This window comes from Lepisma saccharinum, chromosome 26 (genome assembly GCF_977018435.1).
Source record: "Lepisma saccharinum chromosome 26, izLepSacc3.1, whole genome shotgun sequence".
NCBI classification, from domain to species: Eukaryota; Metazoa; Arthropoda; class Insecta; order Zygentoma; family Lepismatidae; genus Lepisma; species Lepisma saccharinum.
This window is the reverse complement of record NC_139254.1, coordinates 5,444,985-5,517,073: the sequence shown is the minus strand read 5'-3', so window position 1 is coordinate 5,517,073 and position 72,089 is coordinate 5,444,985. Positions and strand designations below refer to the sequence as shown.

General features: G+C 37.3%; 2 protein-coding genes and 2 non-coding genes across 6 annotated transcripts in view; all 4 read left to right on the top strand.

Moving 5' to 3' along the window:
• LOC145979722 (aminoacylase-1-like) overlaps positions 1-4,017 on the top strand; it is a 102,217-nt gene extending 98,200 nt beyond the window's left edge. Inside the window, exon 8 of the mRNA XM_083112700.1 lies at positions 410-4,017. Within this exon, the coding sequence (XP_082968826.1) occupies positions 410-553 (144 nt within the window). The 3' untranslated portion in view covers positions 554-4,017. The remainder of the gene's footprint in view (positions 1-409) is intronic.
• An 8,707-nt stretch (positions 4,018-12,724) lies between these two features.
• Positions 12,725-67,664, top strand: jumu (Forkhead box protein N4 jumeau). Of its 3 annotated transcripts, XM_083112321.1 has the most exons (6): positions 12,885-13,167; positions 34,719-35,551; positions 55,353-55,585; positions 56,822-57,057; positions 60,107-60,197; positions 64,717-64,871. In XM_083112321.1, exons 2-6 carry the CDS (start codon positions 34,764-34,766, stop codon positions 64,734-64,736), a joined length of 1,368 nt encoding a protein of 455 aa, XP_082968447.1. In that variant the 5' UTR covers positions 12,885-13,167; positions 34,719-34,763; the 3' UTR covers positions 64,737-64,871. The 3 variants fall into 3 exon arrangements, with proteins under 3 accessions (XP_082968446.1, XP_082968445.1, XP_082968447.1); XM_083112320.1 differs by lacking the exons at positions 12,885-13,167; positions 60,107-60,197 and adding an exon at positions 12,725-12,746 and having other exon boundaries at positions 64,717-67,664; XM_083112319.1 differs by lacking the exon at positions 60,107-60,197 and having other exon boundaries at positions 12,881-13,167; positions 64,717-67,664.
• On the top strand, positions 37,533-37,604 carry TRNAD-GUC (transfer RNA aspartic acid (anticodon GUC)). Its single transcript has one exon. It is a non-coding gene; the product is annotated as a tRNA-Asp (tRNA).
• TRNAG-GCC (transfer RNA glycine (anticodon GCC)) lies at positions 39,461-39,531 on the top strand. The gene has a single exon. It is a non-coding gene; the product is annotated as a tRNA-Gly (tRNA).
• Positions 67,665-72,089: the final 4,425 nt, after the last annotated feature.

Below are 72,089 nucleotides of genomic sequence, written 5' to 3'. Positions count from 1 at the left end.
TTTGATGCCCCAGCAGTAACTGTTGACTCAAGACAAAGTCATTTTAAGTTTTTCTTTCTTGAAACTTTACACATCAATGAAATCACCTAAGACCCGCTATTGCGGCGCAATTACCGCACATGCCAACATGCCAAACGTCAAGATTTGCGGTATGGCTTTATAACAAAAATGTAGTAACTGAACTTAATCATGTGTTATTTATTTAGTCTTCTTTTAAGTTGGAGGGGCCAGCCCCCCCCCCCCCCCCATGGCCCCTCCAGAACTCTGCCTATGGTTGCCACTGAGTGTCAAGTTTGAATGACCGCCCCCCCCTTTTCATTATTCATATTAAAGGTTCTAATGTAGAGAAGAACTGGTTGAAGTATATACTGCAATTTAGTTGGCACTTTTATTATTTGTTTCATTTCAGATTGGAATACCTGCTATTGGTTTTTCACCAATGAATAACACACCTATTTTACTTCACGATCATGATGAGTTTCTGAATGAGAAAGTGTTTATGAAAGGTATTGATATTTACTGCAACCTAATACCAGCAGTGGCCAATGTATAGGAACTCCAGATGTTCGGAATGCTAAGGTAAAGGCAATGATACATTTTATTTCATCAGGAAACATGTATAAACAAACTAAAGTGTCGTTTTTTGCAAAACTACAGAATAATTTACTGGTTATTTTTAAGATATATTTCTTGAAATGTTAGCAATAATAACAGGTCCAATATTTGTACTCTTTTCCATATATAGTGTCTATACTTTGTGCAAGACAAGATTACAGCAAGAACTTATATATATATGTAATAAATTTAAAAAAAACAATTTCATTCAATCCATCAACTTTCTTGATTTTTTTTTTAAAAATGGAGAAAACTGCAGTTTTAGCTCATATGATCTATTTTTGAACTTTTCTCAGAATGTGGACAACAAACAATTTATAACTTGATAAGAAAAGCAGCTCACATGTGTAAGATTTGTTCTTACTGCCATAATACATTATCGAGCAGTGGGAGAGAGATTGGTGATACCAAACACATGGTATTACTAACTGACTCAAGTGGTTACCAGTGAATTTGTCTTTCTGTGATTGGTGTCAGCTTTATGTTTTTAATTAAAAATCGTATTGTTTTAAAAAAAAAGAATTTACATACATGCATGAAGTTGATGTAAGTAGTTACGATATTGGGCAATCGATTCCTTTTAACCCCTCAAGCTCAAATTTAAATGTTGCACCTGCTACACAAGTGGTATTTAAATTGGTCACCATAATAAGATGGATACTTCTTGAACAATTAGCATTAAGAAAGAGGCTAAGAGATTTTAAAGTTCTTTTGAACACTTGATGGTCCTCTTAAGGCCAGCCACTCACCAGATCCAACATGCCACAACGTAACGCAATGCAACTCAACAAGTCACAAAGCAACAAAACATAACTTATTTTTTCGTTAGCTAAAAATTTTATTGCAGATTTTGTCCATGTACGCAATAGGTCTACGTTGTGTCTTTTATAATTTGGCAAGCGGGTAATGATAGATTATAAGTATAACAATAAACAACAGAATCAGTGTATTAATGTGTATGTATAATTGATATATCAGTTTATATGTTGTGAATTGAATATATTTCTATCAAATAATTAAGTTACAAAATACGATATTAACCAATTAATATAATATTCAATGACTACATTTAATTGCTGCCTTCAAGTTGCTCCTGTTGGCGGTCTGTGCCCAAAGTTAATGGACTCACACATATGCAGATCGTTTTGTCGCAAGCTACTCCATGCGAGACCAAATTCCATGGACCTTCGTTGTTTTGTTGCAAACCGTCGCAACGTGACTCGAGTCAAATGTTTCATCCAGTGTGCGGGCTCCCATAATAGACTTATGTTAAACCTTCACTGAAAAGGTTTGCGACAAGAATGACTCGTTCCATCGTGTCATGTCGGATCGCGTGTGCAGCTGGCCTAAAACAAATTTTTTGACCTCTCAAAATGTTTTGCAACCTGTGCTACTGTCACACAGGATCACCATTACCTTCTGTTTCAACAAACCCATGCTTCATTTTCATCAACTTCATTATCCACAACATGGGAAAATTCTTGTTGTGCATCATCTACAGAGCATTCCCTGACATTCGCTACGAGACTCGGTGGCAAGCAGCCCGGCATCAGCGCTTGTCTTTCCCGGTGAACGGGTCAGCAACAGTCGCTAGAGTCGGCTATTAAAGTTACAGTTTTCATATTGTGAACTAACCTTGACTACAGAAGGTATTGAAAATGATGCCCCTCTGCTGCAACACATTCCTGGCATCTCCGAAGGAAATTAGCATTTACACATGCAAGTTTGTCTACTGTAATTCTCCCGATTTCTGTACAATACTCTCTTTTAACTCACGGATGGTGTGCGGATTGTCTTTGTATACTTTATTACCCCATTTTTCTTTCCACTTTTATTCAGAACTGATCCTGTTACTCTAAATTTTTTTATGAGATTTAATATAAGCGACTGTCGCGGACCCGTTCACCGGGAAAGACAAGCGCTGATGCCGGGCCGCTTGCCGCCGAGTCTCGTAGCGAATGTCAGGGAATGTTCTGTAGTTAATGTTACTGTCTTCAAACAAGATTTTATTCCGTTCTGCATCTTTTGCTGATCGCAACAAGACACTCGATGTTTATGTTTGACTCACATCAATGAACAAACACAGTGCAACCCCAATTTTACATTCTCAATTTTACATTTTCCCTGCTTTATACATTCAGTCTTGTTGGCCTGAACATAGTAAAATGCTGTAAAATTTTCCTCGATTTTACATTTTCCCACATTTTAAGTTTTTTTCAGCTTGATCCCCCGAAAAAACAACAACATAAAATCGAGGTTCTGTAGATATTCCTTTCCCTGTAGATGGCAGAAATTTCAGGCTTCTCACAGTCAACTGCTTCAAACAGTTTACTGTCAGTATATGTCATCTAACAGCAGTTTTTATGTAAAACATGCATCAAATGTATACATATACGAGGGCTATTTTTTTTTCAACCTCCGATAGGGCATGAAATCATAACCACAGTGAATAGCAAAATGGGTATATTGACAAAAGTTACGTACACATAAAATCTACTTTGCAACATAATCACCAAGAAGGAAGCACCGTCCTCCCAATCACTTCTTCATTGCCGGGAAAAGGTGGGAAGTCACTCGGCATGAGGTCTGGGATGTAGGAAGGGTGATCACACACTTCCCAGTGGATTCGTTGAAGAAGGTCTTGGGTTGATGCAGCAACATGCAGTCGGGCATTCTCATGAAGCAAGACAATGTCCGAAGACAGCTCATTCGACGATGAATTTGCACTGCATTGTGCCCCTCTGGCTTTAGAAATCATATCACACTACGCACCTCGCGGGAGAGACGATTGTAGCAGATCTCTACATGCCCGTTGCTCAGCTTCAGTTGAAGTGTTGGCCTTGGCAGTGGTAGTAGCAGGGGGGATGCCAATCACGCTGCGTGACACCCTGCTTCTCCTAGCACTTCATGGGCCTTCTGGCGGCACCATCAGAGATTGAAAAAAAAAATAGCCCTCGTACATCAAACCATCATTAACACAAGAATTTCCAAGGTGCACAAGTATGTCCCACCGGCCTGAGGGCTTAATGCTCAAATACACATTAACATAACTTTCATATTTTATGATATTCATGTAATGAATTATAATTTTAATATTTAGTAGTGTGTTATGGGAAGTATGGTTAGATTTGAGGTATTTTTTTTATTTATAACGAAAACACAGAAGATGCATATTATTAGTACATTATGTGAATTTTATATGACTACTTGTTACATTTGTTGCAGAAGTTGCACTAATGTGCCTAGGTTTTCATATTTTATAAAACGTTATAGAATAATGTATTTTCTAGTTGTTAAGTCTTCAATATGTTGAGAATATATTGTTTATTGTTATTCCATTAAATCATATATTTTTCTGTATCCATTAAAATATATACAAGTTTGAAATAAAAGTATTGGCTCATTAAATATTCTTGTTAATGTTGACTTTATTTTAGCCTCATTTCTTCCTTTAATTCAATATGTACATGTAGAAATTTCAGCAAAAAATGCAGGCTTGACCAGGACTTTTTTTATTTAACGAAGAAGTGTTACCAAAAGGCCAGTTAAGATGAAAACTGAAGCTGTACTTTAACTAACAAGAGAATTAGACTTGCCTTATCTATTAATGCATTTAAAAATTAATGATCCAGGCTTCATCCTGGATGGGGAATGGCCACATTACTTTAAAATATAAGAATAAGAAACAAACCCTAACAAATCTTAACCACAACTCAAATTTCCAAATATTTATAAATAACTGCCAGGGGAATCTTGCGTATGATAGGATAGGTGAAGACCTGCAAAATAATAAAGCAAAGCAGCTATCACTCAGCCACTGCTTAAATTACGATCATAAATTAAGAAAAAGGGCAATGGTCATTACTGTGATGGGGTTTGCGGGGGTGACCCATTTGGCTAGGGTTACCAGATCACTATAAAGGAAATGTAGGACAGAAAACATTCTCAATAAATAATACACATTTCTATAGAACACGTTAGAAAGTAATTGAAAAATTAATTCTTAATTGCAAAATTTCAAAACTTTGCAATCATACTAAACAATGCACCTCTTACTACATGATTTATGTAATACTTCTCAGGTTTAGTCAAAATATATTTATGTTAGAGTGAACAGTCAAACTCTTGAAATTATAAGGACCAGTACCAAACATTTTACAGACTTTCTGAAAAAAAAAAAAAAAAAAAAAACTTTTCTCTCGCGAGTCTGTTGTGCTGATTGTAATGCAAGTACTTACTCTCTCAACATTTGCATTATGACCTGTAATGGCAAACAAATATTCACCAAATACTGTAATAGATCCAGAAGTTTCATGTTGGGTAGTTTTTAGTTCAATAACAGGGTGTCTACCAAAATAACACATCCAGAATTCTTGACTTTTCTAGACCTTTTATCAGTTTTTCTTAACATATATTTATTCGATCCCTACTCAGGTCAAGTTGGAAATTAGGAATTGAGAAAATAAATATTTATTTAATGAAAACCCCTACCAAAGGGCCAGTTACGATGCAAACTGAAGCTGTATTCAAGAAGAGAATTAGATCTGCTTTATCTATTAATGCATCCTGGACTGTTTTTGGCAGACAAGCGAGGCTTTGGCATCTTGACTTGCAGCCAGTATAATCTTATGTGGGGCTTGTGTCTGTTGTCCCTATATGTTTGTGACTGTCCCTTGATCCATGTTATCTTACCACCATTCATCTTCATCTTCGTGATTAGCCAAAGGGACAGAAAAAGTGAAGTAAAATAAACTAAATCAACCAATCAGTTATTCTGATAGCAAAAATTCTTGACCACAAGAATAATTTATTGCCTTTTTCTAGATTTCTTGACCTACTTGGTGATTACTTTCTCATGACTGGCAGACACCCTGAATAACTTTGTTCTCTATGCCCCTGCTTTACAATCAAAATATTGAATAAGAATGGGAAGCACCTTATTTCATCAGTATAAACCCCAAGGCAAGAAATTCAGCTCAGGCATTGACCAGTGACATCAGTAGAAAGTGGTCCCGAAACTTTGTTCGTTAATTGCTTCCGTTTTGCCGTTTGTTTTCTAGCAGGACAAACTTTTATTTTCTTTTTGGGCAATGACTGAATCAAAATAAATTTCACTATTGAGTTGAAACACAGTACTTGTAACTTGCATAATTTTTTATTGTTACGTATTTTCCTGATTAATATTATGTGATGCTCAAAATGTAGGACATTTATAAATGATATTTTTCAAATTCCTCCCAGACGTCTGGTAACCCTACATTTGGCAGACTAGTGAAACTTGTGGCATGTGGACTAACAGCCAATATAATCCTTGGTGGAGCACGTGTTGTGTCGTCCACGTATGTTTGTGATTGTCCCTTCATCCATCTAACCTTACCAATCATCACCATCTTTGCCATTAGCCAAAAGTGGTAGAAAAACAAAGCAACATACGAAGGTCACTATTTATATTTTGAGCCTAACAATGAAAAAACAGGAATTTGGCATTGAAAACTGCTTTATTGTTTTTCGAAGTATTCTCCTTTATGGTCAATACACTTTTGCATTTGTTCGAACCATTTGTCAAAGCAGTTTTTCCAATCTTCTTGAGACACATCCATAATATGGTTTTTGAACACATCAACGGCATCTTCCGCCGACGAAAATCGTTGTCCACGCAATTTATTCTTGACATTCGGGAACAAGAAGAAGTCACTGGGTGCCAAATCAGGACTGTACAGCAGATGACCCATCAATTCGATTTTTTGACTGTTCATAAAGTCTGTTGTTAGACGAGATGTGTGACAGCTGGCATTGTCTTGATGAAGAATGATCCGACGGCGTTTGTTTGTTTTCCGTATTTGACCGAAGACCTCTGGCAAACAAATTGTTGTGTACCATTCAGAGTTGACCGTTCTACGTTCCTCTAAAGGCACGGTTGCCACATGACCAGTTTTCCCGAAAAAACAGGCGACCATTTGTTTCGATGTGCTTCGAGCACGAACAACTTTTGTTGGATTGGGTTCATCTTGAAACACCCATACAGTCGACTGCTGTTTACGTTCCGGCTCATATGCATATATCCATGATTTGTCACCTGTTACAATCTTATATACGTCTTTTGAAGCACCACGATTGTATTTATTGAGCATTTGTTTGCACCTATTGACGCGAGCATCTTTTTGAGTTTTTGTCAAATTGGGTGGGATCCAACGAGAACATACCTTTCTCACAGCTAAATGATCATGTAATAGTTTATATATGCTGGTGGAACTAATGCCTATGGTTGCCTCAATCTCACAGTATGTCACATGACGATCTTGCAGTATTAGGCAGCATCAATGTTTTGTTGAACAACAACTGATTTTGGACGATCTTCGCAAATCTCGTTGGTGAGCGAATGGCGGCCATGATTAAATTCGTTATACCAGCGTTTCACAGTGGCAAAGGATGGGGCTTCATCGCCAAATGTGGAAGTAAGTTGATCGATGCACTCTTGTCTTGATAATCCACGTCAAAAATCATAAAAAATCATTGCAGGAAAATGTTCACGAGTTAATTCTATTTTATTGTTCTCGCGCAATCTCCAAGGCAACATAAACAACACAAATGAAGCTATTGCCAAAACATTTGAAGTACGTTATGGTCAATAATGCCAGACGATTCCGTGCAAACGTCAAATCGCACCTAACTTCAATCAGCGTTGCCAAGGCTCAAAATATAAATAGACCCCCTCGTACACTAAATCAATTAATCATTGTGATATCAAAAATTGTTGGCTGGTAGACACCCTGTGAAACTATGGCTGGGCCTGTAGCTCAGTTGCTAGAACAATAGTACAACATGCCAGAGTCCTGGTTTCAGGTCCTGATTGAGGCTGCATTTTTTGCGGAACATTACTAGCAAATAAGTTGACAAGTTTACATTTTCAACCAAAAGGTACATTTTTCTAGAAGTGTCGCCTGATGCAGGCAACGGCAACCACGCATAATGGCCAAATGTCCTCGACGCTACTATTGTTTCAATTGGATGTGTTTTCATAGCTGCATCTTTTTCATCACCTGTGTCGGGCGACAGTTCTAGGAAAACTTACTTTAATTCAGAAGTGTGTGACAAGTTAAAGAATCTCACAGTACTGACATTTTTTAGTATTGGAAAGCCAGTTACAGACGTACATGGAGAAATATATATCTTGATATTTCGGAAAATATAAAAATATTTCCAATATAATTATTTTTTCTTCTACTCAACCGTTCTGATTAGCCTCATTATAAATGAACTGCAAAATTCCACATTTATCGGGTGTGGTTTTTTTGCATACAATTCTGAATTTTCGCACTTTTTATTCTTGGAATTCTGATCAGCACATTTCATCACTGACTTACTCCCATTCTAGTGCACAGTCAGTGAAGTTACGAACGGAGGAGTTAGTTGGTTGATAATACACTATAACAGGATACACTCAAACTACACTACAGTCCCGTGTAACTGAATTTGATTGGACCGATGGTGCTTCGGTTGAACGAAAATTCAGTTAAACTGGAATAAAGGTTTTTCGATATACAGTATGTACATTTTATTATGGACAGTATTTTGATATACTGTACATATGTATTTCAGCATATAGGCATAAACAAAAAGCTTACAATAATACGTAGTCATTTACAGGGCATGAAATTTCTAGCTTGAAATAAGTCGCTGGACTAAAATCTTTGGTCGCCACTATTTTATATTGATAAATAATAAAAATATAAGCAATTATTAAAAAGTTAGGAATGAATGTTTGTGTAGCGCTGTCGTTCTGCACTGAAGTACCACTTATCAATTGGAGCTGCTGGGTCAAACTCCGACAAGGAAAGGAAGGGGGGTCCGTTTACGGAAACTGAGCAAATCATCCAGTGTGTCAGTCTTCAGAGAGTTCCTGTAAGTAGTCTTTGAGTCTGTTGTGACAGCTGAAATCTCTCTCACATGAAGCTGTGCTCACTGGTAGAACAGCACAAAATGAAAAATCTGGAGCAAATTGGGGAATCTTGCTGAAAACTCCACACTGTGGATCTTCTCCAGCATCTGATTCAAAGCTGGAGAAGGAAACAAAAGTTTGTATTCTGTCCACTCTGCTGACAGAACATCCATTTTCTCATTATAAAGGCTCGGGTTAAGTATATGTAGAGCTTCTTTATCTCTTCTATCCCAAACTGAAGAATATTTTCTTTGAGAGGCCAACCCAAGGTGTCGAAAACATGCAGAGATGCAATCGCATCTGTTGATACAGATTGCAATCTTTCTGTGATGTACACCTTCGCATTGTTAATTAAGTTTCCTCTAACAGTCTGAAACTCTTGCTCTCTGTTTTGAATGTTTGTGAGCTGCACATCCCTGATCTTCCCTGAAATGGATACATGGTCCAAGAAATCTTGTTCGCTTGGTCCAACATTAGATTCCAGGTCAGCCAAAACTGAAATACAGTGTTCAATTCTTATTTTCAGAGATGTAATCAAAAGATTCTTATTTTGTCCTGCCAGGCTTAGGGTTCAATTTCCTGCAGAAATCCAAAAGGAAGTACAGAAGCTTAACAAATTTAAATTGCTTCAAACTTTTCAGCAAATCCTTGGCTTTAGCGCCATCGTTGTCTTTTCCATGGGCCACCTGTTCAAGATGGGTCACAACAGCTTTCCATGATTGCAAGAGAGCTCTTACTGCTTGCTGGCTAACCACCTAATAGTGTGGATATCACTGAGTTTTAGAATTTCTTCTATAACTTCTTTCATTTCTCTCAAGTGGTGAAGTCTTGAGGCATGTTAGACACATTTGAAACAACGAAATTTTAGTCGCCAGCCCAAAACTTTTGGTCGCCAATGGCAACCTGGTGACCGGAAATTTCGCGCCCTGGTCATTTAACTCAAGAACAGAATTAGAGTAAGATTAAGGCTCTGGTACAAAAGGCCATACAACTAAAACAATAAAGTTTAATTCAGCTTGTGAAAAAAAATGATATTTTATTTTGCTTAAGATTAGATGAATGAAATCTCTAAGATGTTTAATCAGAAGCAATTCAACAGGGGAGGTTTCTTCTTGTTGTTCCATGTAAACAATGGTGTCTCTTGTCCTTGAAAAAATACACTGGGATGGGAGAGTGGGTGAGTACAGCCAACACATTGTAACAATGAACTTACTCTTTGATAACTAACTATTAGACCAAAACAAAGACAAAAGTGCTTCGTCGGTGTTCCCGCATAAAACATGGTCACGCACGAGTAATGGCTTTTTATAGCGATTTGGTTAATCGGGACGGTAGTGTACTGTACTATCATACAAACAGACATGCTGCTTACAATTTTTTTAGGTATGCATGCACAGTAGTTATATGTAAAAATTTAGCCTGTGCATATTTTGGTTCATTCAAGGCATATTTGTAGAATTAGTGCAATGTTTTGGTTTCAGGATATTCACGCAATGGGTAGATTAAACAAACATGTCAAGCCGGTCTCCATGGCGGAGTCCTTAGCACACCGTGCTGCATTGCCAGAGTTTAAATCTTATCCTGGATATGGGTGTTCTGTGTGTGTTCCTTCATCAATTTCATTATAGCCTATCATCAATCACCTTCATGTTTATGATTAGCCAAAAATGGTAGAAATGCATAGTAAAATAATAAGCATATTGATTTTAGCTGTATAACTCGTAATATAAGGCCCTTCATTTTCAATCTATGTAGTAGCTACATTGAATGGTATGCCATTATCACATGCACTACGTGCAAGAGCCAACCTTTGTAGCTGAGTGGTTAGCACAGTGCCAGTGGTCCCAGGTTTGAATTCCAGCCTGGGCATTCCTTGTTGTGTCCCTTCATCACACTGTCATGATTGGCAAAAGTGACAGAAAATGATAAATTCAAATCAAATCCTACACCAAGATTGTTACATAGCACTCACTGGATTAACCAATAGGATTTCTCACCAGCTGTATTTTTTACATCGATTTCATATGTTTGCAATTTTAGGAGTTGCAACCATCAGTCAACATGATCACCTTTTGTTTATTTTGCACATATCTATCATGATACAAAATCTTTAGTAAAACAGATGTTTATATGAATGCATGGTTTGTTTATATTTTTGCCATGTCGCTAGTCTACAGATGTCCACAGAATCAGCGACAAAAAGACTGACTGTACTTATTAACGTAGTATGTCAACATTGACCAAAATTCTTGTAGCTCAATTTCTAGAGCACTGTCAAGGATTCAAGTTCAATTGCTGGTTTGAGGCACAATTTTTCAGTTTTCACTATTATTGAATACGAGTCATGAAAGCTGATGTAATCAGAGCAAGATACTTACAAGGGGGAGTAATTACTTCAGTAATACTCCTGCATTCATCATGTAATCTTTTGCAAAAGTTTTTATCAATGATTTGGGATGGATGTATGGCCTAACATTTTTAATTACAGTGCATGTCAGAATTTGAATTGTTGGTACAATGTGAAGATGACTGGAAACGCATACTTTTTTATTTCTTCAAAGGCAGAGCATGACTTCAATGTAACAGCTGGGAACACTTTTACATCTTGCCAATCTTTTTCTCAGTCTGGATGGTGAATGATTTTAGTATAAACCCATGCAAGATTTTTCAACAACAACATTGGCCAACTGTTTTATCAGCAATTCCTACAATGCCACAGGTGTGTAAAAGTTTCTGCTAGGATAGACATGAAATGTCACATTTTTGAGAATGAAACAATTAAGGCTTTAGTTGCGTGTAAAAACTGGAAATGTTCATATTAGATGTGCAGTCTCACATGCAACACCCACATCTCTAATCAAGTGATTGCAAAGTCTGGAAAATTATACTGGCAGCAACTGTTCTTAGTATATTATTTATTACAATATATATTGTGCTTAGTAGAAATGATGCTTTGCTTTTTGTTTAATTTTTTGTGCAAAAGATTAATTATAGAACAAAGATTGTACATTCTGTAACCTGTAGGGCGTTCACATGCACAAGAAATACACTTTTCACAGCACTGGATACAAGGAAAAATAGAGGCAAATACAAAAGAAAATGTATATTTAATACAAATGGGCATTCCTATTGCACAGCACTGAAAGAAACAACCTCTCGTTTTATTTAGTTTAACTTGTAAACATTCAAAGTAAGAATCTCATCAATTTACTTTTTGCAATTAAAAAAAATGTCATTGAGCATTTATGATCAAAAGGCAGTATTCGTATGTTTTTCTGTAACTTTCCAGTTTAAAATTAATGATATATTTTGGTAACATATTTTTATATGGTGTACTGCGTTCACCCCAAAATAATAAATTCTTACCAGATTAAAAAAAAAGATTATGCACTTAAAAGGTTTTCAAACAAGTTTTCTCTAAAAAATAAATACATATGCAACTTTTCGAATGTAAGCAAGTCGTCTGAAATATTTATGCAGGACATTTATTTCAATGAACGAAATATTTAGTAGTAAAAATTCAGTTTCTGCTTTCTGACCTTGCACTTTTAGATTCGATGTAAAGAGTAGTTCCTTATTCTAGATACATATATAGTGTACATAAAATATATGAAATAACGCATCATTTCTTTACACACGCAACCATATCCATAATTTCAATATTCAGGCATATCCGAACCTTTGTTTACATTTTTCCGGTTCGTAAATATTGCTATTCCACGGTTTTCAAAATTACTAGTACTCATATAAAAATGGAAATACCTTGCGACTACCTTGTTAACAGTTATTTTTCTAGCACGCTACAATTTTATTTCCTCTACCATACCGTACAAAAAAAATAGCACATAACGATAATTTCTAGATGTACATTTCTTCCAGCTTCTGTTTCTATCCCCTCCCATCTTACTTCCCCGTATGCGAGAGAATGGAATATTCCAAACAAAAAACTTCATTCAAAAACGGCGAAAATAATACATTCGTCTTACACATGAAACGCATAATTATCATATAAAGTAACACTAAACACGAAAAAAATATTAACAGTACCATCAGAACTAAAAAGCAAAAAGGTATAATTTCATATTATTTTCTGCCTCTTCGTACCTTCAATTTGGGCGCCATCTTGCTTGCAAATGGATGGTGTATACAAATAGTTGTGTTCTACCGCGAGCAAATGACAAGAGTTACCCATGTAAATATCAATGTTTGTAATAACATAATCCAAGCATGTGTTTTATACAATATATTATTATATTTTGTGCATGTGATACATGCAGATACATTAATATTTTATTGAGGAAGGAGAATGAAAATCTTGAATTTACTGATAATAAAACATTAGTACCATGTGCAGATTTTCGATTTAAACATGGCCTCGAACCCATAGTGCATTTCGCCCAATCACAGACGGTCGTGAATATCACGTGCTTGGAGTCGACCAATCAGAAATTTTAAATTTCAAATTTAGTCTGCCTTTGTCCGGGGGCCTCAACGTTAGGTTTGGTTCATGCGATCTTTGAACGTGTTGTGTTGTGCTTAAATTTACAAAATATAAATGGTGGAAACACGTGATATTTTAGGATAATCTGTCAGACTACGTAGAAAAATATTTGGTAAGTACTAACTTCATAATATGTGCAAAACAAGGGAGGTTTAATTGAAGATAAGCCGAAAATTTATGTAGAAGAAGGAGTTGTATTGTGATGGTAGAATCGTTATACTCCGGGAATTTAAATCGTTGCGAGTAGATTTAAAGAATATCAATGAACACGATTAGTTTGATATTATGCGAGATTGGTTTTCACTAAGTAATGCGATTAGGAGTAAAGCATATTAAGACGAAAGAGCACTTTTACTTAAAGTACGAAAGTGAAAATCCGCGCCAGTATTTTCATCTCGGCGGTATGAAGATTTTGAAGTGCTTGAAGGTTGCTGTGGAAGAAGCCGTAACTATGGCAACGATTGTACTTTGTTGAAAATAATACCTGAAAAATATAGCTTTGTTGAATTTAGTAATGCTTAAGAGGCGTTATAATGTTTGAAAATGTAAGTAGTCGTTGGGGAAAAGCCTTATATTTTCTCGGCGACAAAACGAGTTCCCGTAAAGTGGGCAGTCTAACCGTGTTTGTCATGCATGTAGACTTCCATTTCATTTTCCCGCACTGGTGATGTAAGGGCCAAGAGCCAATTCCTTGTTGTGTTTTGGTTTTTGTACGAGTTCAATTGTGAGCCCTTGGAGATGCTGAAACAAATGTGTTTTGTGTATGTACCGAGTTATGGCATATATATATATTAACGGGTTGATAAGTAACTTGAGCATCAGAGAGAGTATAATTTTTGTTCCAATCATGCGTGAATAATAATAAATTTTCAGAAACCGTGCGCTGAAGCATTGCTTTGTATTAATAACTAATACTCTCGTGAAGTTCGGTGCATTTGTTGCTGGAACATTTATTCCGTATTTTGAAAATTAACGAGTTTGTATAGTTTCGTTGGGTGTTGCAAGAGGGTATCTGTCAAGATTGGCTAACTAAAGGATAAACAATTTTCAGTCTGTTTTAACCCACCACCTCCAGTTATTCCCCCAGAACTTTGTTGATTTACCTTTTGTAGTTTGTGTATACAGGATAACTTACTTAATACATGCATCCATACACAGGAGTACTATTTGTATTGGAAGGGAATTGTCATAGTTAACATGCAATATACTGTTTTGAGCTGAAATGTACTGATTATGGGTACGAAAACATTCTGATTGTAGCATTTAGGTTTGAAGGGTGATTTTTTTAATCTTCAGCATTGTTTACTAGCCGATCTTTTGGGGGAGTGGTTTCAATTTTAAAGTAAGTAATAAAATAAATAAACTACTTTTCATATAGAAAGTGTACAGTATATATTCAAGTGTAATAACCACCGAAGATAGAAGAACATGTTGGAACAACTTTAATGGGATTAATTTGGGACATTTCTGCCAGTTTCCCACTTCGTACTAATGTTGCTTTCACATGTTACAGTATTGGTTGCAAAGCATGTAGTTCGTTTCTTATAATGCAACATGTTTGAAACTGATTCAGTTCATGTGATATTTCGGTAGCCCCTTAGTATAATGAAAAAAGTGGCGGTCCTGATACTTTCCTGTCACCTAGTGAGGCAGAGTGAAAAATCGAAAGCCTCAACTAGGAATGAGCAAAATTAGCCACATACATTATTGCAATAAATGTAGTAGGCTATAGAACTGAAGTTAATCACTTCCTTCTATGAATGATGAGTCACAGAAAGTGAAGAAGTCGGTAAATTTTTTGCAAGTCCCATGTAATTGTGCGAGCTCGTGCACGTTCAAGATATCCGTAGTATGTGCCCCTTGAATGTTTTTTATAAACGGATATCGGTAATTGTCTGTTATATCGGAGACACATTTCTATCGAATATTTTCAGTTTTAAATGGTTCGTACTTACCAATTGTGTATTGCGGAACATAGTTGAAGGTGCCATTATGCTTTTTACACGAAAATAACTTCGATTTTTCACATTACGAGTAATTCTTTTGGGTCCTTTCTTCCGTTGCGGAACATACAATATTTCGTGCACAGCTCAGGATCATCACGCGTCGTGCTTGTGTTTTGTCGATTTGGAGTGGGCATGCAGTGTTGCAACCTTCTTAACCAAAAAATACCTACTTTCGTGTTCATTATGTCATCACAAACCATTGACGGATAGCTCCAAAAACCATTCCCGATAGCCCCAAAAACCATTCACGGATAGCCCCAAAAACCATTCACGTTAGCCCCACAAACCATTTCCGGCAAGGTTAGGTTAGGTAAGCATAGTTAAAAAAATAAAAAAATTCTCGTAAAAAAAAGACACGTTTGGAAACACTTCTTCCTCTCGCGAGACCGCGTGACTTTCGACACTCGCGCCATCTGCAGGTTCATAATGGAAACAACGGCATAATGTTGTCCTTTCGCACAAAAGGCTACTTTATTACATCAAAAGTGCGTATTTTCTTTTCTGCAGCATTCCATAGTGACAAAATACCTCCACGAAGTTTGATAAATGCAACAGAAACTCATTTCCGTAAGTAGTTTCTCCTGTAAATTTGAAGAAAAGTGTCTCCGATATAACAGACATTTACCCAGATATCATAAGGTAAGATTTGTGGAAATGTTGAAAGCTCCCAAATAATACATTATTGTTCCCTGAAACAGGGTGAACGTGAGTGAAGTCAGTCGTCATATTTTTCGACTTCCCCTATTTCCAAAATATACAGTTGTATGTACTAGAGTAAAGGCAAAAAGCATGAAACTGTTGTTTTTTTTCCCACCAAGTAGTGTTGACTGTGTTAGCTGGCATATAAGCCCTCAAATAATCCCTAGTATAAAAATTTATAAAGAAAGAAACATTCTAAATACAAGGTCTACTGACTGGGAATCCTGGCATAAAGTGACCACAAACAAAAGGACCGTCAGCCATAACTGTCGTTCGTAAACTCCAGCCAACTCAAGTCAGGTCTTACAAGCGGCTTACACAGATGTCACAGAAAACGCCATGTTGACGTCACTGGTGAAGCTGTCTCATGCTGCAGTTTACGAACAGTGGGGTGGATCGTCTGCTTCACTCCTGAGCATGTTTAAAAGCAGTTGACTTTCTTTTGGAAGTAGCATTCGGTGTAAATGGCACTAAATATCACCTCTATATAAAGCTTGGCTACATTAATAAAAAAGAATAGAATATTTTTGACAAGTTTTAGAAATTTGCACAAAAAATAACCGAATCAACTGTATGCCTACACATTAAAAATAATTATTTTGTAGTATTTTATTGTTTAGTGAATTTAGTTTAGTGTACCGTGTATTAATTCCAACTGATAACGTTGAATTATGGTAATTGAAATTGCTTTAAAAATATTTATTTCATGCAGTTCAGATCAAAAACTACTTTTTTCTTTTCGGATACGAGTTTTTGCATATTTTTCCCATATGTACATCTACGGAAAGAATTATAAGATAATATTAACTACACCTTTTCCTTCAGTTGTCTTTCTGACTTACGAAGGCATCAAATAAATGATTGCTGGCCATTGAAAGCTGCTGCGTCGTTATTTCTGCTAGTTTTCGTCTGCAGTCAACCGACTCAGCTGAATCGAGAATGGCTTACGAAACTTACAAGCCAAGTAAGCCGGATACGTCACTGCGATGTCACGTTTCCGGTAGTGGGCAGAGCTAGCCATACTTGGATTGAGTTCTAGAACAGCTTTGGCTGACTTGGCTGGAGTTTACAAACAGGTGTATAATATTTCGTGCACCTTCCCCTTCATATGTTCAACTTGGACCATAAGTATGCTCCTCTATGCTGAAGTATAATGCACAGGAGTTGCAGGTCTGCACATATTCTTTTGCATGTGGTTCCACAATACTATTTGACACCAGGAATTCAGTGTGAAGAATTGCAGTCAGTACCTAGTGTTTTAGATCACATTGAATGTAGGAATTCATAAAAGAAAAATCTTGTGTGTGTGTCCGAATCCGTTAATGAACAAGGAAATGCAGTTTTTCTTCTTCAAGAAAAGGTCTACAATGTTGTAGTTGAGCTCTGGCATCAGATGTATGGAAACAAATCACTTTAAATTTGAAGGTAATCACAACTAAAGTAAGAATCACGAATCTTCTGACCTTCTGTAAACAACCGTCTCACTTCGAGTAACGTATCACTCTGCGCCAGCTGTTCGTGAATGACGCGGCCATCATATACTGCTCACTTGCAACCTTTAATTTTACGTAACATGGAAAAACTTTTTCTTATTTTAACTGATAATCTACACATTGAAGTATAATACATTTTCTACAAGTGATTAAATACGTGTTCTTGTTCAAGAATGAACATATTTTTCTACGCCAAAAGTTCCATTTATCTGACACTGGGTTAACAGATCCCCCTTCCCCCTGCTCTCTTAGTATGACAGCACCAAAGTTATACGTACAAGAGAGAGAGAGAGAGATTCGTTTCAGTAAATTCAAGCCTTTTGGTTTTATTGCTTCCTCTTCCACCAAATTATTGCCCAACATTGTTGACATGTAGAGTATTGTTTTCTCCTTTGTGCAACAAATATACCGCCAGTTTTAGCAGAAGCTAAACAAAGATAAGCCAGGGAATAAAAAATATATTGTTTATCTTTCTCTCGGTTTCTTGTGCACTTGAAAACAAGAAGATGATAATAAGCACATTATTCACGCACGTCTCATGCAAGTAATGCATTTTCTTACCTTGATTCAGCAGTTCCTTTTTGAACTTGAGGCATTTTCGGCACTAGACATCATCCTGTCACAGTACGGTCTGTCAAACTTGCTTCCCAGAAAGGAACTCAACGTGGCACAAGAGGCGATTTAACGTCGACAGCTAAAATTGGGGAGATCGTCATCAATCATCACTATCAACATCTTCCCCACAGTGGACAGGACGGCTCTTTGATTGAAAGAATACAAAAGCACCTCGCGTTGTATTGCGCTTCTCAAAATCGGTGTACTTGTTTATATGAGCAACAATGGTTTTTTTTTCGCGGGAATCACAACTTGACCGGTCGTTTTCCTTTCTTTCACCACACCGAAAATACAAAGACGCAGAGAGACAATTACACTTGGACACCAACTTCACTGCTTGCTCAGGATAGTACCGACACAACGTCACATAAACGTTAAGAACAACCTGCTTCTTGCCACTTTTCAAACGGCTGTATTTCTGAAAGACTACTCTGAAAACACGGGAGACCTTCCTGCATGCATTGAAGTCGCCATGTTCGAAACTGGCGCTATTTTCTTGCTGTTCACGTGATCGATTGTAATTTATACAATAATCACGTATTATTATTATAAACAGAAACCGTTAATGAAAATATATGTTAAAATGTATAATGCAATGTAATTTACACATTCTTCTTCCATTAGCTTACTTTCATAGAACGGACTACATGATGCGAAAAAAATCCGTTATTAGGTTGTTGCCAACTCCAATACTTCTCACTAAGTCAAGTACAGAAACGGAAGTGGTATGTCGAATGTCGGCATATGATAGTGTGATTTCACATTGTCAGTGCCGATCCTCCGGGGATGGGGGAGGGGGTGGGACACAGGAGTCGATCTATAATCCAGAGGTGTTCACCATCCGCATGGTGACATCCTCACACTCCGGAATACTTTTGCGGGTGAAGGAGGGCAGGCCGTAGGGTGAGGGAGGTTGATTTAAAATGAACACCTCTCAACAAGAGAAGAAAAATGTGACAATATTTAAAAATTCAACCCCAAATATGCATTTTATTTTATATGTAGCGTACAATAAAATGTGACTGCCTCAAAATATTTGCGTCTTCTACAGTCTTCTTTCCCTACTTTTATGCTTCTCTAAGTTGCCGTTTTAGGTTCCCTTGGTGTCTTTGCTGCATAATCCAGCATTTTTGAACGGGATGAAAAGGACATACGAGTGTGTTTTTGGATGAAGTAACTTTAGAGATGTTGATCAGCCAAAAGCAGCTTACCTATTTCAATGAAAAAGAGAAAAAAAGTCACTTCCAGCACTTTACTGCTGAAGAGGCATGGGTGAAACTTTAGTGGACTGTTGTTATGAGGGGGGAGGCTTATTTTTATTTAATGACAATCAGCATCTGACCTGGGTGATGCCAATTTTCAATTTTTTTCCAAATGGAGAACTTTCTTCTGGGCATCTTTTTTCTTTCTTTCAAAATGTGTGAACAGGTTCTGGATGTCATCCGCAAATTTCAAGTGATTTGCGTCCATAGGACCAAAGTTGCAACCCAATGTGTAAGAGGTCAGTTTCTTTTTAGGAGTATTATTTTCAACAGTGTGATATTTTCACCTGGTGGTGAAGCTAGCTTTAGAGCTATTTTCACCAGGTTTGAAACTGCATATGCATGAACTACAACGTGGCCTGCTACATGAATGTGTGTATTCTGTGTGAAGCTTACGTCCGTGTGCATTTATTTTTGTTCAGGAGACCAGTACTTTTTTTCTGCACACCATGAAGTTGGTCTGATATGGACGGGGGCTAATAATATGTCACATGTCATAAGTATGAAGGTGTTTTACATTCCTAAATGCTTTCATTGTTAGGCAGATTTTACGGTTCTTACAGGGTGGCTACTCCCCGGGAATTATGTGTGAATTCAACTTGAATTTTTCCCCGTAGACGTGAAAAATTACAACTTTTTCTAATCCAAATCCTATTTATATTTGATGCAAATAAAAATTATTTTCGTAAAATATTCTTGCTCACTTCACTTACAATTTCTGCTTTTCGTAGTCTTACCATAGCTAGGAGGCGGCAGTAGTCGTTCCAGGGTGCCGAACTATCTAAATGAAAAATGTTGTAAAAATAATTGATTGATTTGTGGTTTTATGTCCACTTTATGCACAGAAAGGCTAATCGGGACTGGACCTACAGTTCGAAGTGGGATCCGAACTACAGTGCCGTGTGGAGAAAAAATAATTGAAATTGTTTGTTCGAACACAAATGCTTTAGCACCAACTTCTACCCCCTTTTTGCATAATTTACAAGGATGATGAAGTCTTTGATACAACAACAACAACAACAATGTTGATCCTGGCGGGTTCGAATCCTCGCTTGAACATGGATGTTTGTGACTGTCCATTCATCAATTTCATCATCACTCATCCCCATCTTCCCAAATTAGCCAAATGTGGCACAAGAAGCGAAGTAAAATAAATCAATAATAATAATTATTAACACTATTATTATTATTATTAGTAGTAGTAGTAGTATTAGTACGTTTATCCTGGCACTTTCTCCCAGCTCGCTCAGACAAAAATTTGTGGTTGCGCCTCTGATTGTAAATAGAAACTCGGCACCTTAAATTAAGGTATGACTTGAGATGACCGGACCCCTCTTCGATTTTCTTCATATTTGATATAGTCACTAATTGAGGCCTCCTAATCACGAATCTGAAGTTAAAATTTGTCGGAAACTTCTAGAAATTGTGAACCATTGGCAGGTGGTTAGGTTAGGTTAGTTTCGGTTGGGTTAGGCAAACATAGTTAAAATTTGGTGTCGTGGTAGTATCAGGAATATATATATATTTGCTTGTGAAACAGAAAAATTCGTGAAAATCGACTGTTTCCATTCCGAAAACTAACACCTTATTTTAGCTTTTGCAATTTCTAGACTTTCCGACAAATTTTAACTTCAGATTCGTGATTAGGAGGCCTCAATTAGTGACTTTATTAAATATGAAGAAAATGGAAGAGGGGTCCGGTCATTTCAAGTCGTTCCTTAATTTAAAATAACTTCTTAGCAGTAAGTTCAGAAAAACTGCCAATGAATAAAATAAGATAACAGACAATGTTATGGTATGAGTCAGGTAATTATTTTGTTTGAAAATAGCCCTACGTGCTATTCTCACCACCTGGTGATAATAGTCTCGGCCTATTTTTAATGCACTTTTACATGCTGGTAGAAACAGTGTAGAAGTACATACTATGTTTAATTCATTCACTTGGATTTTCTGGTGGCCATAGAGACCTGCTGAATATTTTTTTTTGTGTGTGAAATTTCAAATTTTTCTTCTTTTATAAGTCATTGTTGGGAGGAAATAATGATACAATGCACTTCTAATGAAAGGATTATCATTCAGCACAATGATATAACAGTCTCTACAACAATTAGTTCTCCTTTTACGATATTTAATACATCATGGCACATTTGTAAAGCCTGAATCTGGAAATACTGGTTCTTGAATATTACTTTATGTAAGTAGTAGCATTCCTCGGTCTCTTCATTCTGATGTGGACAAGTCAATTTAATTTCCTGTAAAATTCATTACCGAATTGGGCCCAGTGTGCGTAAAGCACAAGTAAAGGAGATATTTGAAAGCAAAGTATCGCCCGCGTCTTGAGTACTTTCAACGCTTTTTATTAGTGAAATCAGAGTGTGTGCATTCAAAACTAGCAAAAGTAGACGTCTGAAATTAACAAACATCTCCGTGAGCTATATAAACAACTGAAAACATATATAAACAATGCAAGATATTTCACTTCCTCCGAGGGTCAGTGGTACCGCTGCAATTTTTAGCAAATACAGCTTAATGGCACACACTGCTGTAGTTCAGGTCCTAGTTGACCCAGATTTTTTTTTAGGGCTGAGTCGATGTATCAGTATCTGCAAATACCAGTGGTATCGGTATCAGCAACTATCGGTTGGAATTTATTTACAGATACTTTCCCAGCATTTTAATCTTTCACAGGTTCCCCAAAATGCCACTGTACAATTTCGTGAAGTCTAAATTATCCTACAAATTGTGCAAAATTCGAAGTTTCTTTTTATTTTGCACCAGTTTTGTATGAAAAAAATATTTTGTGATAACATGTAATTTACTATTCTGGTGTAATTCTTAAATATTTTAAAACAAAACTTATGGTAAATTCATGCATATAATTTGTGTGAAATACTAACAGAAATGTTAATCATTATTTTGAATAACTTTTAATTGTTACAATTTTCAAGTATTGGTATTGGCTCAGCCCTAATTTTTTTGTTAGCTTTCTGCGCCTCCCGTATGGCGAAGTTGTAATGTTGTCGCCTTGTAATCAAGAGTTCCCAGGTTTGATACGTGGTGGAGTGGTTCTGATCCCACTTTAAACTGTAGGTTCAGTCCCGATTAGCCTGTCTGTGCATAACAACAAATCAATCCATTTTGTTAAAGTTTCTCATTTGAGCATCAGAATTTACACACACATATACACAGTGTTTTTGCCTGTGCAGTTCAAAGTATTGTAGGCATGATTTTGTTTCGACAATGAGACCAAGAGTCTCTGAAACTAATTTCATTCTCATCTTGATATTTACAAGAGGTCAAAGAAAATACTGTCGGATCAGAAATGCCAAAATGTGGCTTTGTGTAGTAAAAATATTATTAAGTTGAGGTGGCAGGGTTTTAATTTTTCATGTGCATTTGTTGTTATTTTTGAAAACCATTGTCTAGCTTAAAAAAAAAAAATTGACTCAGTTTTTCCATCTCCATGTAGTTTAAAAATTTCCTCTGTTTTCCAGTCCACACACTATATCTTTAACTGTGCAGGCAAAATATTGTTGATAATGTTGTATGTGGACTGGCCATTCTATAACTGTATTTTTTCACCATAGCTGAGAGTATTTGAAAATAAGATCCTTAGGAAAATCTTTGGACCTAAAAGGGATGAGGAGACAGGTGAGTGGAGAAGGTTACATAATTTGTATTCATGTCCAGATATTATTAGAATAATTAAATCAAGAAGACTTAGGTGGGCAGGCCATGTGGCACGAATGGGATAGGAGAGAGGAGTTTACAGGATTCTTGTTGGGAAACCTGATGGTAAGAGACCTGTAGGAAGGCCAAGACGAAGATGGAGGGACAACGTTGAGATGGACCTAAGGGAAATCGGTAGGGATGGAAAAGATTATATAGAAGTTACTCAAGATAGGGAAAGATGGAAGGCCTGTGTTGCTGCAGCCATGAACCTTCGGGTTTAAGAAGGCTAGGGAGTTAGTTAGTTAGTTCTGTGATCAACATATAATCTCAGCTCCAAAGCTTTGATTCTCATCCTGGATGTCAAAGCTTGTTATGAATGTCCTTTCATGAATTAAGTTTTCAATTTACTACACAGTTGCTTTCATGTAAGCAATGCTTCACACAGATATTGTCTAGCATTCGCATCGTGCTGGGTTGCTGTTTTCCAAATGCCCCTTTGGATAGTAAAAGTGTTCTGGTGTTGTAGTTAGCACTTTATTACAATTTTTTTCAGCCTACACTCATATGCAAATGCTCAATATGGAGCACAGTTTTAATCCTAGAACACTACCATACGTAAAATTTACATGCGGTGTGCCCTTAATTCCCTTCCCTACCTTCCACCTTTCACCTACACACCCCTCCACCTAGCAATGCCTCAGTCTGTCGGACGTAAGGCAGCACTGTGGTAAGGAGAGTGCAAGCGCTGATAGTCTTGATTTGGTTTGTTATGTTGTGCACTGTACGTCAATTTTGCGTAGCTCTAGTAAAACTAGAAAAATCTTTCACGTAATTTTGACATTAGCGTTATTCATATTATTATTATTGTTGGTTTTTCATTGAATTTTTCATTCTTAATGCACATACGGGCTTGTCAATCAAGACATTCTCTTAAAATATTCTTACCTTACCTTACCACATGGCGCTACAGCTCCTCGTGGGCTTTGGCCTCCTCAACTATGTGCCTCCATCTATTCCTGTCCTCTGCAATCTCCCACCATCTTCTCACCTTCATGTGACGCAAATCTTCCAGGACACCATCTAGCTATCTTAAAATATTCTGTTTATTAAAATCATGTTTGTACATTTTAAAATGAAGAATAAAACTCCAATATAAGGAAAATAAACGAAATAATGTTCACAAAGAATCGTCATTTTGTTTTCATGATGTAGAGGTTGTTTTGAAAATAGATTCCTTCATGTACATATACAAGGTTGTTCCTTGTGTATCTTGTGTCAGTTCCATTTAGGGCTTGCACTCCGTAATTCATGCCCAAATTTTAGTCTGATGCATGTGACATCCAGTTTTCATCGAGATTTCGGTAGTGTTTATTATAAGCATTCTTATATTCGTATGTAGGAATCGTTGCATTGACGACGACTGTTGCAGTTTCTTTATTATGAATAAGAAAGTTTCTGCTGGATAAAATAAGCTGACTCTTAAACTACAAGCTGTTGGGCGACTAATGAAAATTTCAATGGAACCGAATGAAGATTTCAAATTTTCCCAGAGCTGTAAGACACTGGTTTTACCCCCCCCCCCTTAAAAAAAAGCTGAGGCTTAATAAGCTAAAGCAGAAAATGTAGACTACCTGGATAGTTCGACTAAACCAACTTACGGATGAAATTGCAATTATTAAGAACATAATAGTTTTATTCCTCGTTTGTTGTGAAAAACATTAACGAATGTAAATATTTATGAACTGCTTTCGAATCTGTTTTGTGATAGTGTACAGAAGTAAAAATAGGAAAATGCTTTGAAAGCTACAGAAGGTGAGTGCATTATGCCTTTTTTTTATTATTATGATGCCGTAGGAGTTCTGACCTCCAAAATTGATCAGAGGCACAAATATTACATTGTAGTAATAACAAGAAATTGAATCGTATCCACAAGTAAGAAATAATTAAGTCATGATAAAAAAAATAATTTTGGTAGACTAAGCTATGTTGCTGCATACATATTTCTCTATGTTTGAGTTCATGTATATTTTTATTCTAACACCATGGACCAGTGCGTACATGGACTTGCATTTGTGGAATTATGTACAATTGTCACGCAAGAATTGAGAATTATTCTTCTGAAGTGAAAAACATAGGTTACCGTAACAAACTAAGACAGCTTTGTAATAATCTATCACAGATGCGTATTTGCCAGAGTAGGACCATATATTTTTTTGTTAGTGTTTATACAATTAAATTGAGTTGTCCAAAAGTGTGTTTTGGTGTTGCCTGCAAGAGTAGTGAGAGTTCATTTTGATTTGATCTGTTATAATTGAGTGCTGGCTGTATGACATTAGACTTTATCTGTATTCTGTTTCCATGACTAAGTGCTATGCCTCTTGGCTGTTGTTTGGAGGCACATAGTGGTTCGGATCCCACTTTAAACTGTAGACCCAGTCCCGATAAGCCTTACTTTGCATAAAGTGGACTTAAACACCAAATCAATCAATCTTGGCTGTTGTTGCCAAGGCACTCGTATCATCTGCTCCTTTACAGAAGAACTTCAATATTTGAAAGAAAAAGAAATGGATACAAGTTTGACTTTTTTGTTGCAATTTTACAAATTCAGAAAAGGTTGTGCATGTCTAAAATTGCAAAAACTCAACTTGTATTCGTTCGTCCTAGGTGGCTACTCACCAGGAATTCTGGGAATTATGCATGAATTCTGCTTGAATATTTCTCTGTAGATGTGAAAAATTGCTATTTCATTAATGAATTAATAAAATATACTTACAAATGCTCAGAGACAAGTTTTCCACATTTTTTATCTAGGAAGAAAAATAAAACAGAATTCTCTCAATCTGTTTACTTTGCTAGTGTCCTTTGCAGAACTATCTATCTGACGGATGGAAGATAGAAGAAAATTTTCATCCTCATAAAAACATTTATTTTGTATTCATTAAAAAATATTCTAAGTCTGGCTGTGTGCAAATAGTTTGTTTTGAAACCCAATCAGCAATGGACCTGTAGTTGTGGGGTTGAACCTTGAACCCCTTAATTACAGTATTATCGCGACACCATTGGGAAGACCTCTAGCTGTGAGGTTGTGAAGCAGATAATATATTTTTAATATAATTGATAGGCTGTAATTTGACTCGGTGATTTAGACTCTGTAGCATGCAGTACAGAGTTTAATGATTGTGTCTTCAAGGATGCATTAAATTTTGACAGTGGTGGTCGATTCATTGACCTGACGATTGTTTAAAAATACATTGTTGTGCTGTCTTATTCTTGTACAGTCAGAAGACCTTAGCATAATATGGAATGGTTAGAAAGATGCCATAAATCTTTCTTGTTCATATCCCTCCGTTACAAATTCCAGGGCATACCAATCCAAATAGGTAAGGATAACAATATGTTGCTGAGAGAATCTTCATGTTGACTGTGTGAATTGTGTGGTATTGGACATTGTATTACTGTACTTCACCACATAATCGTCGCAGGTTTTATGCATCTTTTTTCCCCGTCAAAACACAATTCTTTAATCTTACAGCAAGCTCTTTCAGAACTGCTTGAGTGATGTCGTCAGTGGAAACTGGAAATGAACCCCCAGAAATACTCCTGTCCCACCAGTTCCCTAAAAAGGAACACACTCAATTCTGTTTATTCTCTTGAAAACAATCCCATCGAAAGAAAAGGATGAAAACTAAACTTTAATGAGCACATAATGGACACTACTAAAAGAGCAATGTATTTTCTAGGTTTTCTGTACAGATTTACAGAAATCCCAACACCAATCATCCATCATCATATTTTTCAAACCCCTTCTGGACCATGGTTTCAAAAACTAATCTCTCCCAGATTGATTGTGTCCTCAACTTTTTCCTTGTCATAGAATATCTTCTATAAGGCACCTCCATAAAACATATGGCTGTCTTGCATAAAGACATGAACGGCAAAATTATATCCGAATTTCAGCTCAATAAAATTCATATTAAGAGTCCGCAAAGTAAAGCTCTTCCACGCATGTTTCAAAGGTGAAATCAGCAATGGTTCCATCACAGTTGACCTCTTCCACCACACGTAGGTGCTGTTGAACCTGGTGGATTTTAGGAATCTTGGGCAATTGTAGTCTCCTATAATGGTGTCTGACATGAGAACACTCCAAGTTATGTGGTTTTATGACTTTTGCATGCATGATATGAATGTTCTATCATGCTTTGTTTTGTGTTTTGTCTGATCATTATCCATCTTCATTGTAAAGATTAGCTTTGTAAGAAAAGTTATAGAGGAGTGGCCTTTAATACCTAAATACAACATGTTAAGTTTTTGTGTTCAATTCATCATGAATGTGTTCAGTTTTGATCGATTTCTGTTACCAAAGTAAGTTAACAATACCTTGAGGAGACAGACAAGCAATTGAAAGACATACTGGATGTAAATATTGCTTCTGAGGAGTGGTCAGTGCCTCCACAAAGCAAAACAACCTGTATGCTTTTGTCTTTCTTTTACATGACCTGCAGTTAGTCAGGCAATGCTTGCTGTGGCACGGGAAACCAGACCAGCAGCTCCTGACTTCCGTCTCAATTTTGAAACAAGACATCAAAGTGGTATGTTCTTCACTGAAAATTCAAATGTGCAGATAGATATACTAATCGGAACTGGACTTAAGTTTAACCCGGCATTACTTGCGGTTGGATCTTGTCATGCCTTTACTCATGGCTGAACATGGTGCTCACCTCACGTATTTTCGTATTTGTAATGATTTTGTTTGCTAAATTTGACTCAGATCAGGAATTTTATGCAATATATGTGTTTTTTGTTTTGAATAGTACAAATTTTAATGCTTCACATACTTTAAGAAGCAAATACAATTTTTTGTAACTCATTACCAGGCAAAAATACAGTTGCTTGCAGGTGAGCACCGTACTCTCCTCTTCTCGCACCTCCGACACTACTGAAACAAAAATGGCTCAGAGAGTGTTAGCGATGACTCCTATTTCGGATTGTGGTATTTTTTGCAGGAAACTCTGAAAGGAAGGTGGTAGTGGAGAGCTTGGCTCGCACACTTCCACGAAGCTCGAATTACAAGTATTTGAAAACTAAAGTGAACACAGAGCTCACCTATGAGTAACGCTGGGTTAAAAGTACGTTCTGGACCACTATGTACCACCACTGGTAATTGGACCAAGGACCCCTTCATTACAAGCTAATGGATTCTGTGCAAATGTAATTCCTGAGTAAGAAATATGGGTCTGCAGAAACACCCAGCAGTTTTTCCTTTTTTTATTGTATTTGTTCAGGCATGTTTTATTGTGACTGAAAGATAAAACAATATGTAGTGCTTAATACAGTTCTAGATACATTTTTAAATTAAAATTCATGAGATGTGCAGTTCACCCTTGTTGGCCAGACACTCTTCTTATGTAGCAGGAGGATAACAAATTACTCTTGTTATGTGGTTGCAGTGAATGGGTTTGGTTACTCTGTTTGTTCAATGACTGCTGCAACAAAGCCTTTATTCTGGGATCTTCACAAAGTATGTTTTAAGGGAACAACATTTTAGCCAATCTTTATCAACAGACCCACAAAAGGAGATGTTTATGGTATTAAACAGAAAGCCAAATAGGGAGACTGTTGAGCTTTCTTTCATGTCTAAGTATTATCCACTAATTACCACTGAGGAAATGGTGTATTGATTGGAAGTGCTGTGTGTGTCTCATATGTACATTTCTGCTTCTCTTGGGGAATTTATGGGGTTGAGGGTGCTTTTCCTCTCCAAGTCTGCTACTAAGATAACAGGGTCAAAAAGAATGCATCCACTAGTACAAATAGCTATTTATGATGGAAGAACTTTCAGGATCGATGGACAACAGCACTCAACAGTTTGGCAACATACTAACAAGAAATATTTAATATGTAAACTGCGTGATACACAGGAGTGTGGATACACTTGTTGAAGCCTTACACATACTATAGTAAATAGTTACTTTATACTAATCATGTAATGTCCTTTTCATACACCATGCCCAGTGGCAAGACATCACTGCCCAAAATTAGTTTGAAATGTGGAGTTGCTATGTGCCATGCATAAGGATTTAATGAAAGGTTCACTGGCATATACAGGATTTTTTGTTTTTCCGGAGAGGCTGGAATTGTAAGGGTTAGGTGACTGCTGCTAATATTTTTGGACTTACAAGGATAATTATAAACTTATTATTTGGTAGTGAATAATAGTTACACAATTTAATCTTAAAGCAAGTTTTTTCCCCAAGCACTTTCTGTTGTTGGTTCCCTTTGCACGGAATGGAAATCTGTCTTTCCGCAAGGTGGTCTACTTGGCTTCTGCCACTTCAAGAGGGCATTTGTGGCCTCCCTATCCTTTTACACGATTTCGAACACTATACCTGCCTTTCCCCTATCTCCGTGTATCGGAGCCAGGAGGTTGCAAGGAGAATGCCACCACCTACCAGTATTGCCAACTCATCAGCCTGACGTAACTGAACACTCATAGCACAGGGACCGTATTTTTGTCTTCTAGCCGTACATTTGTACTTTACAATTCGGTACGTATATGCAGGGGTGCGGGGCTAGGGAGGTCCATGGTCCCCACCTGGAAAATGAATGTCCACTTAAAAATTATATTTCACACAGTATTTTATTTGTCAGTAATTTGTTAATTATTATAAGTGTGTTGAAGGAACATGATAATTCCAGACTGAAGCAGTGTTTTTTGAGGGGGCATCACTATTATAGAGAAAAATATGCCTTCTTTGTCCCCCCTGAAAATTACCTTTCTTCCCACTCCCTGGAAAAAATCCCGTGGGCGTCCCTATTATGGTATATGTATAAATAAATATATCACTAGATAACGTAAAGCACTGCGAAACCGGAGATCCTAGGTTCGAACGCTGGTGAAAGCATCCATCCATTTAATCTGTTCATCACACTATTATCGAGCTTGAGCCCCAAAATATATAAAGTCGTAGTGTGATGTACACACACTATTAATCTTTCAACTGCTGCCAGAAAATAAATAAATAAATTTAATGTGAAGTATGGTTTGAATGCTTTGGTTTTTTTGCTGAATGTTGTAGTTGGGTATTTCGTGTTTGTGTGCAAACCAACAATTGTTTCTTACTCTTATAGCAAGATTTAGCCGCCCCCCGTGGTGGAGTGGTTATCAGCGTGCTACAACGCCATTGGTCCCAGGTTCGAATCCTGGCCTGGGCATGGATGTTTGTGAGTGTTCATTCATCATGTCATCACTCATCCCGATATTCGCAAATTAGCAAAAAGTGGCACAAAAAGCGAAGTAAAATAAAGCAAATCAATCTTAGCAAAATTTCTTTTTCTGTCATTTTTACACTTTTTGTTTAAGGAACTATATTATTCGTTAAGAGCATGAAGGCTGAAGCTTTGAAAGGGAAGGAAATTAGGAACACAGAGACCATTAATCAAGCTAGTGGTCATATTATGGCTCGCTCAACATGTTTCGTCAGATCATGCTCCATGTAGAAGTAATGGCAAAATAAGGGCTGGCTACTATAAAAAGTATACGAACTCCCCCCCCCCCCGCACACCCTTTCGAAAATCCTGGCACGCCACCGACTGCAACCACCAACATTCCAAACCATGAGCCGCCACTGCTAAGGGTAAATGTTACATAGCGACGTTCTAGGAGGGGCGGGATACACTATATCACACCAGTTCATAGTTACCATTTTTAACCTTCGTCTTAAAGTTTGTTGAATGGCCAAAAATTGCAATACGAACAATCTATACATTGTAAAAGGTATCACCCTACCATTGTCTCATTTCTGTATGCATGATAAAAGTTGTTTTGGCGGCGGTAAACCACGTACAAACCAGACGTCTGACAGCAAAACTTTATTTTTAGTTGGTCAGTACAGCAGTCTTCAATATGTATCATCAACGTGAATGACCATTTGGAAGCATAAGGCAGCGTGATAAACGATTCAGCAACGGGATTATGTTCACTGTACACGGATTTCAGCGCCAAATTTCTGCCTGCTGGTGAAAAATTAAACTATTGTTTTCGTCGATATTCCTTTCTCATTGGTCTCCAGAGCTGCTACACCAAGTTTCACCGCAATCTACTTCTTCAAACGGTATCCAGAGGCATGGGCGTCCGGAAGGGGGGGGGGGGGGGGCGTGCCCCCCTGGAAAATGAAAGTCAATCAAAAATTATGTATTTCACACATATAATTTCATTTTAGCCACATTGTGTGTTAATTATTGCATTAACATCATAAATTCAAATTTAAGCAATGTTTTTTTAGGGAACTACACTATTTTGGGGGAAAATGTGACTTGTTTGCCCCCCTGGAAAAAAATACCTTCCTTGCCCCTCCCTGGAAAAAATCCTGCGGACGTCCATGTCCAGAGGGCTCTGAGTAGAGGAACTTCGATTGTAATCACCTGGTACAGTGGGATGCAGAAGTTTATCTCCACAAATTGCCCATAGCTGTTTTCATCAATTTTTTCTTACACCCTACGTGTTTGGAAAGAACATTTTTACGTATGCTGTAATACTTGCCCATCCCATGTTCCGTTTGATCCATAAGTATTGCTCAGCAAATTGTCCATGACTATTTTCGTTGGTTCTTATCTTCATCCTACGTATTTGTAAGGACTATATTTTTACGTATACTTTTTCAGAGGTTGTAAGCTGATAGTATGGTGTTATGTGCCAGTTCTCGAATCTCTCCTTCCTACTGTACATCACATTTATTTTAGTAGCAACCTTCATCAGTAACGCCAACTTCAAATTATCGATTTAAATGTGACCACCACTGATTAATATTGACATCTCTCTGGTAATTTTTAGGTGTGTGCAGGTTCCCGAAAGGTTTGTACAGAAAAAAAAAATCCCGTCCAGATCCCGACTTCGGGAAATGATTTCCCGACTTCGGGAAATGATTTCCCGACTTTTCAGAATTCCGAGCACTCTGGGAAATTCCAAATGGCCATTTTTAAAAGTGGTTAATTCTTGATGTTCTCTGTCTGCATTGTGTCAGAGACTTCTCGGAAATTGTCAGTTTGTATTGCGGGAAAAAAAATCGCTTAAGGGAAAATTACATTTGACATTTCCCGTTCCGAACATCTGGATTAAGAGAAAATGCGCCCCGACCAAAAGACTGCTGTCCTGCACACGCCTAATAATTTTGGGGAGGGGTTAGTCCCTTGGGCCCCAAAATTTGGATTTATGTTGCTTGCAAAACATATTTTATTGTAATGGCTCGCTGCCAAAACTCAATATTTAAGGCAGGAAAAGAGATAGAGAATTCGTCGACAAAGCTATTCAGCAGTACCTGCGACTTACCAGCGGAGCTGTGTTCGCGTTATGACGCATTATCGTTTCTCTAGTTGCTTCTGATACCACCGAAACATTACTTCGTTAACCCGAGACAGTTCCCGTCACATTCGGTTTGCTTGTATGGGACATTGTGGTATACGAGCCCCAAGGTTTCTGGAGAGAAAAAAAAAAAACTGAAAATTAAGTGCTACACGCTTCCACGTCGAAGCGATACTAGCGCCACTGTTGGCACTGCAGAGTTTCGAATGCAGTGGTGAATCTGCAGTTGCAGACGACCCATATTTCCCTGCATTGCATTCACCATTAGTATCACTCGTTTTTGCTGCGCTTTTTATTTGCCGCAAACATTTTACATTTAGAAGAACTTTGCATTTAATTAATTACTTTCAGCTGGGAACAAACTGACATTCTTCAAAACGACACTTTCCGTTCAAATGCATCATTTGTTATTTTTCATTGCCCATGTATCAGTGAGAACGGAACTGGACGGAGATAACACGTTTTTGGCAGGAACGACAATTAATACACCCGCAAAGAAAAAAAGACGACAAGACTGCTAATTTTCCTTGTTTCCTGGCGCTGACTTGACAAACGGGTAAAAGGGGGGATTGTACCCCACCAGACGTCGGCACATCATATGCGCTTCAAATTAAACTTCCAGGTTGGAGTACACCCAACGGCAAAAGAAACAGTAGCCGAATTGTCCAACCACCATTTTCAAATGGTCTGTATTGAGCAATATGATGATAATGAATTGAAATAAAGACGTCAATAAGCAGAGGGCACTCACTACCTGTCTCGCACCAATATATTTTCATTCCTTAACACATCACAGGGTGTAGAAAAAAAAGCAATGGTGGATAATTTGCATACCATTATCTTTGCCATTGACTGTACATTTCGGCAAAAGTCTTCTAGCCCATATCTCTTCAAATATGCTACCCAACCAGTAGCAGCGATTGGGTGCCAAAACGGGAAGGGGGTGAGTCGAGGGCAGTTTACTTTCCCTTGTTAGATTAGGTTTAACATAAAGCTGGAGCAAAAAAAATTCTTTATAATGAAGAATTTATTATACTATTTCTATTTCGTTAAATCAAAATTATATAATCCTTTGCTTGCATTATGAAATATCAATCCTTAATGTTATAGAAGTATTACATTTTGAATGAGAGAAATCAATTTTGTATACTCTCATAATTGACAATATTGAAAATGAATGGCTAATTTCTGCATTTACATTAATTATTAATTAATTATTGTGACCATTTTAGTGGCTTTTTTTGTCTTCCTATCTGAGCAGTTTTTAGTGTCTAGAACTGCAGGCTCTAGACATCAGTTATTGAAGGAACATATGCGATTTCCACCCACCTTTTTAGATGCCTAAAATCTCAGTTTCCTTAACTTCTCGCTCCAAGATACCTAAAACATTTAATAAACTACCAAAGAAGAAGTAAGATACAGTGGTGATTCCCATCAGTAATTGTCCAGAACCACCAATACCATGTCGAGTAATTACCCTTTCACCTCCACAGTGAACAATAACCCACCAAGTAATTTTATTGGCAACAGCTAATAAAGAATACCATATACCCTCCCATGAAAGTAAGTCATTGATGTGCCACCATGTTTGGTTAAGTTCTTAATGTATGGAAATATATGTATATTGTGTAGAATGTGAAAAATGCAAGCTTGAGCAGGACTTGAACCTGTGTCCCTGGCCTGGCTTCATCCAATTTTTCACTGATGCTGTTTTGCATGTGTGGATTTGTGTCTGACAATGTTGCCACAATGAGATCTGTTACCTTTGAATCACTGTTGCCATCAATGCTGCCTGGTTTCTCACAGTGTAGAGATGCATTTTTTGCTGAAATTTAATAATAGTACATCTGCGTATCTCAAATGTATGTTAATCTTAATGTAATGAGCAGTGCTCGAAAAATCTTCTTCAGAGCTAGGCGCCAGCTCTGAACATCAGGTGCCAGGAAACCACTTACTAGCAATTGTGGATACTATAAGAAGCTGAGACAGCCCCCGTGGCAGAGTGGTTAGCACATCGCGCTATGACGCTAGAGGTCCAGGTTTCGAATCCTGGACTGGGCTTGGATGTTTCTGAGTGTTTGTTCATCAACTTCATCATATCATCATTCATTACCATCTTTGCAAATTAGCCAAAAGTGTCACGAAAAGCGAAGTAAAATAAAGCAAATCAATCAATCAATCTATAAGAAGCTGAGCATCACCGTATTCAAAACATCGCTAAATCATGTGAGAAAGCGGGAAGTGGGGGATTGGGGACGAAGAGTAAGAAATTTTTACTGATTCTATGGAATATTCACGACGTTGATAAAAAAAAAAACACTTGTTAGCTTATGCTGTACTTCAATTTGAACTTAGAATCTTCAAAGTTTCATACATTGAAACTTAAAAAATGGCAATATTACAGCAAGAGATCACAGTCGCCAAGCTGAAATTTTTAGTCGCCATGGCGACCGGGATTTTTCGAGCCCTGGTAATGAGCATTTTTTGTCTTATTTTGCCATACATTCCACAATTTTTTCAGCCAGTCATAACTAATATTTTTTTTCTGTATCTTTCAGGTTGGCCGCCCTGGCTTCAAGTTCAAGTAAGGATCCACCAACACCATGGATCTCTATCTGTCCTCGCACGACAGCCTTTCCTTGCAGGAAATGCTGGACTGCGACATCAAGGCAGACATCGACAGTGTGTTCTCAGGCACGGATCTCAGTTTTAGTGACCTCCCACCTTTGGACTTGGGGGACTCGTTGGACAAGCTAGACAGCATGAGTCCTATGGACGATCCTTTCGCAGCCTCACCAAGCCCTGGTGATATGGACACGTGGTTTACTGGTAGCTCAGGCTCAAGTAACTTCAATTTGGACTTGGAAGCAGGGTTGATGGTGAATCCTAGTTCCGTGATGCCCGTTACGCTAGTGGCACCACAGTTGTCTACGACAACAGCATCTAGTGTAATAGGTACTAGTACTGTGAACATTGTGTGTACTACCCAATCTCCACTAGTTGTTAGTAGTGCTACAGGTAATCCCTTCAACTCATCTGGAACGACAGTGAGTCTTGTTAGAGCTATAGGACCTCAGCAACAGACTTTGAGGATTGCCAACAATGGTATCCCTCTTCTCAAAACTGTGCCTGTAACAATCCAACAGAGGCATCAAAGGCAGCAGCAACAGTCTCAGACCACTCAAGCGAACCATGTACAAAATTCCCAAACTCAGTCAACGAGAGTCCAAAGTCAGAAGAAGCAGAAACATGTGTCGTCGAGCACTGATAATGACTTTGATCACAAAGCGTTTCCGAAACCTGCCTACTCATATTCGTGTCTTATAGCTATGGCATTGAAGAACAGCAAGACAGGCAGCCTTCCCGTTTCTGAAATCTACAACTTCATGTGGTGAGTACAGATATATTATTTTTTAATGTGTGTTGAGTGTGCTGATAGATATGTCACAGTTATTATGGAAGTTTGTGTTTGAAAGGTGCAGAAATGTTTCATTGGAAGTGTGCATGCATCCACAGTGATTTTTGCCCTATAGTACAGGTGCATGAGTGTGTCCAAGTCCAAGAACTTGAAATACCAATGAAATAATAATGATGCATGAAAAATTAGCAATATTTAAATTGCAGTGCTGTTCTTTTATAATAGGTGATGGGATGTGGATATAACAAAATAGTTGTGTTTTAATGATGTTCGAGTGGTAATTGACTTACCACACGAATTTGATATTTTTAGTGACAAAAATCTCTCGAAAGTTTCTTCACTCAGTATGTGTGCAGTCTTCAGAATTCATGTGGTATTACCTAAAACAAATATTTGAAATATGACAGTAGACTATTGATGAAATCATAGTACGTTGAGTCCAGATTTATGTATGTGGTGCAAACAGCTGATTTTGTTATGCACAGATTAGTTAATCAGGACTAGACCTACAGTTTAAAGTTAGAGCTGAAGCACCATATGTCTCCACCAGGTATCAAACCTGGTACTGCTTGTTTACAAGACTATGATGTTACCACTATGCCATTAGGGAAGCCCAGTGGTTTTGCATAATATTAATTATAAACAGAGGTTGGATTTATATGCATTAAAATGTATGGGTTCGAATTTATGGCCTCAGAACAGCATGAAATGAATTTAAAACGTTGAAAGCCTATATTTTACTAGGAAGGAAGGAATTAAAAAGGCAAAGAATCTGCATCTAGTTATAACTGTTAAACCCAAGTTATGCCTCCTATTGCTTTTAATATTTGCTACAGCTTGTTTGCTATATTTCAACTTTTATTTTTTTTATTTCCAATTGTTTTTTCTCCAATGGAGACCTGGAATTGTAGCCTTTCCACTAAATTCTGGGCTGTTGTTCTGGAGTAGAATAACATGTACAGTCACCGACATTTCTGGGTTGGAACGATGGGATTGTTAAACCTCTCAAGACTCTGTGACTACAAATATTCCTTTCATTGACGTAATCGGGCCTCACCAGTGATGTAGTGATAATGTTGTCGCCTTGGGATCAAGGGGGTTCTGGGTTCGATACCTGGTGGAGACACATTTCACAGTGGTTCGATTCTCACTTTAAACTGTAAGGTCATTCCTGATCATGGCCGTCCGCAGGATTTTTTGCAGGGAGGGGTAGGAATGGTATTTCTTTTCCAGGAGGGAACAAAGGCATATTTTTCCCCATGATAGTGATGCCCCACTCAAAAAATACTGTTTGTCTGAAATTATAATGTTCCTTCAACGCCCTTATAATAATTCACGTAAGTTACTGTGACTGAAGTTGTGTGTGAAACACGTATATACCATTTAGGTGGACATTCATTTCCCAGGGGGCAAGGGGTGGCCCCTCTTTGCCCCCGCTTCCGGGCATTCATGGTCCTGCCCGATTAGCCTCTGTGCATAAAGTGAACTTGAAACAACAATTCAAACAAATTCAGTGTAATCGAGCCTCCCTGGCATGGGCGTCCGGAAAGGGGGGGGGGCGCTGTAAGTCAACCAAGAATTTTGTATCTCACACGCACAATTGCATTCTAGCCACAATAATGTGTGTTAATTATTGCATGAACGCCATAAATTCAAAATTAAGCAATGTTTTTTTTAAGGAACAACACTATTTTTGGGGAAAATGTGCCTTGTTTGCTCCCCTGGAAAAAATACCTTCCTTGCCCCTCCTGGAAAAAATCCCGCGGACGTCCATGCACACTGGTGATGCAATAATAGGGTCGTCGCTTTGTAATGAAGGGATTCCAGGTTGAATACCTCGTGGAGGTTCATAGTGGTTCGGAACCTACTTATAAGTCCAGTGTCGATTATCCTTTTCGTGCATGAAGTGGACTAAAACCCCTAAAAGCAAAAAAATCGCTCGGTTAGCACTTGTTCCTCGGTAGTATAGTGGTTAGTATCCCCGCCTGTCACGCGGGAGACCGGGGTTCGATTCCCCGCCGGGGAGAACTTTTTTTTTATATAGTACAAAGCTTTTATCTACCATTATATGTGTATATGATGAAGGGTGTAGACATTCATTGGGTTTCGGTTCGTGATTCATGAAACGTCCGATAAGGAATCCTTCGTTTTGCGACAAGTGGAAAGAAAGATGAGTCAACGGAAAAGGAAAAAAAAACAACTGATTTATCGATTTGAAGACGTGACCACCGGATTTCAAAAGTAGTTTATTTGGGCACTGACAAAAGGGAAATATGTGGAGTTGCTCATGTTTTAAGAATTTCAACATTTATTCGCTGTATCACTTGCGTTTTTAATCAAGTTTTGGATTTTGAAGGTTCATATGATATTTCTAAATCTTGAGGCCCAACCCTAAATTTTGCCAAATTACACTGCTGTACTGAATTCTAAAGTGGCAAAGTGTTATTGATTGGTATGGCCGGCCAAAGAACTGCCTCGGCAACCTCAAAATAAAATTATAGGTTTTATGATTCGTAAGGCCGCCGCATAAAATACATTAGCGGGCCGTAGTTTGGGCGACTCTCGCGGTCTCTAAAGAGAAACTTATCAGATTTTCGCGACATTTTTCGCTGCATACGCGTAAAAAGTGATGAAATTGGGCAGAAACACTAGAAATCAAGTGAATGACCAAATTCGCTTATTTCACGACTCTGTGTGCACTAAAAATGAACTTAGTATATTAACCACACATAACCACATGTATTCATTGATTGAATTGGCTTATTTTACTTAACTTTTCTTCCACTTTTGACTAATCGCAAAGATGAACATGATACGATGTAGGGACAATCACAAAGAACAGTCATGCCCAGGCAAGCCAGGGTTCGAACCCGGAACACCTGGCGTTGTACCGCTCTGTGAAAACCACTCCTTATAACTACACTGTGGAAATTCAACGTGTTTCGGTGTATCGCCAATGCGAAAACTTCACGTACCTCATTCATGCACTATAGTTTCGTTGTACAGTATGTCAATTACCTAAGCAACAAATGCACTCTACTAGGTATTAGATACTCTAAATGGATGTAATTGTACAAGATTTAGTATATCGGAGTGATTGTTCGTAATGCGTTATTTTTCCAGTCCAAACCAAGATTAGTGATTCTATGGAAAGCACAGTTTGAGCTATTTTGCAATTCGTAGTGACTTAATTGTGCAATTATGTTTAGCGTATTTCCTTCGCTTTCGTGACTTGTAGATGGCACCTTAATTAGCTCTGAATGGGAGGAAGTTTTTAGCAACATATGTTTCAAGAACACTATCAGTGTACGTATTGATATAGCTGCAGATAAATGTAAATAGAAAATGGAGAGATAAGTCCTGGGAATTTTTCTATAGTCTCCTTAAAAAATCAAATTTAATATGATTTTACGAAATTATACTGCTTTATAGGAAATATATTCATTTGTAATTAGCCAATTTGATGATGAATCTTTGTGTAATAGAGATTTAGTAGGTATGTGATTTTGTATAGTCGAACACAGAAGTGAGTTTTAACAATTGATTCGTGAGGTATAAGTGTTCCCGCATCCTACCAAAAACCTCACTGGGATATGAGAGAACAAATCAGGCAGTGCCTTACGAATGTAAGCTAATTGACTGATTGACTCTTGCGTCCTCTTACATCAAACGTTTCGGCGTAAAAATAGTTAATACTTCATGACCTACAACGACAGGTTCTCTGATTTTGACAGTTCGATCTTGGAAATCCTTGATACGAAAGCAGAGTCACCGTCTAAAATCATTCGTGATCTGTGTTTTGATCACGTTATTCGAATACAGCATGGGAAACCTGCAGCCAAGAAATTCTGAAAACTGTTGTTTTTCGTACGTATTTTAGTGGCATCGGTGGTTCAGTGGTAGAATGCTCGCCTGCCACGCGCGCGGCCCGGGTTCGATTCCCGGCCGATGCAGTTTTAGTATTTTATTCTCATTGACCTTGCAAATTATTGCGGTAATGTACCAGTTGACGAACATGCGCCGGCCATTTTGGAATGTGAGCGGCAGTTGATTTTGGTCTTTAAATTGGAAGTGTGTGGAAAGGATACATATTCTTGCATACGGGCCTCTATTTACTCTCAACCAAAGTTAAGGTGTTCAATGATTTTTGTGCGTCCCTCTGTTTTTCCACTGCTAAGTAGGATAATTTTAAATATTCAAAATCACGATAAGATTTTCGATCTTTTTGGAAAAGGGGCGAATATATTTTTCTGTATATGTGGGGGTACAGACTTCCAGCCTAGATAAACATACTTAATTCTGTCTCGTACGTTGATTAATCTGTTGCCCTTATGTCCTGAAGGCTCGGGTACCCTTTTCTACACCCTAGAATTTTCGCACATTTCAAATATTCTCGTTACGAAAATTAGTTCTTCATAAGAAACGATGTTTCTAAATAGCGCGGAAAGTAATTTTTTAGATCTACGTGCTAGGAAACTTACGTTTTTCAATATTTAGATTCCTTATGTAACGTCGAAACGGTTTTGCAGGAATTTGGTCATGGCGCATCTTGGATTCATGTCACAGGCGCACGTCTGAACATTTTCTTTTTCTTCTTATCTTTGACTTGTGCAATGGGATAATTTGCAATTTTTTCTTGTTATGAATGACTTGTGCAATTGGATAATTTGCGATTTCAATATATTATTTATGTAATTTATTGGCGGATTGGATATTTGAGACATTGCAATTGTTTTGTGCGACTTTAGACATTGGAATTGATTTGTGTGACATTGAATTAAGACAAGAGAACTAAATATGAGATTGACACACGTTCAACGGATGAAGGACATAGAGGACTTTGTTCGACGAGACATACGGGACATTGTACTTGACTTACAGGGAGATGGTCTGCTGCCCCACGAAACATTGGCGCTAGCCCCACGAACCATTGGCGCTAGCCCCACGAACCATTGACGCTAGCCCCACGAACCATTGACGCTAGCCCCACGAACCATTGGCGCTAGCCCCACGAACCATTGGCGCTAGGCCCACGAACCATTGGCGCTAGGCCCACGAACCATTGGCGCTAGCCCCACGAACCATTGACGCTAGCCCCACGAACCATTGGCGCTAGCCCCACGAACCATTGACGCTAGCCCCACGAACCATTGGCGCTAGCCTTACGAACCATTGGCGCTAGACCCACGAACCATTGACGCTAGCCCCACGAACCATTGGCGCTAGCCGCACGAACCATTGGCGCTAGCCCCACGAACCATTCACGCTAGCCCCACGAACCATTGGCGCGTGGATAGGTTAGTTCAGTTAGGTTGAGATCGATAGTTAAAATTTGGTGTCGTGTAAGTATCACGATCTAGAAATTGGAAATAATTGCGAACCATTTCAAACGACAAAATTTCAACTTTAAACGGCTGTACAGTCGTAAATACTTCTTTCCGCGCTCCATTTTTTTTATATTCACAAATAGGATCAAATAATGTTCATAATGGAAAAAAAAATATTTCAAAATTCGAGGGTGTAGAATAGGGTACCCGACCCGTCCTGAATTTCAAAAGGCCTTTCAAGTCTCGAAACGGTTGGATCTTTTGGAGGCTTTTGTGTTTAAAATCAGTCTTTCAAGAAAGGGGGGATACCTTTTCACAGTCCCCCTTCCCATATCCGCGCGCGAGCCGGTTTTTGTTAGCTTCTCCCCATGTTTCCGCGAAGGAAGCTTTTATTAAAGTTTTCTGCAAACTTCCTAGTTCTGTTGTCGTGTACTCATTTTTCGGAAGTGCAGAAGTCATAGCGAATCAGTTCTTATGCTACTTTATTATTCGTAATTCAATTTCAGTATAGCGACAGCACTTAAATAATCATTGCCCATCATGCTGTTTTGAGAAGCGAGAAGAGTAGCGTGAATAGTTGATAGGTTACGATAATGGAAGTAAACAAACACCATTCCAACGACTAGACAAAAAAATATACAATATTTTAAGAAATAAACAGAAACGTCTAAGAAGGAAACTAATCTTTGTTGGAACCGACATTCACAAATATAAATCAGAAAGCTATTCTTTGTCTTCCTCTGGGACACTTCTTATCAGCTCGACATTTACCGTAGTTAACAGCATAATCGTCGTAGATTTTATGCCTTTTTTGGGGCAAAAAAATAATGTGCGATCATTATATAAAACATTTTAAGTACCGGTATTACTTACTTAGTTTAGCGAACATTATTCCGATCTAAAAAAAGTTCACATTAGTTATTGATTTCTACATTATAGTCGAAATATTGCTCTTGAGAAAAACGTTTTAGTGTTACGAAGTACAAAATTTAATCTTCTGTCTCCGAAGATTCTGCGCCCTTGTAATTAGTTTCGTTATCAGCCGTGCCAATACGCCGCTTATGCAATGAAAGGTTATAAAATAAACAGGGTGAAATACGGTACCTTATTGTCGCCTTGCATAAGGGGATTCTTCAAACTTAGTGGCTCTCAAATTTTACGGCAAAATTACTGTATTTTGCCAAGATGCCCTGGAAGGGCTTCCGAGCCACCACCCGGGATTATTATTATTTATGTTTATTAAGTGCAGTTTCAATGGTAATGAAAACTACCTTTTACATTAACGCAAATTTCCATACAGTAAAAAATAATATATATATAGATATACATTGTGATACGTCACGCCAAGGTGAATATATAATCTTTTTTCGGTTATAATACCAACCAACGGATTTTCGACTAGAGTTGCTCTCGCGATGCTACGTTCTGCATCTTTCCGTACTACTACTGCCATCTATGAGAGACGATGCGAAGCTTCAGCGCAGAGCAAGGAAGCTTTGTTCGGAGCCGTTAGCGAGAGAAGTATGAAATTTGAATGAGGAATAAAAATTATTTTCTGCTACACGAATGCTACAAACGTACAAAGCTTTGTGTTTCGACTGACGTTAATTGCTTAATAGGTCTGCCGGTAAAGAATACATCCCTGGGTAACATATTAAATATTTACTTCCGAATGCAAAATGATTGAAAATTGAAAATCAATCGTTATTATTGGTCAACGGTTAAATTGAAGTCGCAGTTGGCTCTTTCAGAAGGAATTTATATCAATTGCGTTATTCCAACCACAATACTTCATAGTTTTTATAAAAAATTTAACGTTATGACAAAAACGAAAGTCACAGATTACATGACAGTTTCACCAAGGTTAAGAAAGGAGAGGACTTGTTTCTTTACAGATGTTTTGCTTTTATTCCAATCTTTACCCTTTATTTTCCTTCATCAGACTTTTTTGATTAAATTTTGGTAATATTTGCCAAGTACATACACGCACACATACATATAAAACCGATGCTTTATGTATACGTGGTTACTATAACAAAATGTGAAGGGAAATTGTACACACATACACAGCGGCGTTCTTTATTAAATTTTACAACAATGGGATGGGGTGTTTACATGATGAGATCTCGGCCGTATACACAACGGCCAAAGAACGACATTGGTGGTGGACAGTTTTCCTACTATTATCTTTGCCGTTAGCTGTACTATACATACCAATGGATTTTTAGTTGCCTGCGAGAAAATCTTGTTCTTCATTTGTTCATATTTCCATATTTTGTTGAATGTAAAAAAAATCCTTTTACAGTTTAAGATCAATGATTACTCTTCCATTTTGTTCGAAAAATATAATTTAGGGTAAAAAGAAATGACACGAAGTAAGTAACAAATAACCTTTTGTTTCAGAAACATCGAGGAAGGCTGCTGGTAAATTAAGAACTAAATTTACGAGTTTTATGTTCACAAAATTTGTCAAATATAAATCAAGCTAAAACCGAAAACACATCCTCAGTACTCCAAGGAACATACGAATGACGTTTCATATGTTTAGAAATTGTATAAACCAAACAGCAAAGCTGAGAAGAGCACTTTTATCAGTGGCGCAGGAACGTTTTTTATTTGTGTGTATTCGATTATGTGTGTTAATTTTAAAGGAAAATTTGCATGACCTTGTAGTGTAGAAAAAAAAGCAAAGCTCACAAAAAATTGATTTTTTTTAAAAATTCTTGGAAATTTGTTTTTTTCAATACTTTGCAATTCCGGGAGAGAGAGAGAGAGAGAAGGCCCTGGACCTCATTTACTCTTTTTTCATGAACAGTTTTTACTCCCGCATAAAGTTTTCCCGAGAGTTGAAGTGAGCTAATCAAATCCACAATAATAGGTTTATGGTGCCTTGAATTCTTTTAGATAGGAGGAATATAATGTAGCCAAAATATACTTTTTTCTTCTTTTTTTAGCTACTAAAAACTAGATTCTTTGTACGTGTATGTCAAGTTATTTGAGGGAGATGCATGTTGTTGATGTTGAATTATTGTTTTAAGTCCACTTTATGTACAGAGAGGCTAATCGGGACCGGACCTAGAGTTTAAATTGTAATCTGAACTACCGTGCATGTGCCTCCACCGGGTATCGAACCCGGGATCCTTTGACGATGTTACCACTACGCCAACGCGGAGGAGGGGGATACAATTAGGATCAAAGTGTTTAGTGAGGAACTGTACCTCTGCACTCCCGTTCCTACGCCACTGACTTCTATGTGAGCACAGCTGCAGAGGTTAACCTGCTGTGCGCACTTGTTCGATAATAAATAAGTTGTTCAACTTAACATTCTATAGGTTTTTTTTTTTTAGAGTGATAGAACTTTGAATTGAAATAAAACACACAAAAAAATAAGTTTGAAGCCAATTGTGTTTTTATTTGAAAGATAACTTTCTGACATTTACTTTTTGAAAATAATTTCCGGCATATGTCCACCACGACTAGCTGTGATGAACCGGATTCGATCAGTCCAATTTTGAACCACTTTTTCAAGTAATTGGGGACGTATGTCGTTAATAACACGCGTTATGTTGGCTTCCAAAGCGTCAATTGTTGCTGGTTTATCAGCATAAACCAGAGACTATAGATATCCCAAAGAAAATATTCCAGTGGCGTTAGGTCACATGATCTTGGGAGGCCAATTCACTGACAGCACCGATATTTCTGAAGTGCCCTATACGTTTGGCGAACAGAACTTTGATTTTGGAAATATATTTCCACAATTTGTAAACGTTGTTGCGGCGTCAGTCTTTCCATGATCATTTGCCAATGCTCACTGATATGACATGACAAAACAACATGTCATCAAAACAAAACAAATGACAGCTATCCCTATCGAAAGTTCTATCACTCTTAAATAAACACCCTTTATATAAAATAGAATATAAAATAATATGATAGTTGTGTTCACCCATGTTAGATATTAACATCTCTGGAACTCGTTGAGTGAGAAAGTTATCCTATTATTTTACGTCGTGTAGTCTAAATGCGCATAGAGACTCGTCGCTTTTTGGTGCATTGGCGAATATGATAGTTTAAAAAAGAACGGCAGTCTTCTGGTGTGTTAAAACTGACGTATTGATGGCTACAAAATTCTTTTCAAGCTGGATAGAGGAGGAGGAGGAAGAAGAAGATGCGGGTATCAAGTTTCGCGTAATCTTTCTCATCGTCACCCATCATATTCTATGGATCCGTTGGTCAGTGTTGCCAGTTGATCGATATTTAAACTCTGAGAAAAATTTCCAACTGACACTCTTATGCAACTGCATTTGCTTATAGACCTAATTTATATTGACCACACAGGTATATGAAAAGAAATATTTTTACAGCTAACTTTGCATACTTTACGTCAGTGGGCATTAAAAGTGAACAGGAAATCATGGTATTTCATTAAGTTACTTGGGAAGATTTTTTATAACTTGTGCATAGAAAAAGCAGTTATGAGGTGGCTACTAATTTTAATTTAAAGTTCCATACCACGTTCCAAAATGAAATCATTTCTGCACATGCCAGTCATTATGAGTCCTGTGAGCCCCATCATATCATCACCCATCCTTATCGTCACGATTAGCCAAAAGTGACAGAAATACGAATAAAATAAACTAAATCAGAATGAGGTAGCGCCTACAGCGCGCGAGCATGCAAATAACATTTGTGGTGGGAGAGCCCAGCATACCTACAACACGTCGCAATAGGAAATTGCAACCAACACTGTAAAAGGTGCATTAACGAAAGCTTTTTTCAGTTCACAAATATTGCTGTGTTTACATAAGTATAGTTTTTATGACGCTCGTGAGTCAAAAGCTACTTTTCTGACGTAAAATGTACACACCAGTGCAAGTGTCGCGTATAATATCGTTTTAAGTATCCACCTAATTTTCCCACTCACATCATTTCTGGTTCTTTGAACTTTAAATAATTTTATTAGCTACGAGAGAACACTAAAAAGGTAATTCGCATTTTCATCCCTGTTTTTTTTTAAAAAATCCGATCTCCGGTATGTGCTAAATTGTGAATAAAATTGACTTTAACTAGCAAAGAACATAACCCAAAATAGTTACTTTGTTTGAATTTACGTGAGTTGAAGGAACAGGTTTACAGTCTATGAACGTTTATAGGCCTCGAAGCGGAATGTAGATGATTTTTTGTCAACGCACCTGTATTAAGAGGAAGTACTTGCGTGTTTGTGTTACTGCAAGAGGAAATCGTGTCGTGATCGGGTCAGTCATTTCCGTAACTTCCTTTCCGAACATTCGTCAGCACCTGGCAACCTTCGTTCGTAATATCCTTACCTGCAACCTGCTACAGGATTTAAAACCAGAATTGACGGTTAACTGTCAGTCCGGCCTGGGAAAAGTGGGAGAAACCACGTGCCACAGTTTTTTTTACTTTCATCACCCCCTCTTCCAGGGAGGGAGAGAGGGGGACGATTTAGCACGCGCCGGTTGGGGGACACCTGGTCAAACAAGGTAGACGGTTGAGAAGAAAGTGAGGGGTGGCTCTTTTTCGCACCACCCCGACCCATACAGCGCTTTTTAAAACTGGCTATTACTAATGAATCCAGTCAGGCAGGAATTGGGGTTACGTAAGTGCTTCTCACAACGTCTTGAGGAGGTATGTGAAAGTTCTCTTTAAAAAGAAGAGCCCCCCTTCCCCGCCCCCCTCCAACCATTAAGCCTAACCGTCTTGCTGGTCCTGGAAGATCCGTTAGATATAAACCTCGATTCTTTTGGTGGGAAAGAATATATTTCTTGAGGAAGATCGTAGACTAAGAAATTTGAACTTCTCAAGCAGCTGGCCGGAAGAGACTTGAGATCCGTCCTGGAAAATTTTTATACTTTAAAGTAAGTTAGGTGTCTTCCGGTAATTCTTGACTTTTAAATTCAAGAAGAAACGAAACAGTCCTTTTCTTTTTAAATAGTACGTTAACGTCTTTGTTACCCCTTCCTTTCAGGAAATAATCTGATCAATGCAGCAGAAACACTTTGTTAAACATTCGTAAAAGTTTTTACGTTTAATAAGTATTGATTACAGTGGCGGCGATATGGTTGAAAACGGGGGGGGGAAGCATAATTTCTCTCGGTAAACAAGGCTTAGCTGTATCAGCCCATAGTGTGGGGCAAAAAGTGGGGTGGGGGCTCCCCAATAATCGCCGCCACTGATTGATTATTTATAATTGGCACTCATGTGGCTATTTAGTGTGATAACCCTAAGTAAATCTTTCAATATGTTAAAACATTTGAGTAATAATAAATCCCATAATAATATTTTACCTGTTTTTTGGTGTGTGTAGTGAAATTAACGGCTTTTTAAGAGTATATAACGAGAATAAATCACAAAATGGACAAATGTGTTGCCATTGCAGGGCCCGCACCCGCAATGTGGGCTGCCTGAAAAAGTGCAAATTATTTTTCGCATTTCTCATGCAACATTTATGCAAATTTTCACAATAACTTACTTGGACATTTTTTCTCATTTAATCTTGTCCTGAATAGAAAGCACCTTTTTCTTCCTTTTTTTCTTTCCTTGTATCCACGATTTTAACAGTTTTACCTATGCCATACAAGAAATTCACTTACCTGAGGGGCTCACTGGCCCACACTTGTTTTATCACTAAAATTTATTATTGAATCACTTCTTCCTTTATTGTTTATAGCCGGTCCCCGTGGCTGAGTGGTTAACACATCGTACTACAATGCCAGGGGTCCCGGGTTTGAATCTCGGACTGGACATGGATGTTTGCGAGTGTCTATTCATCATGCCAATCATCACCCATCGACATCTTCGCAAATTAGCCAAAAGTGCCACAAAAAGCGAAGTAAAATAATGCAATTTATTGTTTATAATGCATATTATAAATACATTAATTACAAAAGTTACAAAAAATACCCTCATTAATAAAAAATAAACCTAAAAAAATATTAATATTGCATCAATTTTTTTTATGAAGTTAAAGTTATGTAGTAATTATTATAGTAACAAAAAATATCATCTTTATCAACCACTATTTCATACATTTGTCATTTTGGAACACACAATTTGAGGGGAAAGGGGACTGATAAGCCCCACCATGTAAATTGTGGCCCTATTTATGTTACCCTTAGGATTTTTTTAAATAAAAGTAATAGAGAAATATTGGAAACTCCGGGAATTTTCAGCCTGTGTATAGAGCTGGTGGCAACCCCATCGTGAGTAAATTGGGGAGCTCTGAGTGAGTGAGCGAGCGTAATCCGGTCGCTAAGTCCTACAATGGCTGGGGGTCGGTTGGGCCGACCACCCGTCCACCTAGTCTGGCTGCAGATCTCCACGCCCCCTTGGTGGCCCACGTGGGAGGGAGGCCAGCAGTGGGTAGGTAAGCCTTGGCCCAATCTTGGGCTGTAGCACTCTAGGTTTACTTACCCTAGGGAACAATGTAATTTATTTTCACTTTTTATAAAAATATTAACAGAAAAGAATCTGAAACAAAGCGGTGGTTGGTCTGACACCCCCCCCCAATATATTTAACATGCAGTATAATATAATATTGTTACAAGTGTGAGTTGCTATGGGGGTTAATTATTTTATTGTGATATATTTGATATATAAAATATCACTTGCAAAATGTATACTTATGGCGAAAGTTCTTGTGTGGACAGGAGCCAGTAATGGCATCATAGTGAGGCAGGGGGCTAGATGCCCCAGTTCACATCCAAATTAGTGCACGAAAAAGCCAAAAGAGCTAAGTTGGCAACAATGCTCCGCAGCTGCCGTGGAGGGAAGAACCTTAAACCCTTTCTACACACCCTTAAAATGTGTAGAAGGTTGAAAACCCTGAGACAAGAGAACTTTAGCTGGAGAAATTGAGATTGCAAGGTTAACTTATCAAAAATGAATGGCGCAGTGGTAGAGTAGTCGCCTTGTAATCAAGGGGTCCTGGGTTCGATACCCGGTGGAGGCATATAGTGGTTCAGATCCCACTTTAAACTATAGGTCCAGTCTCGATTAGCCTTACTATGCATAAAGTGGATTTAAAACACCAACTCAATCAATCAATCATCATAAATGAGGGAGAGAAATTGAACCTCATTCATATACAGGGTGTTCTTCTCATGTACAGGTCCAGGTTAAGGTCATAAATTCTTTGACAATAAAAATGTGCACACAACCTGAAACTGGTTTGGGTGGACCATGCAACTATATGGTCTGTAGTTAGTTTGAGCTGACAGGAAGCTGACTCGAGAATCTGCGAGTGGCAAAAGATCGTGAGGTCATCGGCACAGAGAAGACCATGTACTGCTCAGCAAAGAAGAGAAAACCTCCGGAAAATATGCGAACTAAAATCCACCCCCACTTGCGTCTGTCCCAGTGAACCGCAGCGGACCAGAATCTGGGGGAAATCCTCCTTTTCCTCTGCTCTCAAATGACACGTTGTTGCCACGTTGCCTCACAGCTGTTCTCTGACAGATGGAATTCTGGCGGACCTGCCGCAAAATGCGATGTTCAGGGTGGCGCGGTCAGTGGTTGACGAAGAATGGATAGCGTTCGTGACGATTCCCGATTTAAATAATTAATAACAATAAAATCTATTGTCATGGTTGTGATTCTTACTATGCGATAGTAAATATTATCATCTAAGAAACTGATTTTATCTTCAATTTAATTATTAATTATAATTATAATTATATCCTTAGAGACAGTGGCGGCGATTGGGGGGACCAGGCCAGAGGCGCTAACTTAAGATAAATTTGGGGGGCAAGGTTCGCATAAACAATATTTATGTAAATAAATAACCCATCAAATATACACACAGGTTACATTTTAAAAAGAAAGAATGATTTGAAGAGGTTTTCTCGGGCAATCAGCCAGGTGATTTCTGGATAGGCTCTCGAGAGTTAACGTCACTCTCATCTTCAGGGATTGAAGTGAATCCCTTAAGATGTGAGTGACGTTAGCTCTCGAAAGCTCGGAAGCCTATCCGGCAGTGGCGTACGCAAGGGCGGGTTACCGGGTTTAAACACCCCCCTTGAGCTTTTGAAATATTATGGAAAATGTTGTAGAAAAAATTAAAAATGGCTAATTTATCACAGTCAAAGATCTACGACAGTAATAAAAATAATAATACTAATAATAATAATTTGAATTATTATTCCAATGCAGCATGAAGAAAAACAACATTCCAAACACAATCTAAGCGGCCAAAAAGTTCAATTTTGCAATTCTTTTGTAAAAAGTCGCGCAGTCTCTCGCGAGAATTGTGAAAATTCCTTCCTTCGTCGTAGTGTGCCGACGTTATTGTGAACTCTCAAGTGATGCTGAGTCTACATCCACATCATTAAGTAATGTTGAAGAAGTGCTTTGTGAATCACCTAGAAGTGATAAATGTGTTGGAATGTCTATAAACGTACTTTTGAACGAAAACATAGACTCAGTGGAATTTGGCAACATGTATTATCGCGCCCTCATCATCATCCTGGGTGAGTTCCATAGGTAAAGGTATTGTAAATTTCCCCGTTCGTTTAGCACCGTGCCATGCTAAATGCACATGTAGTGGTGTGCTGGGGCCCACATATTCTCGATCTTGGCCATTTTGCAGGGGATGTGATCAGCACCATCATGCTCCAGCAGCCTTTATCCCCCAGGGTTGCTCTCAGGTACTTATTGATATGAGGCTGGGTGCGGAGAGAAGGCTGGATAAATTCCAACCAATTCCTGGAATCGAACCCGGATCTCCCACGAGGTTGTCAGACTAGACCACCGCGGACCTTTGAATGAGTTTTATATTTTGATTATTTCAATAAATTTAATATATTTGCTTGTTTTTATGAATTTTCTTCACACTTAGAATGTCTCACCTATCATATACAAATAACAGTTGACTAGACAATTATTTAGTAACAAAGAAACAAAAAAAATGTAATTTTGTTCTATTGCTTTCATAAATATATTTATGTAGATCTCTACTACTTAATAATAGCATAGATAATAGTAGTGATATAAGTAGTAACAGCAGATGCATTAGTAGTATTATTAGTGGTAATTAAACTAATTTATTAATTGTATTATTAATTAATTAATTAAAGTATAATAAAACAATGATAATGTGAATTTGTAGAAAGTTTTCGAAATTACCCCCCCCCCCCCCCTTGATGAAATCCTGCGTACGCTACTGCTATCCGGAAATCACCTGGCTGATTGCCCGAGAAAACCTCTTCAATATTTGCCGCCAGGAAAGCTGCAAGAATTATTAAAGATTTTTTTGTAAACTTACCATTTACAGTGGAGTGCAACCCAAATCCGACTCGTCACTAACATTCACCTGACTGTCATTATCGCACCGTTTGTCAACCTCACTGGCACTACCATTGTCGTCTGAATCCGAATCCTCACCGCTCATGTGACTTTCATCCTCCGAGCAGTCTTCGATTACCAACTTGTCAACTTCTACTTCAATAATTCCGTCCTGGACCCAATATTCCTCTTGTTTCCCCTTTACTTTTTCGCAAGACCTTTTCCATTCTTCTTTGGGAAAGTTCTGAAATTCTTCTCTTGCAACTTCCAGTACTCTGCCCAAATTACGATCCACATTTTGTGATGCAATACGACCCTTTATGATACCCCAAACATACTCAATAGGGTTTAGATCGCAATGATAAGGTGGAAGACGAAGTAGGGTGTGGCCGTTTTCTGCTGCAAGAGTGTCGACCCGATATTGCGGGGGCTTTTTGTTGGTTTTGATTAGCTGATATAACTCAGCCTTTCGAAGGTTATCTGAAAATTCAATTGAATTGTCTTTCAACCAGTCTTGCATTGCAGCTTTAGTGCTGCCTATTGTGGGAGGTTTGTTTACTTGCACAGAATGGTAAGGCACATTGTCCATGACAATAATGCTGTTGGAGGGAATATTCGGTAACAATTGACTTTCAAACCATCGTTCAAAATTTTCAGCATTCATTTCCCCATGATAATCTCCGGTTTTCTGTTTAGCTTTGAACATAAGTAGACAGTTTGGTACGAAACCGTGAAAACGTGAAGGCGTGAAGGATGATCACCCTTCTTCCAGCACTGGTATTTGATAAAGCACCATGTACACTGCCTTCACCCTGCCAACACTTTTTCACCGTGTAGTTCTCGTGGATCCATGTTTCATCTAAGTATATAACTGGCCTTTTCACGCCACTCTTCTCATTTCGCCTCAATGCCCTCAGAAAACTTGTTCGATTGGACACGATGTCACTTCTTTCCACCAAAGCACTTCTCACGTTTTTGCACTTTCGGAAACGAAATCCTAAGTCATTGCAAATGATGTTGCGAAGAGTTTCACGACTACCCCGAAAATTAATTTCTTTCTTTAATTTCGAAAGCACTTTTATTACTGTTGGCACTTCATGTTCAATCGTATAAAAATTACCAATAGTTCTTGGAATCAAACACTTGTCAAAGTCGTCCACAACAATTCTACGCTTTTCGGCAGACCTGTGCTTACCTGGTGTCGTAAATTTCCCCCCGGAATTTCCTTCCTTTCTAATTTTCTTTATGAAAGTGTCCGACATTCGAACTGCAGCAGCCGCACGCTTTGTAGCTTGATTGACCGGAAACGTGTAACATCCTTCTCTCGCTTCGTTGTCAAAAAATTTAACAACATTCGAAATTACCTCTCGGCTCTCACTATGTACGGTTTTGCCCTTCATTTCGGTACAAACAACATACACAACAGACGCACTCGAACTCAATGACCTTTCGTCCATGTAAGTTTGGCAACATTGAAAGAGTGTCAGAAGTCGAGCAGTCCTTGCTACCCCCCACCTCCCACCCGACCCAACCCTCGAACAAACAAGTTGCTCACAGGACAGCAGCGCCAGAGAGACTTTCTCATCTTTGCTGAGCAGTACAGGGGTGAGAATGTTTGCCATAGCACTGCTCACTGCTATGGCAAACACTCACATTCAGAATGCTGAATGTGAGGGATATTGTTCTCTTGTATCCCAACACACATGTGGACATGTCAGTTGAAGAGGAAGTTCTGAATAAAGTATGCCACGTGACCACTAACACCCCAGCTGTTTATTATACTAAATTGCTACTATGTATCATAGGACTTTTGGAGGTCAGGTGCAATTAAGTGTACCTTTCTAGAAAGCATCCTGAATAAGTGTTTCCAGATGGAGTGGTCACGGTGAAATCGACATTGAAACTTTCTAATAAAAAAGTTCAACTCCAAGAACCAGGTGAGGCTCTTGTTGATCATGAGCTTGCACTAGCAGATAGCAGGCATGTATCTAGAAATATATTTCTGACGGGAATCCGAACCAATGTCTCGGAAATAATAATAATGTTTAAATTATATTATAATTAAAATATTAAATTAATTAATATTGTATTGTTATTATTGCATCAATACGTAAATGACTGTATCAGAGTGTATTCAAGATCACCAAAATTTGTGTAAAAACAAAGCAAGGGTGTTAATGTCAAATAGATAAAGAATTGAATAGTTTTTTCTTATTCAATAAATATGTTAAACCCAGTTAACAACAAGTAAAGGTCCTGATTACTATTTTATGTATATTATCGTAAGTGGTAGTATGGTACTGTCCTTCACAGCCATATGATCCCAATATAATCCTTGCCCTCCAGTAAGTTCAAAGTAAATGAATAAGCATCGATTACACAACAAATGCTACACAAGTACGTTTTCGTTATTTAATTTTCATACTTGCTAATTGTTTGGGAGGGGTCCTAAATAGGTTTTACCAGCTAAAGTCGTTTTCACGTTCAGAAGACACAACGGCGCTTATGGAGAAACCGTACAGTGTTGCCAATACAGCGCTAGCTCATGTCGCCGGGAATGATGAGCTTCCTTCACAATGTAGGTGTTACATATTTTATATAAAATGATAATTATATGTAATTATTAATATTAAAATTATACTGTGAACATTACAGTTCATGTCATTTTCCCATTAGATTTAATTTAATATTCATTCGCCTTTCTCTGTAATTATTTCATAGAACAACATTGAGATATGGTAATGTGTTACATACATATATATATATAAATTCATTATTGTTTATGAATTTATGTGTACGTTGGAAACTGAAAGGTCATCTTCATTTCAGTATTAATGTCGACAGTAATGTAAACAAAAACAACGTGTATTTGCGACAGCACTAATGTTGCTCAGAACAGCAGCATTGGAAATAATTGTCAATTATTAAATTTAAGTGATTGCAATTCTATTGTAACAAACTGAATGAAGTTAATATTTTTACTGAATGGAAATAAAATAACAACTCGAAAGCTTGGTGGTGATTAGCCGGAATGCTGCGGTGAGTCGGCTCAAGATGGCCAGACAACGTCCCCTTACTTCGTGCGCGGTTCGGGTTAAAAAGAAACTCAAAATGCATGGAAGTAATATTTCTGGGAACCTTTGAGTGGTTATAAAAAATAATTTCATTATTTTCTTCACAACTTTGTCGCTGGAAGTTTTTACTTGGAATTACAGAACAAAAAATTGCCAGCGACGACATTTTCTACTGCACGAATATAAAAAATCCCCACATACTTTATTTGAATAGTTTTTAATGCGAATATGCTTTAAAGTATTGATAAATTCTGAGCACCACCATCACCTATGACAATTAGAAAACCGTGTCAATTTTTTTCATAATGAATGCTTCAATTTTACGGCACGTTTCAACGTTAGGAATGAAAACAATGTTAAAATTTTGTTTCCACTGAAAATTTGCGTTTTTAATTTATCTAAAAATATGTAAACAAGTTACCACTTTTTTGTGCTCACCATCGTATTCTCTACAGAATTTCCTGCAAAACTGCAGGTACCGATTTTACTTAAGCTAAATTTGAAAATCGAGAAATTTCACAACAGCGTGCTCGTATTTCCCATAAGAAAAGCATTGTCCATAAGAGGCCATTGTGTCTTCTGAACGTGAAAACGACTTTAGTTAATGCAATTGGGCCGTAACTAGAGGCTGTGATGTGATCTTTACTGTACAAATACAGAAACACTATTACAGACTCCTCACAAAATGTGTGGACTTATTATATTAGGCAATAGGTGATAGGCACGGTGGCATATGTTGGCAAAAAGATGTGAACGTCCACCAGACAGATACCGTGTGTTGTTGCATTCCAACACCTATTGTCTAACATAACAATATTCCAAGCTTTATGTGGGGAGTGTACATCCGTGCTCCTAGTAAGCAAACCCTGTTGTGTCTGTTTCCACCGAAGGGTATATTTTATCACTAGATCTTGCTTCTCATTCTAGAGTGCTGCAATTTACAGTGCAAAAAAGATAACTTGTCAAGTTTTTAAAAGTGCCGGTTATATTCTGATGCTAGTTTTCTTTAGCATCAAATTACTTGTTTGAAGATTCGCTTGTCGAAATAAACAACTGCTCTTTTCTTTTTAGTGAACACTTTCCTTATTTCAAAACTGCTCCAAATGGCTGGAAGAACTCTGTACGGCACAACTTGAGTTTGAATAAGTGCTTTGAGAAGATTGAGAAGCCCACAGGGAATGGCAGTCAGAGGAAAGGTTGTCTGTGGGCAATGAACCCAGCCAAGATTTCCAAGATGGACGAGGAGGTTCAGAAATGGTCTCGGAAGGATCCTATGGCGATCAAGAAGGCAATGGTTTGTCCAGGTGAGCATTACAGTGCGGTGGTCAAACATTATGAACATGTTTTGCTACACAAAAACACGAAATGTGAAATAATACATTGTAATGTTAATTTTTCATGTTTTTGAATGGTGTGAGGTGCTTTTCCTACCCAGTTTTGTCATGAAATGAACTGCAAAATGGGAAATAGACTTAAACATGAAATTTAGAGTTTATTTACCGCCACAACACTTTCTGATGTTTGAATTATCCTGTGAGTTATGCAATTCACAAAAACTGATAATTCTGCTGTAAATATTTGAGAAGCAAAAATGGACCCCTTTATACAAAAATAAAGTTAATACTCGGGTACTACATAAATGCGCTATTAGAAGGGATATGTTTATTTTGTGTAATAAGTGCAGGTTTTAAATCAAATTTAGGATTATATTCACAATTTTAGAACCAAAATGTCATTTTATATACGATTATTGATCCAATTTTTCACCGCTATAACAACAAAATTTTATTTTGTTTACAGCTTTTGAACCCAAAATTGACTGTTTTTGTACAGAAATTTTGCTTTTTTTATTTACCAAAAATCTATGCCTCTAGCTATAAGCAAAATGTAGCAAACCATGTTTCTTGGTGGTTAGGGGGAGAGAAGGTGGGACACATCCAAGATATTGCTATATTAGACAACATATCTCCCCAATATGTTGAAGGCAATATTCTTTCACAGTAAGTGGAAAATGTTAGCAAATAATATGAAATTGACACATTTTCAGTTCAAAAGTAGTGATATTTTAAACTAATTCTTGGTTGCAAAATTCCCAAATTTATAATCAATAATATATTTTCAAGCATACTTCTGCCAACCTCCATGATGGAGTGGTTAACACAGAATGATCCATGGTAGGGGTCCTGGGTTCGAATCCTGGCTTTGGCGTGGGTGTTCTTTCTGAATGTCCCTTTATCAATTTCATCATATCATCACTCATTCTTATCTTCGTAATTAGCCAAGGGTGACTCAAAAGCAAAGTAAAATCAATCAATCAAGGTAAAATTAACTAAATCAACAAAAATTCAATGTAAGAGATTGATTCTCATAAAGAACTAAGCTCGTACTCCATTTGAATAATATTCAGGATGCATATAACAATCCAGTATTTTGTAGTGTGTTACTTTTATTTAGATTTATCAGAAAAACTATAAAAAGAAAAATATATCAGAGAAGACATCACCCTGACTATATATAAAACATGTTTGCAATTATTACAGAAAATTTGGAGATGCTTGAAAGAGGGGAGATGAAGCGGGAAGTAAGCGCAAGTTTATCCTGTGAAGAGAGCGAGGAAGAAGAGAATGGACCGTTGTCTCCTCCCACCCCAGCATCATTGACACATTCGTCATCTGTTGGCGAATCCAAGAGCATTGATGAACCCATGAGTACCGAATTCATCGACATAAACAAACTTGAATCCATGAACAGTCCAATAGGGGAATTTGACATTGAGGTAAGTTCATAAGAATAATGAGGTGGCAGAATTTTGCACAAAATTACAGGCTATTTATCAGATTGCTAAAATTATTAATAATTTTACTGATAAACCAATTCATCGATATGTATACCTATACTGATATAGTATCAATTGAAGTGTTCCATCCCTTTAATTTAGGCAGTTACGTCTTTCTATTTTGTTAATCGAAAATAAAATCCTTTTTGTCTTAAGAATGTGTATCACTTGGAAAGAGTTTTAAAAATTTTTGTATTGATTTTTTTAATTGATGATTAAAAAATAACTTCTGGAAAAGTACAATTTAATGATTTTTAGGGCTGAGCTGATACCACATCGAACCGATACTGTCACAGATTCCCACCTATAGGGGCTATCCACCGGACGGAAGTGCCTTCGCACGGACGCCATGCTTGCAGCACAACAACTTCCGGTTCGCAGGCTCACAACATGCTGCTAAAGGGAGCTGAGATCGTGTCATGTATGAAAGAAACGAATGGGTGTGTACAAGGAGGATGTAAACTACGATCACGGCTAAATAATCTTTCATGGATCTCTCTTCATCCAATTCCTCGAGATCTAGGTGCCAAAATTATTGCATTCAAGCTGTCAGGCGTGAAAATTGGAAGTCCATTAGCAGGAGTAGACTCTGCAGTAATGACAACAGATGTGCAGGAAACAAAAAAGTCAGGACTCCGCTCCTATAATCTCCCAATTTAGTCGGGAAATAACATTATTTTTCCCAGTTTGAACGTCAGGACTTTAAAAATACCCCGTCCTGTTTCCTTCCCAACCAAACATTTTGCATCCCTCACCCCTTGCACTTCATTAAAGGTAGAAGAGAAATAATTTAAAGTTCGATTTTCTCGATGTTTTAGTGATAAGAGCAAAAATATTAATTTTTCTTTCAAAAAATGCTTGGTCATAGTCAGATAGGTTACATGTTACGTTCTTGAAGTACACACGAACTGTATTAAATTTTTGTGTAACCAGAAAATTAAGTGCGGGTAGTATTATTAATTTTCATCTTTTGCAATGGAAATCTTTTCAACATTGATAAAGAAGAGGTCCTAGATTTGAACACCATGGTCAGGCAATGGTGTGTCATTGTGTTTGTCCGATCAGTAATTTTTCCAGTTTATTATTAATCTTCATCATCATGTTTAACACAAATTGCAGAAAATTGACTTAAAATAACAATGAGCTTTCTGTATTTCTGCATTCAAACGGGAACGAAACCAGCAAGTGTGCATTACCGCATCCCTCTGACTCACCCTGACTGAAGAAAGAAGAAAAGAAGCTCCTTCTTCCATTTTTTATGTCCGTGCATCTCACACTTTTTCATTTAAAACTTAAATGTATACATCCAAATATTTACATGCTTGAAGCGCTCTCGCTCTGTTGGAAAAATTACTTTCTATTAAATATGTAGGCTACAAATATCGCCAATGCAACAACAATCAGCAAATGGATCTCATCCTGGAATAATGCCGTATTACTTCCTATTTGCTCATCCAATTGATATGCAAAGGCCTCAACTTTGCCCTGATATCTCTTATTCTCCTCGTCGTCAAGTGCTTTTATATGATCCATTTCATCCGGTATACAAAACGAGAAGAAAGGCCACAAGTACGCACTTGAATTACCCGACCGATGTGAACCGGAAGTTGCTGTGCTACAGTTCCACAATCGATCGTGCCGTTCGATATGTTTTTGTTTAGTTGTGGATAGCCCCTATACATATTCTTGAAAATTTTAATTAAAGTTTTTCAAAATATTGAATAACATTTGTGTGTAAGTATTGCACTCGAATTAGTAAATGAATCAATTTACCAAGACTTGTGCTTTAAAATATTCAAGAATTACAACAGAATATTAAATTAAATGTTGTTATATAAAAAAAAAAAAATGTACAAAACTGGTGCGAGATGAAAGTAAACTTCGAAATTGGCATAATTTTCATGATAATTAGACTCCATGAAACTGTTTCGCCACAATTTTGTGGAGTCCGTGAAAGATCAAGATGCTGGAAATGTATTGGTCGGTATCAGTAAATAAAATTCCAACTGATACATCGGCATCGGCTCAACCACAGTACTTTTTTAAATCTGTGTAATACATGTTCCGGTAATTTCGTTAGCAAATGGACATAGGATGAAACTAGCATGTTAAGTAATATCTATCAGTGCTTTTTGCAGAGGATCTCCATAAAGTTCCAAATGAAATTCTTGATAAAAATCGTTCTGAAACTGGTTGTCTACCAGTTCATCAAGAAATTTTGCTTGTGGTAAAGATTTTTTTTTTTTCACAGTATAGAATTTACATTTTTATATACTTGTACTGGGATTTGATAAAAATTGAATATTTGGAAATCTAAAATTGTTTTTCTTTCAAACATTCTTGTTTGCCTGAAGTTTTGTAAAAATATTAAATAAAGTGGTCATTCCTCTTCCAGGATGAAGTCTGAAGCATTAACTTTTACATGCATTAATAATTAAAGCAAGTCTAAATCTCTTGTTAAAGTACAGCTTCAGTTTTCATCTTAACTGGCCTTGTGGTAAGGGTTTTCATTGAATAAAAATATATATTTTCTTAATTTCCGGACGATTAAATGAATGTTAAGAAAATGGGGGGAAAATGTCAAGAACTGTTGATTTGTTATTTTGGTAGACACTCTGCTAAAGGAATGCAGTTTCGAGAAAAGTTTGTTTACTAGTAATTAACAGGGTATTGAAAAGTACACACTGATTTTTTTTTAATCACTTTGTAGAACCAGGCAAATTTTTCACTATCAAGTTCTTTTTTCTTGCCGCTTCGCTTGAGTCCTGCTCAGGGTATGGGTGCTTGTTTTTCCACCTAATCATAATTTATCCTGTGAAAACCTAAGAGAGAAAGGTAAATATTTATCAATATGTACTACCGTGCCCATGGAAATAATTCTGTTGAAACTTAAGGAACCATGTCATCTTTTTAAATGCTGAAGTTATGATTGAAAAATGTTCTGTGTTTTTCATTTTGTACACTTTTATAATGCTTGTTTTCCTTTCAGTTTTCGTTAACGGAGATGCCATGTAGTTTTGAATTTGACAGTGCAAGGTGTGATCCAAAACTTCCTAAACTAATGAGAAGTAAAGTCATAGGTATGGAACAACAAGAACCTATTTTAATATTTGGAAAGTAGTATTCAATGTGAACTGCCATACTTGTCATAAGTGGCGTGCCCAGAATTTTCAAAAGGGAGGGGGTTACATATACTTGTTTTTAGTAGTCAACCCTCATTTTGCCATCTTTTCCTACCTTTGATGTTCTTTTTTTTTAGGAATACTGGGGCTAAGGTGGAACCTCACCAACCCCCCTTGGGCACGCCACTTGTCAAGTTACAGTTCAGTAACTAAAAAATTCTTGGCAGTAATCTTTGTTTTATTATATGACATCTCATGTAGAGGACTTTTAATTTATTACCATATGTTGGAGAGGCAGTAATGGAAGATGAGTAGGAAGACATTTTTTGTCTTTTTACATCTATAATTTTATCTTTTTTGATTCTGCATCTTAAATGAAGAATGAGATGTGGTGATGGTTTCTACAAGTACCTTTTAAAAAAAATATCTGAATTAATAAATAGAATAACTTTAATGGTAAACATGCATTTATTACCAAACTTCAATAAGAACAGTCTTGGAAATTTCAGGTCACACCTTGTTTACAGTTTTAAGAGTACAATGAAGCCATCATTTGGTTATGTGATTCTGTAGTCAAGTTACTAATTGTTCCCACCGTGAATAGGTCAAATAAAACATTTTATTCCTTACAATTAAAGTATTTTATAAAGTGAAAAAGAGGAAATCTTTATAAAATTTAAAAAACAAATATACTTGTTTTTAAGTTCATCTTTAAACTTACATTTTCGTTTTGATATGTCTGTTTTCTAATGTAAGATTAAAAACACAACAGAGCATGCTAATTAACTGGACACAAGATAACACTTTCAAAAGTTCAATTCTGAGATAATGTGAGGCGCAAGGTGGTTTGTGTAGATTTATGATATTGACCTATTGGTTGCAATTGAAGTGTTTGAATATAATTTTCAATGATGAGTGTGATGACATTATATTGTGACTTGTTATGCTTATTGTTAATATTTTGCTTCTTTTTTGTTAATTGTGAGTGGATGGATGGGACATATCATCTAAAGTCTTAAGAGGGGGATCGTTAGAGGCATGCATATTTCATTTTTGGCGAAAACACGAAATCTGAAATAACACATTGTAATGTTATTTTTTCATGTTTCTGAAAGGTGTGAGGTGCATTTTCCTACCCTGTTTTGTCACGAAATGATGCGAAATGAACTGCAAAATGTGAAATAGACTCTGAAACACTAAATTTACCGTTTATATACCGACGCAACACTTTCTGAAGTATCCTGTGATTTATGCAAATCACGGATAATTGATTAATTCTGCTGTAAATATTTGAGAAGCAAAAATGGACTCCTTTATACAGGAATAAACTAATACTCTGGTAATGATTTAATGCGCTATTAGAAGGGATATGTTTATTTTGTGTAATAGTGCAGTTTTTAAATCAAATTTGTGATTATATTCACATTTTTTAAAACCAAAATATCATTTTTATATTCTGCTTTTTCACTGCTATAACAGCGAAATTTCATTTTATTTACCGCTTTTGAACCCGAAATTGACTGGTTTTGTACCGAAATTTTGCTTTTTTATTAACCAAAAATATGTGCCTGTAGGGATTGTAGATAGGCTATGACAGCCTTTAGCCACTCGCTTGCTAAGCGAGAAGAACGTTGTAAGAGAAAGGGGGTAGCTCTGAAGAGCAACGTTGACCCTCAAACAGCAAGGGGGCTAGCCCCGTGAAATAACAACACACTGACATCTATATAAAAACGCTACATATGACTGAACGGGCAGGGGGAGGAAAGGCATAAGGAATGTTCGTTTACCTGTAGTTCTGCTGCAATCTCTTCTCCGCTGGTCCTCGTTGCGAGGGAGCAACTCCGGGCTCCAAACTCTGTACTTTTGTAGACCAATATTCTAAACGATAAACTATAACTTCCCGATCGTTCGTTCACTCCTTTATCTAAAGTTATGGCAACTATGGAGCTCTCTTGCGCTAACTAGATTCAATGTAAACTGCGAGTAACTAGAAACTGAGTTCTTTTGTAACTACTTCATCTGACTGAATACGGAAGACAACTAAGCAAGAGATTTTCTCACGCAACCTATTTAAATGAAATTCGAACTATCAGCCGTTAAGACAGTTGACTCGATCACGTCCTTTGGCAACGGCGATTCTGAGAAAAAAACCCTCTGATTTCCTGATTTTCATATTGCCTAATGCAATGTAAGCGGAGTTTTTCCACCTCTGCTGAAGGTCGCTGATGTGATTAGCTTTTAAGAAGCTCTTTTCCAATGCTTCAGCGGGACCCTTTTTATAACATGATTAGCTTATTTATTTAAGCTGCCCGGGTCTTAGGTTCGACTCAACGCCTACGGCGTGATACAATATGTAGCCATTATGTGTAATTCCAACATCCCAGCCCCACGTGTCAGCAATTAACGTGCCAATTCTTGAGAACTACATACAATATTTCAGTTCTTTCTTCTTTGATCATTAGTGTGCATATGAGCGTATAACATACTCATATTACAAAACAATTGTATCCATCTTTACTATTGAAATTTTGGAATTTTTCCCATAAGCCATCAGCACTGCCTCTATTACACATTGTTTTGTTTTCTTCCCGCACAAAACTTTGCATGCTTGTAGCAGTGTTGCTATGTACGACATTTTTTCAATCACTTCGGTCTACTGTTAGGGCGCAGGGTGTGTGTTGTATGCCATTTTTATTTTATTTTAAAATTTCAATTTTCTCCTACCTTTAACAGTCATTTTTGGGAGGCATAGTGTATAAATTTTACCTCCGATAAAAGCCCTATCTTTAAGAAAGAAAACAAAACGAATATCATCTCTCTATGACAATTAGTTATAGAGATACGATATTTCTTTGTACTTTGTGGCAAGTTTGAAAAGGTCCAGTCCGCATAGGGTTTATCTTACCATAAGGCTCCGTCTGCTAAGGTTAAAGATTTGTAGAAAACACAGACATTATTATGTGAAAAGAAATTCCACTCTTACGCCCTTTTTCATTATTTAGAACAGGGGTTTCCAACTGGCGGCCCATGATACTTTTTTTTTGCGGCCCACGAAGCCAGTTTGCAAAATACATTAATTTTATGTATTTTTATTAAAATACGTTCAATTTTTACTGAAGGAACAGTTTCAGAGTATGGTCCTTAAACAACTCGCGTTTATAACAGATCTCACAGGTCACCTGAACGAACTGAACTTGAAACTGCAGGAAAGAAACCAGCTGGTGTCAGATTTAATGGGAAACATAGATGGGTTTTGTAATAAACTGAATATTTTCAACGTTACTTTGGAGAGGAATAACCTGGTCCATTTTCCAAGCTGTCGGCGACTAGCAGATGATGAAGAAACACTGGACATTTTTTAATTCAGTGCAAATATTAATGGATGAGTTTGACTCCAGATTAAAGATTTTGCTGAACTTAAAGCAGCATCCAGCTATTTAGCAATCCTCTTGGCGTTAGAACATCGAAGAACAAGAAGCTTCTCTCCAACTTGAATTGTGTGATTTGCAAGGCGATGTGTTCCTTCAAACTGGCCAAGAAAAGGGGCCAGAGTTTTTCAAATACCTTTCAAACGAACACTTTCCAAACCTTCGTAGTTTTGGACAAAGAATGACATGGATGTTCGGCAGCACATGCACGTGTGAAAGGGTTTCTTCTTCAATAAAGTTCATCAAGAACCGCTACAGAAGCAGACTGGCAGATTCTTCACTGCTTCACCTTCTGAGACTTTCAAATACAGAAATTCAAATACAACTTTAATAAAAGAAGCAGATCGGGCTCAATTTTCACTTTGAACACTTACTATGAAGGATTCTTATTTGTATGGTGTGTTTTCATTTCTTTCAATTCATCCATAAGTATTGGGTTTTTGTGAAATAAATTGTAATTATACAATTTTGATTTGTGATTCCATTGTTTTTAATGCCTCATTTTAGAAATGTAGGTCATGCGAAAGTAAGTACTACATTCTCAGTTCAGTACTTACAATTTTTGTAATTTTTAATCCCCCCCCCCAAATGCGGCCCGGCAATCAACTGCTGGATATAATTTTGGCCCTCGGACCTTTTGAAGTTGGAAACCACTGATTTAGAATGAGGACATTTCCAGGGAAGAGAGTACGTATGGTAACCTCAAAGACAGTATTTTGTCACAATATAAAAAAAATTATAATGCCCCCAATAACTTTATAAACGTGAAACACAACTGTGTATTCGTGCGAGGCTCGCTCTGAAAGGAGGTGAATGACTTTACAGAAAAACATTAGCATTTACTGCTTTTTTCCTATAGATTCGGTAGTTTATACCATCAAAAAACAATTCCTTGAAATTTATGAAAAAAATCAAGCTTTCATTTTCAGAGCGAAATAATTTTAAGGCCATTTTTAAACAGTTTTTAGGTCATTTTTTAAGATTTTTTGGGTCAACAACTTCCAAGCTCTAGGTATTAGTTATTAAATCAGTGCAAATTTTTGTTGTAGGTGGCAGAGAGTATGTATGATGACCTAGAAGATGAGAAGCTGAACCTTGGCGTAAATATCACGTCAGATATTTTGACACTTCCCGTTAGAGTCACGACCTCTTTGGCTTCTTCAGAATTTTCAACAAACTCTATACAGAGGAATTACGTGTACTCGCCTGCTGTATCGGTTGTCAATGGCAACAGTGATAGTGAGGATTCCAAAATTCTTCTCAGTGCAGCTGCATCACAAAGTCTTGATGGTCTGTGATGAAGTCGGGAGGACATTTTACGATTTTTCTCTTGGTGCTCAAGAGATGATTGACAACAGCCGAGCCTAACGTGCCTTGTGATGTTCATTTGTCTTTTCTTAGTGTGTGTGCAAGTGCGAAGGGTTATTGTTGTATGTAGTATTGTTTTTTTTTTTTTAGTAAAAGAGGGATAAAAATAGCTTTATATTTTTTACAGTGTGAGGTCGTTTTGTCTTGATTACAGGTACCTGCAATTTTGGTTCGTTAGTGTGGGCAGTTTGCTGAAATTACGAAACGTGTAGTCTAGGTGGTATCTATGATGATGAGTGTTGTACAGAAGGAAAAAAGTGCCTTCGTAGTAAACTGCGGGACCAAAGTTCTGAGAGTAGGATGGCGTCAAAATGCATATAATTTCAAAAATATTTCATATTTTGATCTGGTTGTGCTAGGATATACAGAAATGAAGAAAACGTTCCAACTAAGGATGAGTGTTTTTGTGCACAATAGTAGTGGCCTTGGAGTGAACGCAAAAGAGCGAACTGGTTAGATTTAGTTTGTTCATTAATAACGTTAGGCATACACAACAATATTTAAACCTCACGTGTGGACACGTTTAAGTGCCACAGTAATTGATATCACTTACTCAACTTCTACATGAAGAAGTTACGATTAAAAACAAAATAGTCGATTAGATAACATAACATGTAGAGCTCTGTTTTTCAGCATACGGGAAACACTTGAAAGTAGAACGCCATCTTGGCAGAGCAATTGAAAATATTTCCTGTTCAGTATTGCTTCAAATGTATATATTTTTTTTTGATATAATGATCATTCTGTTTCGTTTCTGGTGATTGAAAATGGATAGCCATGGTCAAAATGAAAATTGTAGTTTATACAGGCCGATCTCAGCTCTCATGTTATCTTAAGGTTCCAATTTTTGCACAGGTTATTCTACTGCTACAAGGTATGCATATTGACTGTTTTTGTTTTATATTTATTTTCAAAGCAATTTTTGATGTCAGGTTTGCGAAAAAGCATCCAATTTTTGTCTGGTTAAGTTATGAGTGTTCAGTCTCTGCACTTTTTTTAAATATTTTGTTAGTTGTTTGTCTTAGTTTGTTAAGTTCATAATTTGCCGTTAGTTTATGTTAACCATTTTGTAGTGTAGGCAATGACTTTTCGTTCGTTGATGCCAACACGTTCACTTCAAGGCCATAATATCTTTCTCCATTTCAGTGTTACTTCCATAAAAAAGTGCTGCATTTGGTCACTAAAAATAAAGCAGACATGATCTAAAGGAAAAAAAGATCATGTTTTGGATTAATTGTTGTTTGTTGTCGCTAGATTAACTATGGTTGTGTTTATAGATGTTTTAAGTCAGCAGCACACTCTGTGCATCTATCTAAGCAAAACTGTCATTGAACACTTTTTATTTCTTTAGAGGTTCGTCAGTCAACTTTCGCTGAATATGTACACCAGCATTGCTTGTTTCCACATGATTTTTTACCTGTTAATGAACTGAAAAAAATCCAGGTTTGTTGTCAAAGTATAACAAAACATGAGAACTAAAAAAAAAAAGGGTCTCATTGCATCAAAGATGCATTTCCGTAGGGGAGTCTGTAAGTCTTGAATCTAAAAACCGGGGCAAAACCTCAACTATTTTTTTTTTAGATCTCGTAAGGACTTCCATGATGCATCACATGCAGGCATAGGATATTTTAATATGCAAATAAATATATATTTACAAAGTACAAATTAATTCTAGAGTTTTGATTGACAAGGAAACGCTAGGGTTGTTAATGCTTTGAGATAATTTGGTTGTCTAGTTGTGATTTATAGAATTAATGCGAACATAAGTTGTATATGTTTTGTCATTGGCTGTAGCTAAAATATGGTGGCAAACATGAACGGAGCTCGTAGTGAAACGCGAGCTGAAGTTGGAGCGCGCGTGCCCCATAGAGTCCCTTGAGAAAGAAAATGGATAAGAAGATCTCAAGTTAACAAAATGGCAGAGACAGTTGGAATTGTGCTTTGCCATATTCCTAGTCTTTTGATAATGTCAAATTTTTATCAGAAATGTTGTAAATGTGTTTAAAAGAGTGTATGTTTTATAAGCTATATTTTGATTCTCTGCATTGTACATAGTTTTTTCGTTGCTGCGGAGTGTAAAGATTTGTGGCAGATAAAAAAAAGCCTTAGGTTTAAGAGAGGAAACAAATTTAAGATATTTGTATGAAATTCATTTATACGAATTCCACTTCATGAACTGACAGTTTATAAATTCAGACATACTGACTTTTTTTAACTGATTAAATTTTAAAAAAAATACATTCCTGGTATATCTGGTAAAATACACTAGAAAATCCGAGGCACTTGTATTGGAAACCACATTCTCTGTGTTTGTTTTCATGATTTTAAATACCAGTTGATTTCTGTTTATAATGTACACACCAGTTTTTAAACCCCCATTCAAGTGTTGTCTTTCTGTGACTTGCTGTGAGAAACAAAAGTGAAAAAAACTGAGCTGATTCAGGTTTTTTAATCGAATGTGATGGTTTTTTGTGTGTTGATTGTATCCCAAAGTCGAAACTTGTGGGACCAACAAATGTGGAGAAAATTTTTGTCAAGAAATATAAAATATTTGTAACGCGTAATGCATCTGTACATTGATATCATATAATGTTTTGTACTTTTTCAAAGTGCTTGAAAAACAAATAAATGAGTGAATAAAGTTTTGTAAGTTTTAATTACAGTGGAGAGGAAAATTCTGATGTCACCGAATAGCATTTGTTTTCAGCTTGTCTTTGTTGACGGAAACTGTCTTACCATATAGAACCTGTTTTTTTTTTTTTTTTGCAAATTTAGGACCTAGAAATCCTTGGAGTTACGGAAATGGAAGTTTTGGGTGAAAAGGTAAGGGAACTGGAAAAAAGCTCCAAGCTTTTTCATTGTAGACTTTTTGTGTAAGAATATATTTGTATTTTATTTTTCTTTACTTTTCAAATATGTTGAATGAACTTAATTTGTTCGATAACATGCAAAGTTTCAAGACTTGACATTTATATATTAGTGTCTTTGGAATGAAATTATTCCAAATCGGTGACAAATTGGGATGTTCTTACGACATGAAAGTACATATACCTAGGAAAAACAGGGACCTTAGGTCACAGACAAAGACACACCAACAAGTCTTGACCTGACTCGGAAGGTTACAAATGTTGGTCATAAATCGTTTATGGACGTTTTCTCAGTTCCTAATTTATTTGACAAATTATTAACCCCCCTCTTCACACCTAAGCACTTACAAAAGGAGACATTTGTGTTTTTGTGCAAGGAGGTGCGACAGTATTTGACAGTTGAAAGGACAAACGTGAAGTCTACATCCCGTAACATGCACCAACCACGGGTAAATGGAAATTTCAGAGATGGCAATGGCTATTGTTAACTATAACAAGTCTAAGAGGTACGTCAAGAAATCAGACCAAATGATGTGCTCGTACTTTCAAGATGGACCCGAAAATGGACAACAAAACTGTTCTTTAATTTTTTGGAACGAGAACAAGTAATTTATTAAATGTTCACATAACAACAGCTGCTAATTATTGAATATAAAATACAGATATTTCTTATATTTCTGTCCCTGGATCCTTCTTCAGGGCTCCAATAAAATCGCATTGAAAAGTAAAATCCTGCTGCCTGCAGCACTGGCCTTGCTCTGCATATATGCACATGTTTCTTTCTGTTGACAGCCCCCCCCCCCTTCCTCCCACTCTTACATCATCGGGTATACTGAATTCACTCTCGAGGTTTAGTAGACTGGTCGGGAATGCTGGAAATCTTATTGGGGTCAGAGTTCGCAAGGTAATTTACTAGTTACGTTTTTTTTACATAAACGACGCATAATTTCACGTACTACGCAGATGTAAATACTTAATTTTCTTTCGTAAATTAGTAACATAAAAAGGAATTATCAAATTTTCAACATTAATTTTCGTACATATATAAGCACAAAATCATTATTTTCTGAGATTGTTTATAGTGCCACTCTTGTCCCCACTAACAGGTTTTCAAAAATAGAACTATTCTTTCATATTTTAAGAAAGGGTGACTATTGATTTATAGGTCTTGCACTAGTATTTGTGCAATAACAACAATTAACGACATTTTATTTGGATTGGATTTCAATGTTTTAGTAACAGCTTCAAATTCATTTTTCAAACATATTATACACGTGCATAGGCTAATTATGATGTGAATGTGAATATGGCGGTTTGTAAAATTCAGAAGGAAAGTTTTTAAAGCCTTGTTTTTTTTTGTTTTCTGCCACTGCCAATTGCAATACATAGCAATAACCAATAAACAATGTTTTCTTTAAAATTTGAGGTTTGATTCTAGTCTTTACGTTTTATACTTATTTTACACGTAATTTACGTGTCGTGTAGAAAACTATTTTAATGCGTAATTGCTAGAGAGAGAAATTTATGGTAAATAAAAACTGAGGAGAGCGGTAAATAAAATGTTAGATCAGCGGTATACGAGGTGTGGCAATTAAATAACGAGACTGGTGTCATAACTGTGATGTATTGCAAGAAAGTTACAATTGACTGGTATTCCCTTCAATATACTTCCCTCCCCTATCAATACACCGCTGCATATGTGTCTTCCATTGTTCAAAGCAATGCTGTAGGTCATCAGATGTCACACTGTTCAACAACTCTGCCGTTTTTCGTTTCACCTCTTCCACGGAGTGAAAATGTGTTCCCTTCAATGCACTTTTCACTTTTGGGAAGAGAGAAGTCACAGGGGGCCAGGTCTGGGGAATACGGAGGATGGTCGAGCACAGGAATGCGCTTGGCGGCTAAAACTGCTTCACAGAAAGGGCATTATGGGCAGGCGCATTGTCCTGGTGGAGGATCCATGCATCGTTCTTCCACAAATCTGGTCTCTTCTTCCTTATTCTTTCCCTCAGTTTGCTTAGGACTTCTTTGTAATAGGTCTGATTCACCGTTTGACCCTGAGGCACCCATTCAGTCATGATGATACCCCTGATATCGAAAAAAAACGATTAGCATTGCCTTCAGTTTCGACTTGCTCATTCGTGCTTTTTTCATTCTTGGCGATGTGGGAGTCTTCCAGTGCATGGATTGACGCTTGGTCTCGGGATCATATTGGAAAATCCATGTTTCATCACATGTGATGACACGTGTTAGCAATTCTGGGTCTGCTTTGAGTCGTTCCATGATGTCACAGCAAATGGTGTTTCGATTGTCTTTTTGGTCCTGAGAGAGGTTTTTCGGAACAATTTTTGCACACACTTTTGTCATGTTTAAATTCTCATGCAAAATTTGTCTTACTGTCTCTTTGTTAATGTTCATCATGTCTGCGAGCATCCGAATGCTCAGACGTCTGTCTTTCCGTACAAGTTCATGAATTTTTTGAACATTGTCGTCCTTTCTTGAACTCACAGGGAGGTCGGGACGTTCATCACCTTCAACCTCCTCCCTCCCTTCTGAAAATCGTTTGTGCCATTCGAACACTCGCGCACGTGACATAGCATTATCACCATACACCTCTTTTAACATTGCTCAACATTCCGTCGGTTTTTTTTTTAATTTCACCAGAAATTTGATGTTAATGCGCTGCTCAACCTTATTGTCCACCATGATTCCGGCACTACTACAGAACACTGTCCTCTTCAAGCAAGCCTGCAAAGAAAAGAGCTTTCAGAATCATGAAACAAACAGTGGGTGCGCATGAAGGTTCAGTATCAACAACACATCAATAGTTACCTCCGCCCCCACTATCGTACGCAACAGGAGGTGCGCAGTTTCGTTATTTAATTGCCGCACCTCGTATACCAGCGGTGGAAAAAAAAAATTGGTACACACTTTTTCATCATGAGAGGAAACGACACACAAAAGAGCTAAAAATTGATAAACTACTTAATTTTGATATACTGTATACATACTCAAGTACTTAGCTGTCCAACCAAAAATAAAACATCAACATAAAATCACTTCATTTCTAAATTGCATATTCGGGGGAAGAAAGGAATGTAGCTTGACGGAGTGAAGTTTTCGGACTGAGATTATGTGCATGGGAAATCCCAATTTGCAGCATCTTCCTGATGTGATCAAAGATAAAACGTTCTTCAGCTGCAAGTGGTAGGAAACTTTACGCAAATGTTTTCATTTTGTGGAAAAGCACACATTTCGCATTACTTCGCGAATAAAACTCATTGGGGGTGTAGTTACGTGCAGAATGTTCAAAATACATCTTTTTTTTCACATTTCGTGATTTCGCGCATCGCGAAAATTCAATGTCCCTAGTAATTGCCCAACCCTGATTGGGGACGTGTTTTTTTATATTAATATTTTTTTTAATCAAGTGACTTGATCCTTTTAACCATTTTTCTTGCGGTTTTTAACCTTTTTCCTTTAAAATGTGATTTCATTGGAGAGCTCTGAAGGAGGATCCGAGGATGGACTTGAAAGATCAGTTTTTAACAAGAACCTTGTAAGCTACACAAGGTGATACTGGATCTGTAACATATGTACAAAATGTACCTGTATGCCTTCTTTAGGAGTAGGGCCCTTGAAGGTTGCAGGGAGGAGAAAGTGCAAGATGTGCCAGGAAAAAAATAAGCAAAAGATGACAAATTTAATCTGCAAGGAATGCAAGGTCTCAGTTTCAGAAGTTACCACTTATGATGGGAGGAAACGGGATGGTGCTCTCATATGGCCATTGCTCTAACGGTATGCCATAGACTCTTGGTTTCGAGTCCTGGCCGAGCGTGCATTTTTCTACGTAGTACATCTACAATAAGAAAAGTTGTTTCACAAAATTGATAAGAACATTTTTGGTCAATTAAAAAAACAACTGAAAATTAAGAATAGTGTTAAAAACCTTTCCAGCTATACTGTATATAAATTTCATCACGATCTGGCCACATGTTTTTTATTTGTAGAACTTCAAAGAGAGCGGTCATGTGGAAAACACCAAAAAACTGACTTTTTCATTCTCGTGACGATAAAAAATTCAAGGCATATTAAAGAAAATTGTACCATAGATTTATGCAGAATTGAACAAACTAAATTTTGATGTAACTAGTTTTTATGTAGGTTAACTGGTTAATTTTTGATTG

Bases quoted from the DNA above. Each gene is read 5' to 3' on its own strand.
- jumu (XM_083112320.1), top strand. From the start codon at position 34,764: ATGGATCTCTATCTGTCCTCGCACGACAGCCTTTCCTTGCAGGAAATG. The intron at 35,552-55,352 runs GTGAGTACAGAT...TTTTCTTTTTAG, and splicing joins GAAATCTACAACTTCATGTG to TGAACACTTTCCTTATTTCA. The intron at 55,586-56,821 runs GTGAGCATTACA...CAATTATTACAG, and splicing joins GAAGGCAATGGTTTGTCCAG to AAAATTTGGAGATGCTTGAA.